We start from the raw sequence: 72,089 nt of genomic DNA, 5'->3' as shown, positions 1-72,089 counted from the left end.
TGGTCATACAATCAACGAATGTAAAGTCCTTCCCTCAAGGGAAGCTTCTTCTAGGACAAATTCTCATTCAGCAGGACAACCCATCTAAGGGTGAAATACCATCTAGGGGTATGTGTCTCCTTTCCTTAGTCCTATAACCACTTCAACATTCACCTTAATTCTTCTCCTAAATAATAATAGTCATTTTGTATGGACATAGTAAGAGATACATTTAAGTTTATAGGGTGGCTCTCCTGGGGGCATCTTGCTATAGATCCCAGACTACAGCGCTCAGGCCAGATTAGTCTTTCCTAACCTTCGCAGGGTCCTAATCCAGTTGTTACTCTTTGGATCATGACAGAATTTTCCATGAACATGCTCCTAACTTACAGTTAAATATTAATGGTGCTTCGCCTGGCCCATTTTGATGCCAGGGTAGCTAACAGTTTGCCCTGGGTCCGTCCAGTCCCTTGTTGGGACCTTCCTTTTGGGGTGCTAGGAACCTAGGAGGCTTAAGTCAAGAAAACAGAAGAAAATATTTGGAGTCAATTAACTCCCAATTACAAAAGCACAGCATTAATGTCTTCCCGTGTCTATACAAAAAGGACATTGCTCTGAAGTAACTGCAAAGGACCTAAGAAGAGAAAGGCAATATTTCACTTACCAACACAAGTCCAACGTCCTTAGAAGGATGTGACCTTACAAGTTAACAGAGTCTGATGAGGGGATAACAAATGATTGACCAGTTGGGGAAGCAGAGCACAAAGAAAGAGGTTATAGATAAACAAAGAGGAGTGGGAGTGCCTCGGAAGAATTGTTATGAGTATTACTCAGGAAAGAACAATCCAATATTAAGCCTAAAACTGTTTAGAGCTATATTCCAACAAACGAAGGAATGGAAGTGTCTTGGGAGCAATGTGGTAGGTGTAACCCAATAAATCTAAGCTTCCTGCAGCCAGGGAGAAAGGACAAACCAATGTTATCCTGTACCCTTTAGCGATACCCATGATTTTTTCAAATAAATAGATTAAACACATTGTAGGACTGAAAATCAAGCATCAACAACTTTGGAACTATCTCACAGGTTAAATAAAAATAAATACATATATAAAGACATCTTATTATCTCATTCTTACTTTGGACAACCTGGCAGGCTACCGAATGTAACCTGCCCACACGGCAGAGCCTGGAAAACTTCCTGTGGTGTACCCAATATGCCAAATACCAGTAACAATGATGGGTCTCATTCTCCTAACCCTAAAAGAGCCTTGAATATGGCACTTTTTAAAATCTCAGGGCTAGGAAGAAGGAGACGTTACTGGTGCTTGCTCGAGGCAATCGACGAACAACAGGATGATCATGATCATGATTGTGAGTAAATAAATAAAATAGTTCAAAAAATTTTTTTAAAAGATGATTTCTGAGTGCAGAGCAGGAGTTAGCCCTGAGAACAGCTGGCTGTGACCAAAAAACAGCAAAAAAGAAACACAAAAATCGCGATTGTTTATATCTGCAATTAAAATGACTTCATGGCTTGTGAACGGATCGCAGTAACCCCAAGATTTAGTGTCTTCAACAGCAACAGGGAACGAGGCATCATCACCCCTCCCCATGGCCTGAGGTTGGATGGAGGTTGGATGGTTTCCATTTATTTTATTGGTCCTTGAGTGCAGTGAGTGTCAGAGATGGCAATGGGCCCAGCATCACTGACGAGAGGTGGTAAAGGCTGAGCAATGCCCAGACTGATGTGGGAGATTTCGAGACCCAACACAGTGGGAGAGCACTGGAAGCTAGACGCCCAGGATCATGCAGGAACTTTGCTGGGAGGGTCTGGAGGAAAGAAGACATGAAACAAGGAAAATGCCGAGAGGAAAGTGCCCAGGTCAGAGGCTCAGTGAGACAGACAGACAGAAAGCTCAGACACAGGGGGTGTCTGAGTTCCTGAGAGAGCAAGGCCAGGCACAGGGGCAGGACTTGGGCCTGGGAAGGGGCAGGCAAGGAGGGTAGACGAACCTGAGGCCCAGGCGCTCAGAGAGACCACCCAGGCCTGGGTGGGGCAGGGCTGGTGGGTGCCATTGCATGGGGTTCCCTCCCCTACCTGGGACCCTTTGTGATATGTCAGCAGAGTGTATATAAACAGGCCTGTTGCTCTCTGGCTCAGTTGCCACGGGCAAAAGCTTAGTTGTTCTCCACTCTCCTGTAGATGGAGTGCCACTTTTATTCTCCCATGATCCCTCAACGCCGGCCCGAATGGCTGGTTCTCTTGGTTTCGGACCCCAACTTTTCAGGCTTTCTACTAGTCTTCCTGTGGGTTCTGCTAAAAAGATTTGTTTCCTGTATTATGTCAATGAACAGCACCAGGTAGAGCTGGGAGACTTTCTGGGGGACTAAGGGCAGGTGTGTGTGTAAGAACCAGACAGGCGTCTGGCCAGGGGAGAGCATCAGTCCTCTTGCAGACTTGAGGGGCAGGGAGAGGTGTTCCTGGGGACCTAGTTTACCTCAGGGTCAGAGACTGTGAGTGAGAGTCCCTCCAGCACTGTGAGAGAGCTGGCTATCCCTGTGGGCTCCCAGCTCTGGGGAGGGCACAGGTGTCCCCTCTGACCTGTAGTTAGCGACCCCATGGGGCAGGGGTCACTCACACAGGGGCCTCCATGGAGGATGATGGGACAGTGGTGACCTGAGAGATCCTCAGAGGGAACCCAGGGCGTCTGTGAGGCAGCACAGGGTACGGGCTGGTCAGGGTGCTGCTGGCACCAGGGCGCTGATCTGACAGGGACTGAGAATGAGGTCAGTATCTCTGGAACTGAATCAGGTGAGAGCCCAGTCTGCTGTTCCCTGCAGAAGCCCAGGCCTTGGGAGGCTCCTTGAGCTTCCAGAGGCCCAGGCTCTCACTCTCCCTTTCTTCTCAGCACTGGAGGGCTGCAGAGAGGAGGAGAGGCTCCCACACACCAAGGTGAGGAGGCTGACTTTCCCGTTGGGGCTCTGCCAGGGGACACTCCTTGTCCTAGCCATCCGAGCTAGGCCACAAACTGGAAGGATGTCACTGTGGACAGCGGCCCCCTGAGGGCCCTGGGGGCGATTTGGGCGGGAGACAGGCAGAGCCTGAGGTCTCGGGGATCCCACTGAACCACGCCAGGGTGAGAAGCAGTGAGACTGCCCTCCAGGTAGGCGGAAGATGAAGGACAGGCCACGGTTCCCAGGAGAGTGAACAGCAGGTCCTGGGGGACACTGGGCTCTGGGCTCCCGGAGCTGGTGTCTCCGGCCTTTCTCCCGAAACAGGCACCCGGGGGAGCCTTGAGCACGTGTTGGGCAGGTCTCAGGGCTCGGACAGGACTGGCCAGGAAGCTGTGCATGGCCCCTCACGGCCATTCCTCCCTGGCAGGAGCCCTTCTTCACCGCTGGAGAGCCCTAGGCTGACAGGCGACTATCCCCCACCTCCAGGGACACGTCAGGGCCGGGTGCTTCTGCGGGGACAGTGAAAGGAGCCTCAGAACTGGGGGAGGCCAGGAGGCCATGGGGGAGGGCAGAGGCTACTGTGACCTTAAGGACTTGAGGAGGGGGAGGGGCACAGGCTGTGGGAGTTCCTGGTGCTCTCCCACCCATGCCAGCAAGGGCCTCTCCTCTTTCCTCCTGGCTCCAACCTTGTTCCCTGTGTCCTCTGCAGACAACGGCTCCAGCCACAGGACCCCCGCGGCCAGCGTACCCCTCTGTACCAGGTCCCCCGGTTTCCTGGACGCTGGGGACGAGCCGCAGAGCATCCCTGCCTCTGCATGGCCGCCGCTCCTCCGGGTGCCCATCAGCTGCTCTCCCCTGTCAGATCCACCCCACCACCTGCCCCTCGGAAATCGTGGGGGTCTCTGCACAGACCACTCCACTCTGGCTCCAGGTCCCTTCTGGGCAACAGCTGCTCAGGCCACCCTCAGGTGCCTGAGGTTTCTCTGCTGATGGCTCAGCTCCCGGGAGTCTTCCTAAGAGTCGGGGGCGTGAGGCAGAGCCCATCCCAGAACACCCAGGGGACCCTGTGTCCTGCCAGGCCCCACGGGAGGTTCTTGTGCCCGTGGGCCCCAGGCAGCCGTGCAGACCATGGCCTCCACGCCCTGAACCGAGCCAGGGTGTTGCTCCTGTCGGGGGTGGGTGTGTGGGGGGCAAGACGCCCAGCAACTCTCCAGAGCGGGGCCCTTGGTGGTGGGGGCAGCTCGCGGGGACTCTGTCCCCTCTCCAGGTTGAGGACTCCCCGCTCTGAGGACACGCCTGGGTTGCACTTGGGCTTGTCTGCGGGGATACTTGGGGCCTATTTCTCTGTTGCCATTCCAGGCCTCTAGCCACACCTGCAACACCATCTGCCAGGCCCCCGGCCAGCGCCCAGGATTTCCCGGTCCTGCCCTGTCCCTCCCTCTGCCCTACCCAGCCCTCTGGAGGCCGGAGCCCACCTCAGGGCCAACACTACCAGTCCGGTCCCGTGGTCCCTTTGGGAATACACCTTCTGACACCCCCGGGGGTGCAGCAGCCTGCCTCTCCTGCTGTGAGCTGGTCCTTCCCTTGGGACCTGTGCCCCGACCGGGCCAAGACTTAGGATAGTGGTCCCACTGTCCACAATCACCGGGGCCCTGTGAGCGCTTGGAACGGGTCTCGTGGACAGAGGAGGAGGAGGCGGTGGCCATTTCGAGCTGGACACAGGCGGGAACCGAGCCCAAGCGGTCCCGCTACCCTGTCCCGTGCAGCTCAGCCCCGGCACAACGGTCTCCGGAGAAGGCTGCAGTGTCTTTTCTGCTGCATGGGTTCAGAGGAGAGGGAATAAAAAAGTAACTGATGACTGTGGCCTTGGTGGACTCGTGTGTGGGGTGGGCGGGGGATGGGGGAGTGCTCCCCGCAGTCCCCCGAAGCTCCTGGGAAGTAAATTGGGTGCCACCCTCCCCCTGAAAAGGGTGGGTCACCGCAGCCCTCACGACAGTGACAGCGTAGAGCCCCCTGTGCCAGCCCACCCCCGTGTCCTAGAGCCTGTCCGGGAGAGAATCAGGTGCAGACGCTCCGGGAAGCAGCGTGTGAAAATGGGAGCAGAGGTGGACAAGGTGTGCACGTCAAGGTCTGGGCGTGGAGGGGGAGCTGATACAATTAAGCAAATATTATTGTTATTCATGGGACTCAGTTCACTGTCCATTGGACAAGACAAAAGAAAAGATTTAATATTTTTGTGGACTTTAGCAATCTTGGAGCTGAGAACTATTGTTAGCCCAGAATATTATCTTTTTAAAGCCTCAACGCCGTAACATGAAGAGCCAGGGGCTCCTGAGACAAGGGACTCCATCTTCCTTGCCTAGCCTGTCAGCAGGGAGTGAACTCCTGGCCATTGTTTCAAGGGTCAGGTGTAACATTAAAAAGTATAGCCCACAAACAGATTTTTCTGCTCCCAATCAGGCCTTCCCCCATAAGTACAAGCCAACTATTTGCTATAAATCAGTTTAACCATTAACTAGCTTATTTTGCTTCTGGACCGCTCTGCTGACCACAGCTCCTGCAGCCCTTTGCCCATTGTATCCATTGTCTGACTGGGATGTGATTTTTTGCCTTTATAAATGCACCCTGACTAGATGGCTCCCAGTTGCCAGTTTTTATTAAGGACTCTCAGTTCAGCCTCTCTGAGTGGGGTGAGCGTAGTGCTCATCTGTGTCTCATGAAACTCTTACAACAATATATCCTGAGAAACATTAAAATAATTTTCCAAACTCAAAATCACAGGAAATCATACATATGAAGATTTTTGCTTTTGATACCATCTCATCTTTAAAACTGCAATATTCCATATATATATATATATATATATATATATATGGACAGATAGAAGAATTGACTACACATATGCTGATGGCCACAAACACAACACACATGCACACAAGACTGATCCAGATTTGTTGTTTCTTTAAGAACAGCGGGAACAGAGATGGGTCCTGAAAAAGAGGAAACTTTCTTCAGGGCTAATAGTGCCCTGTTGGCCAAATGACACTGTGTGTGTGGTGGGTGGGGGGGCGGCGTTGGACCCTCACTCTGCTTCTAGTTGGCTTCTCATGGTAGCTGTAGAGCTCTATTGATATACTAAAAACAGTAAATTAAATTACGGCCAAATAGCTATAAGCTTGGTATAATAAGACGATATCATTTTTTTCAGCTCTCCTAGCTCTGGGAAAGAAAATTAACATCTTAGTTAACAGATACAGGTTTTTCAAGGGGAAAAATAATACTAAATGTTCCATTTTATTGACAATGAGATTTAGTTTACCTTCTGCTGTGGGGCATGGGTGACAAAAGAGTCATTGTTAAAATCTGTAGAAGTTAAACATCCATTGAAACAGTGGAGTGCATTCAGTTAAGGACCATCTCCAGCACTTTCATCATGCCCAACTGTATGGACTCACTCTGTCCCACAATTTCAATTCAGGTTGACTATCTATTGGCAACAAAGTTGTCATTACTATGGACCAAGCTTTGTAATTTCAAAGGGAACTTCTCCCATTTTGATGTAGGCAGGTAGGTAGATAGGGAAGGCCCCTCCCAAGGCAATGGCAAAAAATTTCCTGGGAAGTAATAGCTCTGAAGTTGTGTAGCAACCTTGCAGAAAACAAGAACCAAGGTCTGATAAGACCCTCACCTGGAGCCAGTCTGTAACAGACCCAAAGGAGGTTGAACCCCTACAGAGATGACAAACTTCAGCAGATACACAGACACAATTAAGAACTTGAAAGAGATTCACCAGAAATCTTAAAGCTGTTCCTTTGATACAATACCTGATCAACCCTCACCTCTGCCAGAAAACTCCGGACTAAGGAAGCCATAAGAATATGCATATAAAAGCCAGTCATAAAGGCCACTTAAGGCTCTCTTGGCCTTTGGAGAAGCCCCTGTTCCCCTTGAGTGTGTGTCTCTGTCTCTGTCTCTGACTCTCTCTGTGTGTGTTTTTGTGTCTGTGTGTCTGTTTGTCTCTGTCTCTGTCTCTGTATCTGTCTCTCTGTCTCTGTCTCTCTGTCTCTTTCTCTCTCTCTCTCTCTCTCTCTCTCTCTCTCTCTCTCTCTCTCTCTCTCTTTCTTTCCTTTCCCCTCCACACCTTGAAAAACCTCCAAATAAAAATCTGTTTTACTTCACTGCTTGTCTACTCCTGAAATTCTTTTCTGTGAAGCAAGGCAAGAACCCCCAAAACCTGGGTAAGGCCTGGGACTGGCTTCTCCTTTCCTGCAAAGAGCAAATCCTCTCTCCAACCTGAGTCCATAGTGCCCCAAAAAATCGGGTGGTGGGGATCAATTTCTGTGCCTGGAAGACCAAGCCAACTTCAGGTGTGACCTGATGGCCACCTGGTGGAGCTGGTGGGGCTCAGGCCTGGGCCAAGTAAGGGCTTTTCGCAGACTTTATCAGTCTTAGTCTTTCCAGTGGTTCCGGGTAGCCAAGGCGGGTTGAGAGAAAGTGACCCTCTTTCTCCTCTCCGCTTCACAAAAGCCACCGGAAATGCTGTATTCACAAAGCCTGGGTCTGGATATCAGCACCAGTAGCAATGTCAAGGATCTAGTTGACACAAACATACTTTTTGCTCACAGCTTAATGAATTTTCATTTCTTATTACTGGTATAAATTCCTTTCGCCTGTTGCTAAGGATCCTGTCAATGGAATTCTGCTTTCTCACCTTGAGGTGGTTTCTATGGCCTAGAACCTTGCCCTTCTCAGGCCTTCACCTGTCATTTCTCTGTCATGTTTTTTCTTTCTGCTCTTAGATAATACCAAGGGTTTCCATTTGTCTAAGGCCAACTGGATTGATGTCTTTGACATCTATCCAGCAAGATTTAGTCTCAATGAATGAGACAAACATACACATGGACTTTCCAAGATTTAGGCCAACCACAGTGGTCTTTCAGGCTGGCCATTTATTCAGTATAATACTGCTACTACTCCACCACTCCTTGGGTGCTCAACAGGTGAGCCATTGCTGACAGAGACATTAAGGACAGTGAGTAAGCACATCAATACTCAATAGTATGTGAAGATCAGAGACTGGAATATTTTACGCTATCAGAAAGTATCATTAAAATATAATGTTCTGACATTTTTATATTCTATTTTTGCCACCACTGTCCCTGTTTCCAAAAGAACATTGTCGTATTTATTCATTTATTTATTTATTTTGTAGTGGTAGATATTTGTTATCTATTCTATTTGTTCCTACTATATTATTATTTTCTTGGTGCACTTTTTTGAAAACCTTTGTATTCTAATAACTAAAGAATTTTACCCAAGAGCATATCCCACTTCTTGTTAGGGGAACAAATTTCTACATGTTTCCCACTACCATGGCTTGTAACCTATGTTGGCCCTATCCCTCCATGATCTGTCAGTTAGTACCAATGAACAGATACCTCTATATACAGAAGAAATTATCTGAAAGTAAATACTGAAGTATATGATTTTGATATTGGCCTATATCATAAGTTAAGAAAGAGCTTTGGGACTTAAATACACAGTAGTTAATTTAAAAAATAAATTGTGTGGTTCACACCCAGCAGTGCTAAGAGTTTACTCCTGGTTCTATACTCAGGGTTCACTTCTGACAAGCATGGGGGACCATGTCGGGTGCCGGGGATTAAAGCAGGGTCAGCAGTCCACCCGTTTTACCCTGCCCCTCCCCAACAACAAAACTTAATTAAATGAGGAATATAAGTAATTTGAGACAGAAGAGGAAAAAATTAAGTGTAAAGGAATTAAATCACTTCTCTGAAGAAGAATTTAAGAAAAGTGTTTAAGTCTTATTAAATCAGACTTAGAAGTAGCAAGAATAGAGGCTGGAGAGAAAGTTCAGGGGTATGCCACTGGCTTTGCATATGGTCCCCTAAGTGGCTCCAGGAGTGATCCCTGAATGCAGAGCCAGAAAAGTAAAACCAAAGTATACCTGGATGTGGCCTGACATCCACCACAGGCCCCCAAAACGTTAAACAAATAGCAGAGTGAATATGTTAGAATGTATGGTAGTAGAATATATCCAAGCTAAAAAAATTATAAATTGAAAGATAGTTGAGTCCTATGCGTCTATATCAAGAGGAACTATGTCAGAATTAAAGGGAACTCAAAATGATAACTATATTGATTGGTAGTCCTAGAGATGAAAAGGAATAAAAACTACAATTAAAGAAATAATCACTGAAGGGGCTGAAGAGGTAGTATAAAGGGCAGGATGCTCACACACAGCTGACCCAGGTTAGATCTCCAGCACTCCATATGGTCCCTCAAAATCAGACAGGAGTAATCCCTGAGCTCAGAGTTAGGATTAAGAACTGAGCACTGATGGGTGTGGACCCCCCAAAAAGCAACCCCCCAAAATTGTCATTAAGAACTTTCCAAATTTGGAAAAATAATTGTCATTCTATTTGTCTAACTTTCCAAATTAGGGAAAATAATTGTCATTAAGAACTTTCCAAATTTGGGAGTTTCCAAATACAAAATATTCAGTCTCAAAATTAAACCAAATATCAAGATATTTTATAATTAAAGAGTTAAAAACTTAGCCTAAGAGCAGAAAAGTATAAGGGGAAAAAAGAATTAACATATGATGTAACTTATACAAGATTATTTATAGACTTTTCAACAGAAGCCATACAGACTAACTTGGAATAGCACGAGACATTCAATTATAAAAGAAATTATATAAACTGAGGAGACACTATCAGGTTTTCATCTGTCACTGTCACTGTCCTCCTGTTGTTTATCGATTTGCTCAAGTGGGCCCAGTAACATCTCCATGGTGACACTTGTTACTGTGTTTGGCATATCAAATACGTCACAGGTAGCTTGCCAGGCTTTGCTGTGCAGGCGAGGTACTCTCGGTACCTTGCCAGGCTCTCCGAGAGGGGCGGAGGAATCAAACTCGGGTCGGCCATGTTGGCTGCATGCAAGGCAAACATCCTACCCGCTGTGCTACTGATCCAGTCCAGGTTTTCATCTAGAATAATAAAAAATAATTTTTTATTTTTTTATGTAGGTACGCTCTTCAAGTCTATGTCTCTCCTGAACACATATCTCGCTTGTGTGTCTCTATGTCTCTTTACTTTATTTTCCACTTCAGAAAAGCCCATGTTCTTTCCTGATTATGCACTTACTCCCTTTTTTCTCCACTTACATCTTTCTAAGTAAGTTTTATACAATAAAAACCACCATACTTCACCAAAAATGCATAATAACAAAATTTAAATCAATCATCACTTTTAAACCAGCCTTGCAAGAAACATAAAAGGGACCCTTTTTAGAGAGAGAAAAATGTCAACATCAATATCACCTAGAATTAGTAAGACAACAAAATTAAACAATGAGGTGAGAATATGAGAAAGGGAAAGAAGAGTAGAAATATTTCCTACCCAAATGAATGCAAGTTTAGTCTATCTACTAGGCCATAAACATTGAATTTTATATATGAACTTTAGAAGAATCTTAAAACAAAATCTAGGGAAGAAAAACATAATGAACCAGAGAAAGCTCTCAAACCTAATACATGGATGATGTTCAAGTTTAAATAAAAGGGATTGAGTCTGTGACTCAAATTGCTGTAGAACATACTTTATATGCGGGAGACCTACTTCAATCCATAGCACCACATGTTTTCCCAAGCACTATGCCAACACATGCCTTTGAGTTATTAATGGGTGGATGTGAACTCAAAAATAAAAACAAAGATCAGAGAGATAGCATTGGGGTTAAGGTAATTGCCTTATATGTGGCCAACTAAGTTCAATCCCTAGCACTGCATATGATCCCTCAAGCACTGTCTTAAGTGATCCCTGAGCATAAAATCAGGGGTAATCCCTGAACACAGCTGGGTATAGACATTCTTAAATAAAAAATAATAATAAAATGACAATTAATACCTATATTCCAATGATTGACTTAAATGTAAGTTGTCTGTCTGAATTCAACAATAAAAAGGCTTAAAGTGACTGAATAGATCAATAGACAAAATTGGATTTTTTTCTTGCAACAGGAAATAGATCATAGCTTCCAAGAAAAACACAGATTGGAAAACAAATCCACTAGCAAATAGAACTTTTTAAAGACAGGTACAACTACACTCAGATGTGGTATTGCAAATTAGAGAATAGCGAGAAATATTATTATTATACTAGTGTTTGATATTATATTAATGGGTTACTATACAGTATTATGATATATAATAAATGATATAAATTGATCTCACCCAGGTACCCTCCCAAAAGCAGGGTACCTTCCTGGAGCCGAGCATCTAATTAGACCCCTAGAGAGCAGCCGGTTTTCATCCTTGATCTGTGGGGGACGGGAATTGAGGCACATCATGCACAACCAAAGCTGAACCATTCCGGGCAGCCTCTGCTCATTTCACCCAGGTACCCGCTGAGTGGCAGGGCTCCACCTACATCTATATCCCATAGGATCCACAAGTTACCCTCTTAGATAGAACTTTCACTAGGTTAGCTTAACCACCAGAACCACATTAGCCAATAATTCATTAAGCCCACCTAAATTAATACTGCATCATAAGCAGAATAGTAACAGTGAGCGTGAAGGTCTACACCACACAGGTCACAATGTGGAAGCCCACCAAGCTTACTTATTGGAGAGGCTAGCCCAGAAGATCCCAACAGTAATGAAGTGCTAGACAACCTCTCTGACAAGGAATTTAGAAGGGAGCTACTGAGAATGCTCAGAAAGCTAAAAGAAACAATGAAAATCAATGCCAATAAAAGACAAGAGGATTTGAAGGTAGAAATGAGAGTAATGCAAACAAAATTACAAAAGGAAATGTCAGACCTAAAAAACCTGGTAGGCAAATTGAAAAACTCAGTGGAAGGCTCTGCAGCAGAGTAACAGCTGTGGAAAATAGAATCAGTGAGCTCGAAGATCAAATGCAGAGACTTTCCAGAAAAGAGCAGAAAATGGAAAGAGACTCACAGTCCGGAAACCGATGGAAAAAGAAGATCGTGATGAAGCCAAGAGGAGTAATATAAGAATTATTGGAGTCCCAGAGGGACAGGAAGGAAACCCTGATGAAGAATAAACTGTCAAATACATCATTGCTACGACGTTTCCAGAGCTGAAGAAAACATGCAACCACATTCAAGGAGGCCCGATGGGTACCAACTTAGAGAAGTTCAAATAAAAATACACCAAAACACATCCTAATCAAAATGACAAAACCTTAAATAGAGACAAAATTCTGAAAGCAGCAGAGCAAAGAAAGAAATTGTCTATAAAGGAACATCCTTAAGATTCACAGCCAATTTGTCTGATGAAACCCTCATGAAAACAGAGGTGGGATATAGTGAAAAAAAAATCAATAAAATAAATGTATCACCAAAAATACTTTTACCCAGCAAGATTCTCATTCATAACAGAAAGAACAACACACAGTTTAATAGACAAACAACATTAGACTCATAGACTCAAACCATGGTTACAAGAACAACTAAATGAGCTACATTAAGACAAGACAGGCCCCTCAAATACAAAAAAATTCAACAGAAAAATGGGAAAAACCCATAACAACAATCTCTCTCAACACCAACGGGCTAAACGTACCAATTAAAAGACACAGAGTGGCAGGATGGATTAGAAAATTGAACCCAAAATTCTGCTGCCTGCAAGAAACACATCTCAATAGAAAGAGCAAACACAGGCTCATAGTCAAAGGCTGGAAAACAATCCTACAGGAAAACAACTTCCACAAAAATGCTAGGGTAGCCATCGTAGGATCAGACCACATTGATTACAGACTGAAGAAGGTCACAAGAGATAGTGAAGGCCATTTCTTATTGATCAAAGAATCTGTACAACAGGAAGAGCTTACAATACTAAATGTCACTGTCCTCGCTTTGTTCATCGATTTGCTTGAGTGGGCCTAGTGACATCTCCATTGACACTTGTTACTGTGTTTGGCATATCGAATACGTCACGGGCAGCTTGATTTGCCGTGCAGGTGAAATACTCTCAGTAGCTTGCCGGGCTCTCCGAGAGGGGCGGAGGAATCGAACCTGGGTCAGCTGAGTCAGCCCCATGCAAGGCAAATGCCCTACCTGCTGTGCTATTTGTATATGCACCTAGTAAGGGACCAGCAAAGTACTTAAAACAACTACTCATAGACTTGAAGAAGGACATCGCCAAAAACACAATACTAGTGGGAGACTTTCACACTGCTTTATCACTCTTGATAGATCAACCAGACTCAAGATTAGCAAGGACATACTTCATCTGAGGGAAAAAAATGGAAGAAAAGGATTTAGTAGATATATACAGGAAAATTCATCCTCAAAAATTCTTCTCAAGTGTGCATGGAACATTCTCCATGGTTGACCACATGCTGAGCCACAAAACATACCTGCATAAAATCAAGAAGATAGAGATTATATCAACAATCTTTTCAGACCACAATGCACTGAAATTAGAAGTAAATAACACACACAAGCAAAGTAAATCAAACACCTGGAAATCAAACAGCTCACTATTCGACAATCACTTGATCACTTGACTTCCCGTTAATCGTCGATTTGCTCAAGCGGGTGCAAGTAACGTCTCTATTTGTCCCTGTCGCGTGCTAGTGTAGCCCAATGGCATCTGTTTCTTCTAGGAACATGAAAAGCTTCAAACTGATAGTTCGTGATCTTGATGAAGAAGTCTGACCATCTCGTAGGTGGGCGGCCACGCGGTCTTTTGACATCCTGTGGAATCCAGTCAGTAACGGCTCTAGCCCAGTGGTCGTTTCTAAATCTCATTATGTGACCAGCCCATCTGATTTTTGACGCCTTGGCAAACGAGACACCGTCCCTGATCCTTGATTGTCGACGGAGGTCGAAACTCTATATTCTTCCTCTCATTTGAGTGAAACATGATACTCCAAGCATAGATCTTTCAATTCCTCTTTGGGAGACTAGAATAGCGTTCTCATCCTGTTTGCGTAGGGCCCAGGTCTCTGAGGCATATGTTAATGCAGGAAGAACAGTGGAATCAAAGAGATGTGCCCAGAGCCAGAGGTTCTTCATCCTCTTAGCTATTTCTTCGACGCTCTTGAAGACATTCCAAGCTGCTCTCTTCCTCCTGTGCAGCTCAGGTGCCAGGTCATTTGTCATGTTGACTTCTCGTCCTAGGTACACATAACTGTTGAATTCGGAGATGGTCGTTCCGTTGAGAGCAAATGGAGCGTCAGGAACAAGGCTTTTTCTCATAAACATTGTCTTTGTAAGATTCAGCTGTAGTCCAACCTTTCCACACTCATGGTCAAAGTCAGCCAGCATTTGTGCCACTTGGCTAATGTTTGGTGTTATTAAAACAATGTCATCAGCAAAGCGGAGGTGGTGTAGTTGCTGACCATCTATCTTCACTTCCATTCCATCCCATTCCAGTTGTCGCATGATTGTCTCGAGGGTGGCACTGAAGAGTTTTGGTGAAATGGTATCACCCTGCCAAACCCCTCTCTTGACATGGATGATTACTTCTTTGTAGAACGGTGAGATCCTGGTAGTGAATCTGTAATACAGCTCATGGAGGATCCTGATGTATTGAGTTTGAATGCCCTGTTTGGCTAGGGCTTCAATGACCACTTCTGTCTCAACAGAATCAAAGGCCTTCTTTAAATCAATGAACATTAGACAGAGCGGCATCTTGAACTCCCGAGAAACCTCAATGAGCTTGGTTATTGTGTGGATATGGTCGATGGTGCTGAATCCTTTGCAGAACCCGGCTTGCTCGCATGGTTGTCCTTCATCTAGTGTTCTGCCAATCCTATTCAAGATGACTCGAGTGAACAACTTGTAGATGACAGGCAATAGGCAGACCGGGCAATAGTTGCCAATGTCGTGGATGTCTCCCTTCTTGTACAGTAGTACAGTCCTACTGGTTTTCCATTGGGACAGAACGTTGCATTCAGACAGGTAGTTTGCGAGGAGCCGGGTCAGCGTATTGATGAGTACTGATGGCAGGTTCTTCAGGTGTTCAGGTCTGAACTTGTCTGGGCCGGGGGCTGTTCGTTTCTTTACTGACGAAATGGCGTGTCAGATTTCAGAAGGGAAAACATTGGGAACGACATATCCATCCTGGGGAATTTGGTATGTGGGCAGGTGGACATGTCTATCAAAGAGATTTGAGTAGAAGTCATGGATAATCTTCTCCATTGCCCTTCTGGAAGATGTGATAGATCCATCAGAATGTCGGAGGGCAGTCATCTTGGTCTTGTAGTTGGCTAAGGACAGGTGGGCATTACAAATACTTTTCCCAGCTTCTGCCGCATCTACGAGCACTTCTGCTCTTCTCTCTTTGAGTTCTTCCTTGATCACATCTCTGCACTGCTTTGAGAGCTCGGACGTTTGCTTGCGGTTGCCTGAGGCATGCGCCAAACCACATTGGCGAATAAGCTCAAAAGTTTTCAAAGACAGGCATTTTTTTGTTGCTATCTCTCTCTTAGCGTTCCTCACACAATCATGGAGGTGCTGAACCAGTCGATCGTATTCCTCATCAATGTTGTCAACAATGGCATCTTCCCATGTTGCAACAATAGTGCCAAAGAGCTCCCAGTTGGTGGTCGTTCTGTGAGTTCTCTTCTTAAACTTTGCAGCCCTTTCTCCCCACTCTGTAAAGTAGAATTTTGCACGAAGGAGACTGTGGTCTGATCCCATTTGGAATTTTGTGATAACAGCGACATCGGTCAGGCAAAACCGTCAATTGAATAAGATGTGGTCTATTTCATTGTGGAACCGTCCACCGGGAGACTCCCATGTCCAACATTTAGATTTGCCCTTCTGGAATCTTGAGTTATGATGAATGATCTTGGTTGATATGATGAACTCAGACAGTCTCTCACCCTATTCGTTCCTGTTCTCCACATGGGTCCCAATGTGGAGTTCTTCAGCTGATCTTCTTGGTCCTAACTTGGCATTAAAATCACCCACAATGATCTTGTAGGTGTGGTCTTCTTTATAGAACTTCTCCAGCTCCATGTAGAACTTCTCAATTTCTCCTTCTCCTTTCTCCTTTGTTGGTGCATAGACAACAAAGATAGAAACTGCGGGAAGTGAGCCACATCTATTCAAATGTAAATGTCCGATTTGGGTTGTTAGGCATTTGAATGAATCAATGCTCATGGCCACTATCTCACTATTTGACAATAAGTGGCTTAAAAAGGAAATCAAAGAGGAAATCAAACGGTTCCTGGAAATGAACACAAATGAGGACAGGAGTTACCAAAACTAGTGGGACACAGCAAAAGTTGTGTTAAGAGGAAAGTTTATAGCTCTAGAAGCATTCCTCAGGAAGGAGAAGAGAGTCCACATAAGTAACCTAACCTCACATCACTAGAACTTGGAGAAGGACCAACAAAATTCCAAACGGGATCGGACTACCGTTTCCTTCGTGCAAAATTCCTATTTGGAGCCCAATCCAAACAGGAGGATGGAAATAATAAATCTCAGAGCAGAAAATAACGAGATGGAAACCCAAAAAAACAACCCGAAAGATTAATGAAACTAAGAGCTGGTTCTTTGAGAAAATAAACAAGAACAGTAAGCCTCTAGCAAGACTCACAAAGAAAGGGAGAGAGAAAACACTAATAAACCTAATCAGAAATGAAAAAGGGGACATTACAACAGAAACTACAGAAATTCAAAGGATCATCAGGGAGTACTTTGGGAAACTTTATACCATGAAACACGAAAACCTCACGCAAATGGATAAATTCCTAGATTCCTATAACCTCTCAAGGCTGAAACAAGCAGACCTAACATAGCTGAACAGACCTATCACCATCAAGGTAATTGAAACGGTAATAAAAAGTCTCACCAGGCACAAAAGTCCTAGCCCCAGTGGATTCACTAGTGAATTCTTCCAAATCTTTAAAGAAGACTTACTCCCAATTCTCTTTAAATTTTCCATGAAATTTAAATATAAAAAACACTTCCCACAGTTTCTATGAAGCAAATATCTCCTTGATACCAAAAACAGACAGAGATACCACAAAGAAAGATAATTACAGGCCAATATCCCTGATGAACAAAGACACAAAGATCCTTAACAAACTATTAACAAATAGAATCCAAAGACTCATAAAAAAATCATACACCATGACCAAGTAGGATTCATCCCAGGGATGCAAGGATGGTTTAACATTTGGAAATCAATCAATCAACATAATCCATAGTATCAACAAAAGAAAAGATAAAAACAATATGATCATATCAACAGACACAAAAAAGCATTTGACAAGATCCAGCAACCGTTTATGATAAAAACTCTCAGCAAAATACACATCGAAGGAACTTTTCTCAATGCAGAAAAACTAAAAGCCTTCCCTCTAATATCAGGCACAAGATAAGGTTGCCCATTTTCGCCACTCCTATTCAATATAGTACTGGAAGTCCTGGCCATTGCAATTAGGGAAGAGAAAGGTATCAAGGGCATACAGATAGGAAAGGAAGAGGTCAAGCTATCACTATTTGCAGATGATATGATACTATACTTAGAAAACCCTAAATAAAGACTCTGTAGAAAAGTTTCTAGAAACATTAGGTCGGTTTAGTAAAGTGACAGGCTACAAAATCAACACCCAAAAGTCCATGGCTTTTTATGTACAATTAACAAAAGAGAAGAGACATTTAAAAAATCCTGTTCACAATAGTACTTCAAAAAATCAAGTACCTCCAAATCAGCTTAACCAAAGAGGTGAAGGAACTATACAAGGAAAATTACAAAACACTGCTTCAAGAAATAAAAGAGGATACTAGGAAATAGAGACACATCCCCTGATCATGGATAGGGAGGATTGACATTATCAAAATGGCAATACTGCCGAATTCACTATACAAATTTAATGTGGTCCCTATCAGGATACCCACGACATTTTTTAAAGAAATAGAAAAGACATTCCTGAAATTTATATGGGACAATAAACCCCCATGATTAGCTAAAACAATCCTTGGGAAAAAGAAGATGGGTGGCATCACCTTTCCCAATTTCAAACTGTATACAAAGTAGTAGTAATTAAGACAGCATGGTACAGGGCTAGAAACAGACCTGCAGACAAATGGAACATAGTTGAATATTCTGTCATAGATCCCCAAATACATGACCTCTTAATCCTTGACAAAGGAGCAAGAAATATGAAGTGGAACAAGGAAAGTCTCTTCAACAAGTGGTGCTGGGAAAACTGGATAGCTACCTGCAGATAAATGAGCTCTGACCTCTGTCTAATGCCAGGCACAAAAGTCAGATCAAAGTGGATCAAGACCTCAAGATCAGACATGAATCCATAAGGTATATAGAGTAAAATTTAGGCAGAACTCTCCACTGCATTGAAGCTAAAAGCATCTTTAAGGATGAAATAGCACTGACCATGCAAGTGAAAGTAAACATAAACAAATGGGACTACATCAAACTAAGAAGCTTCTGCACTTCAAAAGAAACAGTGACCAAAATAAAGAAAGAACCCATAGAATGGGAAAGAATATTTACCCAATACCCATCTGATAAGGGATTAATATCCAGGATATACAAGACACTAGTAGAATTGTACAAGAAAAAAAACCTCCAACCCCATCTAAAAATGGGGACAAGAAATGAACAGATGATTTCTCAAAAAAGAAATACAAAAGGCCAAAAGGCACATGAAAAAATACTCCCATCGCTAGCCATCAGAGAGATGCAAATCAAAACAAGAATGAGGTATCATCTCACACTACAGAGACTGGCATTCAAAAGAACAAAAGCAAGCAGTGCTGGCTCGGATGTGAAGGAAAAGGGATGCTCTTTCACTATTGGTGGGAATTACCCACTAGTCCAGCCTTTCTGGAAAATAATATGGACAGTCCTTCAAAAGCTAGAAATTGAGCGTCCATATGACACTGAAATACCACTTCTGGGAATATATCCCAAGGATGCAAAAAAGCACAGTAGAAATGACATCTGTATCTATGTGTTCATTGCAGCACTGTTCACAATAGCCAAACTCTGGAAACAAGCCAAGTGCCCTACAACAGATGACTGGTGAAAGAATCTTTGGTACATCTACACAATGGAATACTATGCAGCTGTCAGGGGAGATGACGTCATGTACTTGGCTTATAAATGAATAGACATGGAGAGTATTATGCTAAGTGAAATGAGTCAGAAAGGAAGGGACAGACATAGAAGTACTGCACTCATTTGTGGAGTATAAAACAACATAACATGAGACTGATACCTAAGGATAGTAGATACACAGGACAGATAGATTGCTTCATAGCTGGAAGCCTGCCTCAGGAGAAAGGGGAGAAGGCAGCAGGAATAGAGAGGGGATTACTAAGAAATTTATGGCAGGAGGAATCAATAATAATGGGAGATGTGTGCAGAAAGTAGATAAAGATCCAAACATGATAACTTCTCAGTGTCTATTGCAAAACTTCTCAGTGTCTATTTGTGTAATGCGCAAAATTAGAGAGAGATTATGGGGAATATTGTCTGCCATGGAGGCAGGGAGAGGGTGGGAAAGGGAGAGGTATACCAGGGATATTAGTGGGAGGGAATGTGCACTGGTTGAGGGATGGGTGTTTGATCATTGTGTGATTGTAACCCAAACATGAAAGCTTGTAACTATCTCACGGTGATTCAATAAGATTTTTTAAAATTATATTAATCGGTTAATACTTGAAAAATACATAATTTTCAATAGCTGTGTACCAAATGAAGGAGAACCAAAATACATTATGTGACAATTAGTAGAATTAGACTTTGTTGTCAATAGTACTATTATAGTAGCGGGGGATTTTAAAATTCTACTCATAACTCTGGAAAGACCAACTAAACAGAGACTAGCGATGAAAACCACAGTCTAAATGATTTACTAAAATAGGTTTAATAGACATTTATAAAACATTTAAAAAAATACTAGAATTTACTTTTTTTCAAATGAATACTGAGTATTTTCAAGGACACACCAGATTCTGGAACTTAAAACAGTACAATAATTTTATAAAGATTAAAATTATGACTGGAGTGATAGCACAGAGGGTAGGGTGCGTGCCTCAATTTCCAGCATCCCATATGGTCCCCAGAGCATCTCTAGGAGTAATTTCTGAGTGCATGAGTCAGGAGTAAACCCTGAGCATCGCCAGGTGTGACCCAAGAAGCAAAAAAAAAATAAAAGAGTCAGGAACAGACCAAAAAAAAGAAAGATTGAAATTATTGAAATTATAGCAAATAATTTTTATTCACAATGCTATAAAAATCAGAATCTGATCATATAAAGAAAAGTAGAATATGTGAAAACTAAAGAGCAAGCTTCTCAACAATAAATTAAATTAGTAGAGGCAAGCTTCTCAACAACAATTAAATTAGTAGAGACAAATTAAAACACATTATCATAATCATTTGAATGCAATATAAATATATTAAAATGATGATCAGACAAAAAGAAATTTTAAAAAATAAACCAGTGTACACTATCAAAAGAACTCAGTTTACTTGATGGGTGAAAGGTAACAATGAGAAACAAAGGCAGGGGATGTATAAAAGAAAAATTAGTAGAATTTTTTAAATAGTTTGTATAAATATAACATGACATGTATCTGAAATGCATGATAAAACTACTAAAAGTAGAGACAAGATAAAACAGAAATAGAAAGAAATATGCTTTTTTCAACATCCCCTTAGTTCTTTGAGAGAAATATAATTCTTTTGACTAAGTCATGAAAGGCTTGTTTCACTTGCTTGTTCCTCAGAGTATAAATAAATGGGTTTAACATGGGGGAAATGGAAGTTGTGAGTATTGATACCCCTTTATTAATAGTCATTTCATTTTTTGCTGAAGGTTTAATGTAGATAAAGATGCAACTGCCATAAGTGATGGAAACCACAATCATGTGGGAAGAACAGGTGGAAAAAGCTTTTGTCCGTTGCTGAGCAGAGGGGAATCTTAGAATTGTTTTGATGATATACAAGTAGGACAAAAACACACATATAAGAGTTGCAATGAAAATTAGTACAGAACAGCCAATGACCATCTGCTCTAAGAGCCATGTGTTTGAGCATGAGATTTTCAGAATTGGATTAGCGTCACAGGCAAAGTGATCAATGGCATTTGAGTCACAAAATTCTAGACCCAGTCCCAAGAAAATTGGTGGCAAAATAATCAACAGCGTGGTCACCCAGCAGGAGAAGATAAGCCTTTTGCACACCCTGTGGTTCATGATGATCATGTAATGCAGGGGTTTGCAGATGGCTACATAGCGATCATAAGACATAGTGGCTAAGAGAAAAAATTCTGTTACTCCGAAAACATCTGTAAAAAATAGTTGGCATGCACATGCATTATAGCTAATGGTCCTGTCGCCTGTCGTTAGACTGTACAAGAATCTAGGAATGCAGGCAGAAGTGAATGAAATTTCTAAAAAGGAAAAATTTTGGAGGAAAAGATACATCGCAGTTTTAAGATGAGAATCCACTAACGTGAGAATGATAATGGTCAAGTTTCCAATAGCACTCAGCATGTAGGTGATGAGTAAAAATACAAAAATTAAAATCTTCAACTGAGGGTCATCTGTCAATCCCAGGAGGATAAAGCTGGTTATTGATGTATAGTTTCTCATTCCTGGTTCCTATCTTATTCCAGTTTGCCTATAAAATGAAAAGAAATAAAGTCTGAAAAGTTGATAAAATGTTTAATAGTACTTGTTTAGAAAAGGATAGACTATCAAGGATATTGTCTTGCTTATAATGTATATTGATTCTATTTGAAAATGAATGTTTAAATCTTCATGCTCCTAAGTCTGTTTAAATATCATTTGGTAGATTAAAATATGACTTTCAAATAACTGTAACAAAATGTGTCAATGTATCCACTTTAGATGGTGGTAAAGTATGCATGCACAGTCATACATAAATACACACTCATATACATCAAAAATGAAACTTAAAATATACTTAGATTCCAGTCCACCAATATTTTCTTTTCCTCATTTAAATGGGCTGAAGCGATAGCACAGCAGATAGGGCGTTTGCCTTGCACGCAGCCAACATGGCCAACCCGAGTTCCATTCCTCGACCCTCTTGGAGAGCCCGGCAAGCTACCGAGAGTATCTCGCCCACACGGCAAAGCCTGGCAAGCTACCCATGGCGTATTCGATATGCCAAACACAGTAACAAGTCTCACAATGTTACTGGACCCACTCAAACAAATTGATGAGCAATGGGAGACAGTGACAGTGGCTCATTTAAATAAATACAAGAGTCTGGAGGAAAAGCACAGTGGGTAAATTGCTTGCTTTACATGAGACCAATTCTGGTTGATTCCTAACATCAATAGTCCCCTGAATCCCATCAGGAGTGATTCCTGAGCACAGAATCAGGAGTAATCCTGAGCACTACCAGGCATGGCTCCCCAAAAACATAAAAAACAAAGGATCACCAAACTGATTTTACATTTTATCAAATGACTTCAACCTGCAATTTTGAAGTAATTTTAAGGATTATCTAGTTTCCCAAATATTAATAAAAAGTGCTCCTTTTAATTTATACTTTGTGACAAGTTTATTCATATCATCCTGTTCCTAAGAGAGTAAGCAATCCAGTTCTTGGAGTATGCTTTCCAAGAACTTCTCTATATTCACCAATTTAAATTTCACTGTTCTGTTTGGAATTTTTTATTAATAGAAAATTTGAAAACACACAAAAGGTGATGATGACATAAATGTTTTCACATCTATCAAAGTACTTGAGGAATGTATGCATGTCACAACCAATACTGTAATTAACTTTCAAAGACTAATTTTTATCAGGTAACATTTATAAGGCTATATCCTTGAATTAGATATTATGTTACAAATTAATATTCCTGTAAAAGAAAATTTTATAAATAAAAACATAAGAACATATCTGATGATTTTCTCAAGTTATTTATGACACTATCTGTTCTTCATTCGTCACTTTGTAGCAAAACAGAGCATTTTGATGAAAGCCTAATTCACTAATAAAAACATTCTATACAGCTGAAGAAAATTACCTTTTATATTTTATATTGTTTGTAATCTGAAATAAACTATCAATTGCTAATATTATGATTTAAATTTAAAGCATTAAATTTATTCTCCAAATTGATTTTTACTCTAAACTTCTACAATAATTTTCTCTCGTGATTTACAGGATCTCACCTGCATGTGATAAGAATTATAAAAACATCATTCCAGGGCCTGGAGCAATAGTACAGGTACCCTAGCAGGTAGGGCATGTGCTGTTCATCCCCAGGTCCCCATATGGTCTCCTAAGCCTGCCAGGAGTTATCCCTGAGCACAGAGCCAGGAGTAAGCCCTGAACACTGCCAGATATGTCCCCCAAACAAAACAACGAAACAAAACATCACTCCAATAAAATTGCTTTTCACAACTTTAACTGTGATTTCATTACATTTAAATGAAGTAAAGTCATTTTATTTTCACATTTTTTTGCTGCTTGCATAATAGTCACACTCCTGGGTTTTGTTGTTGTTGTTTGTCCTTCAGGTTTCCCGTTTGTAGGTATATTTCTCTTCCCCTGGACTTGTTAGTCAACATTATTATTTTTCAGATTTAATCCCTAACTCTTCCTCTCTGCTCTTTCTGTACATTTCTTGGACATTGTATCAAATCCCTTGACCTAAATATGGCAGCTGCAATTTGATCATGTGTGCAAAATGACCAGTTAGTATAATCTCTTCAGATTATAGATTCTCTTATCTGGCAATATCATATTATTCCCTTTAAGTTAAGATGTTTAAATAGATATCTTCATCTTTTGTACATCTACAACTCCTTCCTGTTCCATATATTAACACCAAAGTGACCCTATCTTGAAAACAAGCTTTACTGTGTCTTTGTTTAGTCTACAATGAAACTCTATTACTATTGCAGTTACTCTCACTTAATTTTGCTCTTCCTTGAATCCGACATGGGAAGGCTGGTTGGTAGATTGGTTGGTCTAATTGCAATAGTTATGAGTTCAGTTCTAAAAATATGCAAAAGTGAGGGACAGAATTTTTGACAGTCATCTTACATGGACTACTTGTCTAGAAAACATTATTATGTAATCGTATATGGCTTTCCCTTTTCTCTTAACCTACATGCTTTTTCTAACATATACTGTATCTTTATGATTTGGTTTTCTATTTTCAGTTTAGACTCTTGAATAGTGTCATTCTGAATCTCATGAACCACGTAACTCTTTTCTATGCTTTTGTCATAGCCCATATTTCATGTAGATTATTAAAAATTAATTAGACACAGAATTTTTCTTGGTTAATGGAGTGACAGCACACCAGGTAGGGCGTTTGCCTTGCATGCGATCGACCAGGCCAACCCGGGTTCGATTCCTCCGCCCCCCCTTGGAGAGCCCGGCAAGCTACTGAGAGTATCTTGCCCACACAGCAAAGCCTGGCAAGCTACCTGATATGCCAAACACAGTAACAACAAATCTCACGATGGAGACATTACTGGGCTTGCTCGAGCAAATAGATGAACAACGAGAGGACAGTGACAGTGACAATATAACTACCAAAAAATGAATCTCAGATTTTGAGTTGATTCTATATAATATGTAGTCTCTGACCTAGACCAAAGTATATTGTTTCTTATAGGGATCCAATTTTAAAACTACTCTGACACCTCTTGGTTTCGGTATAATGCTGAATTTAATTTACAGATTTAAAAAAATATTTAGTGGAGGAAATATTCTGAGTGACTCTTAAATCTTACCAGAAACTATCTACTAAGCAATCAAATAAAGCCTACTACACTGAGGCAAAAATAAAGATTATCTGACTTACTGTGTTTGGCAGAAAAATCACTTTCCTTTATGGTTTTCATTAATTTTTTTCTTAACTTAAAAGTTAGAAATATTTGGTTCTGGAGCAATAGTACAGTATGTAGGGTGATCGGATGGAGCTTATCCAGGTTCAATATCCAGCATCTCACATGGTCTCCCAGGCTTGCCAGGAGTTATCTCTGAGAGCAGAGTCAGGAGTAAGGCCTGAATACTGCCAGTGTGCTCCCGCCAAAGAAACAAATTACAAACATTAAAAACAGAAATCAAATACTCTGAATTTCCACATGCAGACCAAAAACTGCTCTATGGCGATTTCTCAGTTGAACCAATAACTATACTAAGATCTCTTGAAACGATTTCATTCTCCCATGTTTGCTCAAGGTCACTACGGTGTTTTGTTTTGTTTTTTTGCTTAAAAATTTAGCTGAATGGGCCTAAGGGTTAATACAGTGGTTAATTCATTTAATGACATAGCCTTCCCCCTGATTTCTTGAAAGTGGAACTTTTACTGGGAGTAGAGTGTTGGATTCTGGGCCATACCTGGAGGTACTAGGGGCTACACCTGTTGTGTGTTGTGAGTTGCTTGGGCAATGCTCAGGAGATTATGTGCTAGGGGTCAAATATGCAGCGTGCAAAGCAAGCATCTTAACTCTTGCATATCTTTCCAGCTTAACACAGTGCTATTTTGACAGAAGTGTGTGGTCTCTACCAGTGATGTGCTCATAATGAATAGCCAAGAGTTTTCAGGATTCATTAAAGAGATAAAAGATTGACTTGTACACTCCCAAGAAAGTATGCATTCAATAGTAAATATAAACAATAGATTATATAGCATAATAAACTGAGTAAAAGGCAATAAAGAAAAGGATCAGATATCCTTCTTTCTTCATTTTTAAGATAGTTGGTTCCCACTTACTTCTTGCCTACAATTTTGGTACATTTAATTGATGAAAAAAATCAGAAACTTTAGGGAAGCCTTTCCTCCTACATATCTTTAAATTTAAGTTGGCATCATCATTTTGTTTCTGTTTATTTTTTAATGTCTTATAGAGAGCCGAACATATTCAGAAATTCACAGAACCTTAATTATATTAGCTGATTCAGGACTTTTTCTAGAAGCCCTTTGTTCAACCTATTTTTAGATTTTCTGAAACTTAGTAATGCATAAGCCATCTACTATGAAAGACATTGATTAATTCAAATTATAACTTATTTCTTTTTACCACAAATCTATTAGCTATTTACACTTGTGCAGTTTTGGTGAAGCATACCAAACTACTTCTAGAATGGTTTTTTGAACTTTTAACTCTTAGTATCTTGAGGATTAAGTGGCTATGTAAAAATTTTACTCCATAGGCATCTTTGTGAATTATCAGCCCCTCTTACCTACAGGCTATACACACTCACCTCACAAGCAGCTCTGTGATGGACTGATTTATCTGATAATTTCATTTCTTACACATGGTCAAGACTTCTATTAAAGCATTACATGATTTTGAAACTTAATTACTACTCCAAGGTCTAGATGAATATCGGAAGTTCTCTCTGGTTTGGAGATAGATGACATCAGGGCCTTCCTAAGTTAATATGACTTTTACCAATAACAAGACTGATGACCTTTTATTTGCCAATCTTCAAAACACGTGTTTAAACACAAATCCTAAGTGAATTAGTTTCCACTTATTAGTGACTTTTTTTGTAATCTTTAGCAAAGATCCTGAAACATGCTGCCTTGGGGAGAGTATCCCTGGGGACTAGAATGTTCACAGTGTAATTTAACATAAGTTATATATTAAAGTAAGCCCTGAGACAGCAGGTGTGGCTCCAAAACAAATAAATAAATAACACTGGACAAGAAGAATAATTATATCCTTTCTTTCTTTTGTTTAATAACATTTATAGCAGCAAGAGCTGCTAATAGAGTACATGAACCATTTTCTTTTCCTGCAACATATATTTACCTTAATTATTGCTGCTTCATATAGAAATAAAAAATAATATATTCACAACTATGAAGACGTATTTTGGAGAAAGGGGACTTCTTCATATTTTTTAAAACTATATCCAGATTTATTAGAGATACTTTTCATAAACAATCATGGTATTTCAGGCAGGACATGGGCAGACAATCATTAACAGTAAACAATAATTTTCAAACTCCCTTCTTCAATGGACTACCAAAATCAGAAAGCCACTATAAAGCCCAATGACATCTTCATTTGATGCTCTGAACAGCGAAAGTTTAGAGTTAGGGTTGACATTTCACATTTAGTATGTTGTTTAACAACTTTTCACAAGCCGACCCTGACTTTCAAGAAATGAAAGAAAAATGGCAGAATGATCAATCTGAAGATCCACAATCTAAAAAAGGAACCGTTCTTTTGATGACTTGGGCTCTGGCTTTGGAGGAGCAGGTTTAGCTGATAACCTTGCAGATCTTCTCTTATTATGTGTGTATTATTTGTTGGGCTGGAGCGATAGCACAGCGGTAGGGCGTTTGCCTTGCACGCAACCAACATGGCCGACCCGAGTTCGATTCCTCCGCCCCTCTCGGAGAGCCCTGCAAGCTACCAAGAGTATCTCGCCCGCACGGCAGAGCCTGGCAAGCTCCCCGGGACATATTCGATATGCCAAACACAGTAACAACAAAGTCTCCAATGGAGACGTTACTGGGCCCGCTCGAGCAAATCGATGATCAACGAGAGGGCCTTTACTTTTACTTTAAAATAATTTGAAATTATTGTTTATTATAATTACTGCCACTGTAGTCACTTTGGGCAAGTAATTATACTTAGGTATAAAAGAGAATTTATCAGTAATAATTATATATTCTTCTCACTAGCTAGTTACATAAATTTATTAACTGTGAGAAAATGTATTAAGGTATGTATTTATCTGTATCATAATGTTTATGCATAAATGTAGAATTGGACTGTCCTCCCGTTGCTCATCTATTTGCTCGAGCGGCCCCAGTAACATCTCCATTTTGAGACTTGTTGTTACTGTGTTTGGCATGTTGAATACATCACAGGCAGCTCTTCAATAGCTCAGCTGGTAGAGCGGAGGACTGTAGACAGCAATATGCATAAATATTAAAGGTAAATTTCTGAGGGGCCAGAGCAGTAGTACAGCAAGTAGATAATTTGCCTTGCATGTGGTCAACTCAGGTTCTATCTTCAGCATCCCATATGGACTCCAGAGCCTGCCAGGAGTAATTTCTCAGTGCAAAGCCAGGGGTAAACCCTTGCACCATCGAGTATGGCAAAAAAAAAAAAAAAGTAAAAAAAAATTAATTCTTGAGGGCCAAAGCGATAGTAAAGTGATGGGGGAAATTTCCTTGCAGACAACCACTCTGGGTTTAATCCCTGGCACCCCATATTGTCCCCCACCCTGCCAGGATCCCTGAACACAGAGCCAAGAGTAAGCCCTGAGCACTCCTGGGTGTAGCCAAAAAACCAAAACCAAACAAAAACAAAAAGTAAATTCTTGAGGCCAAAGGTTGGACAAGGGTTTAGGTACTTGCCTTGCATGAAGGTGCTTGCATAGCCCTAGTTCAGTCCCTGGCACCACATACGGGCCCCTGAGACCTTCCAGGAATGATATCTGAGTACCATAAAATGAAGCCTGAATCTCAAAGTCACCCCCTCCCAACACACACACACGCACACAAAAAGTATACTTTTGCTAATAATATCCTTCTCTCCAAGAACAAAATAAAAATGGCCATACTGGCCAGTATGACCTTTCATGTCCTTACATGAATATACTGAACATCATTAGTTGTCATGGAAACACAAGTGAAAAGCATGAGATGTTACTTCGCTTGCATTAGAATGGTTGGTACTTAAAAAGTCTGATAATAGAGAGTATTGACCAAGCAGTCAGCTCAAAATTAGACACTGCTGAGAATATAAAATGGAACTGCACAATGAACAGAAAGTAGGCTAGTGTTTCTTATGATTAAACATTGTATTGTCTGAGGCCGAAGTAATAGTACAATGGGTAGAGCGTTTGCCTTGCACACAGCAGACCTGGGTATGGTCCCCAACATCCCATATGGTCCCCCAAGCACCTCCAGGAGTAACCCCTGAGCATCACTGGGTGTGACCAAAAAAGCCAAATAAAAAAAACTATAGCATTATCATATGACTCAACAATTTTCATACTAAATATATTCAAGATAAATTTAAAAGTCATACATGAATATTTTTAGAAGTGTTATATTGAGATAAACATGTATATATATTTCATATACATATATACATATATTATATACATGAATACATATATATATATACACGCACATATATACCCATCATGTCACTTTTGACACTGGAGAAGAACTGTTCCTCGGAACATGCAACAAAAGAAGCATTGGTGGTGTCGGTGTCCTCGTCAACACAAACTTGACCATGAGCATTGATTCATTCGAATGCCTAACATCCCCAATCGGACGCTTATGCTTGAATAAATGTGGCTCACTGCCACCAGTTTCTATCTCCATCAACTATGCACCAACATCCAACTACGATGAAGAAATTGAGAAATTATACATGAAGCTGGAGAAGTTCTATAAAGAAGACCACACCTTCTACAAGATCATTGTCTGTGATTTTAATAACAAGATAGGACTGAGAAGAACACCCAAAGAACTCCACAGCAGGACCCATGGCGGAGAATGGAATGAACAGGGTGAGAGATTATCTGAGGTCATCAAGTAGACCAAAACCATCCAAGGTAACTCACAGTTCCAAATTTAAACGTTGGACATGGGAGTCTCCTGGTGGACAGTTCCACAGTGAAATTGACTATATCATATTCAATTGATGGTTTTTCCTGACCAATGTTGCTATTGTCCCAAATTTCCAAATGGGATCGGGCCACTGTCTTCTTTGTGCAAAATTCTACTTCACGAAGTGGGGAGAAAGGGCTGCAAAGTTTAAGTAGAGAGCTCCCAGAACAACCATCAACTGGGAACTCTTTGGCACTATTGCGGCAACATGCAAAGACGCTGTCATTGACAACATTGAAAAGGAATATGATCGACTAGTTCAGCATCTCCATGATTGTGCGAGGAACACCGAGAGAGAGAAAGCGAAAAAAGACGCCTGTCTTTAGAAACTCTCGAGCTCAGTCACCAACATGGCATGGCGTGAGCCTCAGGCAATTGCAAGCTAACATCGAGCTTGCAAAGCAGTGTAGAGAAGCGATAAAGGAAGACTTCAAAGAGAGAAGAGCATCTATGTTGGTTGATGTGGCAGAAGCTTGGAAAAGTATCCTCAATGCCTATCTCTCTTCACCAACTACAAGAGCAAGATGACTGCGTTCTGATGTCCTGATGGATCTATCACATCTTCCAGAAGGGCAATGGAGAAGATTATCCATGACTTCTACTCAGATCTCTTCGCTAGCCATGTCCAAATGCCTATATACCAAATTCCGCAGGATGTATATGTCATTCCCAATGTTCCACCTTCCGAAATCTGACATGCCATTTCGTTGGTAAAGAAGCAAACAGCACCCATCCCAGACAAGGTCAAACTCAAACACCTTAAGAATCTGCCATCAGTACTTGTCAGTACACTGACTCAGCTCTTTACATGCTACCTGTCTGAATGCAAGTTTCCGTCCCAATGGAAAATCAGCAGGACTGTTCTACTGTACAAGGAGGGAGACATCCACGACATTGACAACTATTGCCCGATCTGCCTGTTGTCTGTCATCTGCAAGCTGTTCACTCGAGTCACCCAAAATAGGATTGGTAGAACACTAGATAAAGAACAACCATGTGAGCAAGCCAGATTCCAAAAAGGATTCAGCAAGATCAATCATATCCACATGATGACCAAGCTCATTGAGGTTTTGAGAGAGTTCAAGATGCCATTCTGTCTAATATTCATCGATTTAAAAAGGATGTTGATTTTGTTGAGACTGAAGTGGTCATCACCTTAGCAAAACAGGGTATTCAAACTCAGTATATCAGGATCCTCTGTGAGTTGTATTACGGATTCACCATCAGAATCTCACCATTCTACAAAGAAGTGATCATGGACATAAAGAGAGGGGTTTGGCAGGGCAATACTATTTCACCCAAACTCTTCAGTGCCACCCTCGAGAATGTCATGCGATGACTGGAATGGGAAGGAATGGGAGTGAAGAGAGACAAGTATACCACCTCTGATTCACTAATGACATCGTTCTAATAACACCAAACATTAGCCAAGCAGCACAAATGCTGGCCGACTTTGACTGTGAGTGTGGAAAGATCGGATTGCAGCTGAATCTCATGAAGAGAATGTTTATGAAAAACGGAATAGTTTGTGACATTCCATTTGCTCTCAACGGAATGATCATCTCTGAATGCAGCAGTTATGTGTACCTAGGTCGAGAACTCAACATGACAAATGACCTTGCACTTGAGCTGCACAGGTGGAAGAGAGCTGTGTGGAATGCCTTCAAGAGCATCAAAGAAATAGCTAAGAGAATGAAGAACCTATGGCTTCTGGCACATCTCTTCAACTCCACCGTTCTCCCTCCACTAACATACGCCTCAGAGACACGGGCTTTACGAAACAGGATGAGAATGTTATTCGGGTCTCCCAAAGGGGAATCAAAAGAGCTATGCTTGGAGTATCACGATTCACTCAAGTGAGAGAAGGAATCCGGAGTTCCAACCTCCGTCTATGATCAAGAATCAGGGATGCTGTCTCGTTTGTCAAGGCATCGAAAATCATATGGGCTGGATATGTAATGTGACTTAAAGACGACTGCTGGACTAGAGCTGTTACTACTGGATTCTGATGTCAAAAGAATGCATGGTCAGATTTCTTCATCAAGACCCTGAACAATTTGAGGCTCTTCATGTTCTTGTAGCGAGCAAATACCATTGGGCTACACCAGCACGCAAGATGGACAGATGGATACATTACTGGTGCCAACTTGAGCAAATTGATGAGTAACGGGATAGCAAGTGATCAAGTGATATACATATATTGAAGAGATGCTTATAAGGCACAAAGTTGTACCATATGATTAATTTCAAATAATAATTTTCCCGGTTGGATTTTATATTTATAATTATGATGAATATCATTTGGCCATAAGAAGTAATGAACTTCTGATATACATTGCAATTAAGATGAATACCAAGAATGTTTTACTAAGTGATAGAAGGCAGTCACAGAGACTACATATGACTCCATTCATATAAAAGCCCAATATAGGGAAATCTATAAAGACATTGAAAACAAATTATTATTGCTTAAGACTAAGAGGAGAGGGTTGATTTCCATTGCTACAATTCATCAATAAAGCTGCTTTTCAAAAGTAAATGATCCGAATGGCTAAAAGGCACATGAGAAAATGCTCTACATCACTAATCATCAGGGAGGTGCAGATCAAAACAAAATGAGATATCATCTCACACCACAGAGACTGGCCCACATCCAAAAGAACAAAACCAACCAATATTGGCATGAATGTGGGGAGAAAGGGACTCTCCTTCACTGCTGGTGGGAATGCTGACTGGTTCAGCCCTTTTGGAAAATAGTATGGACGATTCTCAAAAAATTAGAAATTGAGCTCCCATTTGACCCAGAAATACCACTCCTGGGAATATATCCCAGAGAGGCAAAAAAGTATAGTCAAAATGACATGTGCACTTCTTTGTCCATTGCTGCACTGTTCACAATAGCCAAAATTTGGAAAAATCCGAGTGCCCGAGAACAGATGACTAGTTAAAGAAACTTTGGTACATCTACACAATGGAGTACTATGCATCTGTTAGAAAATATAAAGTCATGAAATTTACGTACAAGTGGTATATATCATGAAAGTATCATGGTAAGTGAAATGAGTCAGAAAGAGAGGGACAGACATAGACAGATTGCATTCATCTGTGGAATATAAAGTAATAAAATAGGAGACTAACACCCAAGAATAGTCCAGATAAGTACCAGGAGGTTCACTCCATGGCTTGGAGGCCAGCCACACATGCTAGAGGAAAAGGCAGCTCAGATAGAGAAGGAAGCACCAAGTAAAGGGTGTTGGGAGGATCCACCCAGGATGGGAGATGCATGCTGAAAGTAGACTATAGACTAAACATGATTGCCACTCATTGCCTCTTTTGCAAACCACAGCACCCAAAAGGAGAGAGAGAACAAAAGGGAATGCGCTGCCACAGAGGCGGGGTGGGATGGGGGTGATGGTGGGATGGGAGGGATTCTGGGACCATTGGTGATGGAGAATGGGCACTGGTGGACGGATGGGTACTCGATCATTGTATAACTGAAACCCAAGCACAAAAATCTGTAAGTCTACAACTGTACCTCATGGTGTTTCACTAATAAAAATTTAAAAAAAGAAGCCCAAATACTGACAAGAGTACCTTAATAAGCAAAATAAGTCTTATGAATCTAAATTTTCAGACTTAAAAATATAATGAATCAAGAAATTTAAAGTATAAACATTATTGAATTATCAGACAATTGCAACTTAAGATGAGAATAAAGTTAATAACTTTAAATAGAAAAAAGTAAATGATTAGTTACATTACAAAAATTAATACTTCAGAATAATTTCACTTGTGATCAAAGTTAAAAGTCCTCTAATTCACTTTTTATGACATAAAAATATTGTATCTTGGTCATTCAGAAAACCAAAATATCTTTCTCAGTGTTTCTGACTCAGTTCCCTAAAGGCTTGAACTTACTTTAATGTGAGTTGTGATAAAATTATATTCTAGATGTCAATGTTCTGACTACAGAAAATACCTCAAGATAGTGACTGGATGCAGAATATCCAATCATGTGATTAGAGATTTGGAGCAGTTTGTCGCACCTTTGCTTTCCAAAGAGGGGTGAGGAGCTAGAGTTGAATCAATAACAACCAACAAGTTAATCAATCATACCTAGAATATGAAACATCCATAGAAACCCAAAAGAGGAGGCTAAAGATAACTCTCTGATTGGGTTCTCTGAGAATTCTGCTGGACATTGTACTGGCCTTTAGTTTCAGGAGGACAGAAACTCCTTTAATCAAGACCTTACTTATGTACCCTCTTTTTTCACTCTTGATACAATTCATTTAGAAGCATTTGCAATAAATTAGTGACCTAGTGAGAAAATTGACTTCTGGGTTCTAGCATCCACTCTAGAAAATTAATCAGAGGAGAGCATTGTGGGAACCTTTGATTTACCGTCAGTATATCAGATAACCGATAATAATCACCTAAAGCGAAGGCCACTCTTTAGATACTAAACTCTTTTCTTACAGATTCTTGTTATATCATCATATATCCAGATCATGTTGTCAGATTTGAGTTGAATTATTAAACACCATGCTGAGAAGTGCTTATTGATGTGGTGGAACCTACACACAAATTCAATTCGGAATTGGATGCAGAAAACTATTCAATTCACAATAAAATATTAGCAAAGTTAATTCAGTGTTATATTAAAGGATGGTAAAATAAAGTTTCATTAATTTCCCAGGATGCAAAATTGGCTTGATATTTAAAACTCAATTAATAAGATTTCTTATATACTACATCTTATTCTTGTATTTTATATTGATATACACATCACAATATTAATAAAAGCATTGCTCTTAATAAATTACCCAAATTTTTGGTAAAATTAAATATTCATGATAAAATTCTTTAGCAAACTGAAAAACAGAATGTTCTAATCTGAAAATATATGTGCAGATAAATACCAAGCAAGGCTAACATTGGAATGATCACATTTTACCCTTGAAATCTGGAAAAAAGACAATGACATTTGATGTTTTCACTTCTGTTCAACATTGTCCTAGATCACTGAGCCAGAAAAAAATAAGAGAATGGAGAAAGCAATGTATTAGTTTTAAAAAATACATAAAACTGTGGGGAAGGGTGTATACTGGGGAGATTGATGGTGGGGAATGTGCACTGGTGGAGGGATGGGTGTTTGATCATTGTGTGATTTTAACCCAAACATAAAGGCTTGTAACTTTCTCACGGTGATTCAATAAGGTAAAGGTAAAAGGTAAAGGCCCTCCCGTTGATCGTCGATTTGCTCGAGCGGGCCCAGTAACGTCTCCATTGGAGACTTTGTTGTTACTGTGTCTGGCATATCAAATACTCTCGTTAGCTTGCTGGGCTCTCCGAGAGGGGCGGAGAAATCGAACTCGGGTTGGCCATGTTGGCCGCTTGTAAGGCGAACGCCCTACCCGCTGTGCTATCGCTCCAGCTAGTGGTTAGGATTCCGTGCTCTCACTAATAAAACATTAAAAAATTATCTGCATCACCATAGGCATGACATGACACCTGTGGCCTGAGCATAGAACCCAGAACATACCAAAGCACTTGTAAATGTTGTCATTATGAACTCCATGGAGAGAGCATGTCCTCCAAGCATCATTTACATAGTGGTCCTTTCTCTATCCCTGCTGACTCTTTCCCCATGTGAGGCCATCTTCCAAGCTGTGGAGCAAACCTCTTGGCCCTTATCTCTACTAGCCTTGGGTGTTAGTCTCCCACTATATTCTTTATATTCCACAAAAGAGTGCAGTCACTCTATGTCTGTCCCTCTTTCTCTAACTCATTTCACTTATCATGACACTCTCCATGTCGATCCACTTATATACAAATGTCATGATTTCATCTTTTCTAAAAGCTGCATACTATTCCTTTGTGTAGATGTGCCAGAGTTTCTTTAACCAGCCATCTATTCTTGGGCACTCGGGTTTTCCAGGTTCTGGCTATTGTAAACAGTGCTACAATAAACATACAAGTGGAGATGTCATTTCTACTGTATTTTTTTTGCATCTTCAGGATATCATCCCAGAAGTGGTATTGACGGGTCAAATGGGACCTCAATTTATAGATTTTTGGCAAGCATCCATATTGTTTTCCAAAAAGACTGGACCAGTTGGCATTCCCACCAGCAGTGAAGAAGAGTCCCCTTCTCTCCACTGTTGCATGAATATTCTTTCAGTCACAGGCACGGAGATAGAACATGCGAGAGAAATGTACAAGCACGGAGGGCCAAGGTTCATTCTGCCTCGAGGCAATGAGCAACTTCCAGAGGCCTCCTTTTATTCTATTTTTTTATCAGTTATATCCTAATGACTTAATCACAGAGAAAGACTCACTAACGAGAGTACAAACAGTTATAGGATGAAAATTTGTCCAAGAAACATCAGGGTATACATTGTTTTGTCAAAGCTATGTTGTCAAAGCTATGTTGTTATGATGAAAAACGTCAGAGGGAGATATGGAACTGAACACGTAGGTTTATAGATTACACCTCCCACGTTCTTGTCGTTGGTTACACATAGGGCAAGAGAATACTCATACTGATACCTGAAGGTCAATCCAGATTAAAGATGTGTAAGAGACAGAGAAACTACTGCCTTGTACTTCCAAGATAATGACTAGGCGGGTATATGACTAGGCAGGTATATGACTAGGTGGGTATATGACTAGGCGGGTATATGACTAGGCGGGTATATGACTAGGAGGGTATATGACTAGGAGGGTATATGACTAGGCGGGTGTATGAGAGTATGCTGTACTTCTCCACGTCATCGGACTCACAAGTTTTTAGCTTGCCTACTTAGTGAGAAGTGGGGCCTTGGTTCTGCTTCCTGCTTTCAGGACAGGGTCCAGAGGCTCATCCTAATGTCCTGGCTTAGCACCAACACCCTATCTCTATACCAATACAGGTTGTTTTAGTTCTTTTGGGTGTGTGCCAGTCTCTGTAGCATGAGATGATATCTCGTTATTTTCATCTGCATCTCCCTGATGATTAGTGATGAAGAGAACTTTTTTACGTGCCTTTTGGATTTCTTCTTTGAGAAAGTTTATTTCATGCCCCATTTTCTGATGGAGTTGGATGTTTTCTTCTTGTAAAGTCCAACCAGTACTTAGCATATTCTTGATATTAATCCCTTAATATCAGAAGGATAAAGGTAAAGGTAAAGGCCCTCCCGTTGATTGTCGATTTGCTCGAGCGGGCCCAGTAACGTCTCCATCGGAGACTTTGTTGTTACTGTGTCTGGCATATCCAACACTCTCGGTAGCTTGCCGGGCTCTCCGAAGGATATTGGGTGAATATCCTTTTGTATTCTGGTCATTTTCTTTTGAGGATCAGAAACTTCTTAGTTTATGATAGTTCCATTTGTTTATCTCTGTTCCTAGTTTCTTGGTCAGTGGCGTTTCATCTTTGAAGATACCTTTAGCTTGAAGGTCATGGAGAGTTTTGCTGAACTTTTCTTCAATGCACCTTATGGATTCTGGTCTGATGTTGAGGTCTTTAATCCATTTTGATCTGACTCTTGTGGATGGTGTTAGGTAGAAGTCTGAGGTCATTATTTTTGCACGTAGCTGTCTAGTTTTCCCAGCACCATTTGTTAAAAGGCTTTCTTTGCTCCACTTTATATTTATTTCTCCATTATCAAAGATTAAATGGTCATACATTTAAGGGTGTTCAAGGACATTCAACCCTATTCCATTGGTCCACAGATCTGTCTTTGTTCCAGTACCATGCTTTGTAGTACAGTTTGAGGTTGGGGAAGATGATGCCTCCTATCTTTTTTTTTTTCCAAAAAAAAGTTCCTTAGCTATTCGTGTATGCTTGCTCCATATGGATTTCAGAAGTGTTTGGTCAATTTCTTTGAAGAATGTCATGGGTACTCTTATAGGGATAGCATTAAATCTGTATAATGCTTTGGGGAGTATTGCCACTTGGACAATGTTAATTCTCCCAACTCATGAGCAGGGCATGTGTTTCCATTTCTTCATGTTCTCTTTTATTTCTTCAAGTAGTGTTTTGAGGTTTTCTTTGTACAGGTCCTTTACCTCCTTAGTTAAGCTGATTCCAAGGTACTTGATTTTCTAAGGCATGACTGTGAACTGCTTTTTTCATATCACTTTCTTCTGTCTCATTAATTGCATATAGGAAAGCCATGGACTTTTGGGTATTGATTTTATAGCCTGTGACATGACTATACAAGTCTATTGTTTCTAGGATTTTCTTGGCTGAGGCTTAAGGATTCTCTAAATATAGTATCATGTACTATATAGTATCAGGTACTAATGATAATATTCCCATATTTTGTGTTTTGTTCTTCCACATCTTGTGATATGTAGAACTACTCATATTTTTGGGTTTAACAAAGTCCTTATGTGAATTCAATATGAAATCAGTTTAATATACTAATACTAATTAGTTGTGCCTTAAAATTGATGTATGTACAAAAAATTCATTTTAATAATTAAAATAAGGCATTTTAACAAGTAATAATCAGATATCTGAGAATTGATTTGAGTGGTTCATATAGTGTCCTGTAACAGATATCATCAGATGATCACCCATTGTATTTTATTTCATATCTCTGTGGACACTGTCCCATAGGTGCTTGTTAACTTTTTCCTTCTGTGAAATTAATTTCCCTGCAGATTCATGAAAAGTTTGAATAGGTTCACCAAGGACATTTTTGTTTGTTCAATTGTTCCCTGTGCACTTAAACCATTAAAACCAATAAAGTTTGTGCCATTTCTACTAGTGAAAATATATAAAATAATCCATTTCTTGGCATTAGGAGATCAGATCACTCTCACTTATACAGTCAGGGAAAGTGATTAGCATTTATTTGACACTATATGTCTATTATTTTGGTCACTAAAACCAAGTAGGTATTACTTGATGCTTTAATGAGAGAAAAAACTCATTAGATTTCATTTCTGGCTTAGGGAGAAAAAAGAACAAAAGGTACTATTCTCTATTCCATGGCATACCATCTTACATTTGAAAGCATCCTTAATTGGAAGCACATGTAGGGGTTGAAAAGATACCAAAGTTAACTCAAAACTATACCTAGAACTTCTCAGGCCCAAGAAGGAACTTCGGGTAAGATTTCCCAAAAAGTGATGGGAAACCACAATACAGTAAGTATGATGTTTGCATTTATACATTTAAAGGTTTAGAAACAGAAACCATGGAAGCTGTGTAAAAGCAGATCCCATATAAGAGAGTGAGTTTTTATCTTTCTTCTTAAAATAATGTGCCTAAGAAACATATTTATATTCAAAAAATATTTTAACTAAATCAAGTGTATTTTGCATTATATGTTATAATAATGTTTCATATGACTTTTAAAAACTATCTTATAACATATTAAAATTAAGGATAAAAACAGTCCATACTTGAGTATACTGACTACCACAAATAGTGAGGTCAAAATAATTTTTAAATATACCTTCTTTTTTCATAGACTCTTAGATAATGATAATTAAAAATAACTTGAAGGGTAAAACTATCCATTTAAAATAATCTGCTAATTCTCAAATAGCACAGCAGGTAGGGCATTTGCCTTGCAGGCAGCCCACCCAGGTTCGATTCCTCTGTCCCTCTTGGAGTGCCTGGCAAGTTACCGAGAGTATCCCGCCCACACGGTAGAGCCTTGCAAGCTTCCCGTGGAGTTTACAATATGCCAACAACAGTAAGAACAAGTCTCACAGTGGAGACTTTACTGGTGCCCACTCTAGAAAATCGATTAACAATGGGAGGACAGTGCTACAGTGCTATATTTTTGTAAACCATATGTGTATAGGGAAAAAATGTTGAACTGGGAAATAAGAGTATTAATAGGAAAACAAGTACTAAACATTACTTAAATCCTTACAGATTTCTAGTCCATCAGAGCTATCTCAGTTCTAAACGAATCCATAATAATCAAAGTCAGAATTAAGGGCCGCTAATGTAAATTGTTCTTTTACTGGGAAAGAAAAGAATTCTCATCAAATTTCATTTGTAGCTTAGTGATATAATAAGCGGCCAGACAACCCATATAAAATTTAAAATAAGCATGCGTTTATTGACAATTAAACATTATTTGGTTGGAGAAAAAAATTTAGTGAAAAGTATTAGCTGGAATGAAATAATCACATAGAATAAATAGGTATGTATGACCACAAAGAGTGATGGCTAAAGATATGAAGTACATGTTTGCATACAAAAAGCCCAAATTTAATGCCTAGCTCCACACAAACCCCATACTACCCCCTGAGAGCAACCCTTGAACATTGCCAGATGTGACCCCACAAAAACAAAACAAAACAAAAAATTTAAAAAATCCTTCTTAGTAGAAAAATATTGGAAATTAAATTGTCCAAAGAAATAGGGCCCAATATCCATGACTTTGGGAAATAAATTTTCACTTATATCTAGTGGGATTACGCACTGAGGCAAATTTTCTTTGTGTGAAGTAACCCTGTAGCACTGTCCTCCCGTTGTTCATCGATTTGCTCGAGCAGGCATCAGAACGTCTCCATTGTGAGACTTGTTACTGTTTTTGGCATATAGAATACGTCACAGGGAGCTTGCCAAGATCTGCTGTGAGGGCGGGATACTCTTGGTAGGGACGGAGGAATCAGACACGGGTTGACCATGTGCAAGGCAAACGCCCAATCCGCTGTGTTATGGCTCCAGCCCTGTGCGAAGTAAAACTGTTTAATTTAGAGAAATTTATTTAGAGAAATATTGAGAAAATAAAGAGAAAGAGATGCATGTTCAAGAAGGGAAACTTTGTGAGTTTCCAGAAGGGCAAAAGTTGTGAGTATACATCTCAGGTTGAGATACTGGTGTATTCCCATGGATGAGAGTGTGTGGAAAACATTTAAAGAATAGTTGTACAATATATGTGAGAATAAGGATAGGAAGCACCTTATTCAGTACCTCTTTCTTAGCAATTTATGAGACATAATTTTTTAATTTTATGCGATATGTTATAGTATATGAGAAAGTAATTGTGTTTTTTTCAGAAATATTGAATGGCACAAAGAAAATAAATTGTAAATGCTTTAAAATAATTTTTAATGAAGTGAGGTTAAGAAATAAAAGCATCAAATGTTATTTATATTATTGTTGTAAACAATAAAAAACTGCATCACATAATTATATATGTACAGATAGCAAATAAATATATAATAGTGATAGACTCAATATATAAGTGATTGAGAAGTTTTCTTTCTTGATATAATTTTTATTGGCTCCAGATGAATACAGTCATGAAATACATATTCAATTTGTTATGGAAGACTAAGTAATATTATTTTTAAAGACAAAAACAGTAAACAGCAAGTCTAATTTAAAGTTTTCTGTGGTAGCAGGAAGTCATAATCTAAACCTCGATGTTAAACATATTACTCAATGCCAATCATTTTTCTCTTGAATTATTCTAACAATAATGTAAAGTTAATTTTAAATATCAACCCATTTCCAGAGAATTAATAACATGAGATTTTTAAAAGATATTTTCATGCTATGTATCAGGATACCACACAGTGGCATTAATGATATCAGTTTATTTACCTTTAAAGGTTTTGGTAGAAGAAACTTTAGAGAAGATCTGAGACACAAGAAGAAAACCTTCATGTCTTAGTGTAGGAGAAACCCTTATGTACTATTGTAGGCAAAGAGTCTCTGTGTAAATACATATAACTTAAATGTTACTGACACCCAAGCAAGGCACTTATTCCATAAGCCTTATTCAGCATAATTTTAATATGACAGTTTAACAAACTATATAATATGCTGCCAATTCTCCTCAAGAGTAAAGAATTTTCATCCTCTCTAAATACAAAGGAAAACAGCACTTAGGGTATCGTATGGCAAATATCAAAATTCATTCATACCACAAAATAACTGGTGTGTCAAGGAGACAGTTCCTATTGGCCATTTATCAAGAAAACTGGATGTCCTCGAGATAAGAAAACATTTGAAAAAATAACATTTTATTATCTCATAGTGATCAGAATGACCAAGGAAGAACAATTACCCAGAATCTAAAATTATAGCTCTCCTAAAAAATGTTTAAGCTTTGGGTCCAGTTTGATCTAAGTTATGTTCCAGCTCTAATACTTTGTTGTGTTTTGTTTGGGGGCCACACCTGGTGATGTTCAGAGTTCACTCACTCCTGTCTCTTCACTTAAGATTATTTATGGAGGATGGGAGAGAGGGAGGAAAGGAGAAACCATATGGAATGGTGGAGAGCAAACTTGGGTCAGCTTCCTGCAAGACAAGCTCCCTACCCACTGTACTATTGCTCCATCTTCTAAAACAATATTGTCAACTAACACTGGGACGAGTGAGTGAGCAGGGAGACAGTGTAAGGAATGAAAACGTACTCCAGGTCCCTTAGAAGGTAGTGAAATGGTGGCTTCTTTGTCATGATCCTCAAAAGAAGAAAATAGTAGGAGGAAGTCTTATAGGGAAACTGATAAACAGATTGTCATTTTCAGTTTTTAACAATATCCGCACCTAATGCGATAGTTTAATTTGTTCTTCACGTCATATTATTAAAGATTATTGTGGTTTTTTTCTTTCATTTGATTATGTTTGTTTGGGTGGATATGAAAAGTCAAAATCCATCCTCAGACCAGAGTGCTAAAAAGCAAAGAAAGATCCCAACTTCAGAAAAAGTGACTCGGGTGGTTTTCAAGGTGACTCTTCAGAGAAAGAAATCATAACCAAGAAATCAGTCCTTTCTCCAAGTCATTTTCTCTTTGTTCTGCCCATCTTAAAAGTTACATGGCTTTGTTTAACTAAAGAAGTAGATGTAAATGGAATTGGGAGCTAAAATGTCTATGCATTTGTTGCATATATTAGTTTCAAAAGAGTAGATGTAGGGAAAAAAGGTTCAAATGTTTTAACATATTATCATAAAAAGGAACAAAGAAGAAATTCTGGAGAATGAGACACAGGAAATGTCATGGTATTTTTGTGATACTACTACAAAGTTGCCAAAATATTAAGTTTCTATAGAAAACTGTATAGAGGAAGGAATTATTTGAAAGAAACAAATGCTGAAAAGCATGGAAATAGTAAAATGGAAGTATAAAACTTGTGGCATTAGATCACCACCAGTCTTATATGAAAGTGATTTGTTTACATGCTGCCCTGATAGATGGGGGAATATGTTTTCTATTAATTAACATTTATGGTCCCTACTCTACAGTGAACACTGGGGATATTCTGATGACTGCTTTAATCTCAGCAAAGTATGGGATATTCATGGTCTTTCTATATTTTTCTAAAACTGATCCTATTACTACATATAAATTAGGGAGTATATGTATATTTTATAAACTATATTGTGAACACCAAGATTAAGCAGAGTTCAGAGAAATGAAGCCTAACTCAATCACTTCTATATTAGACTACTGTTGACAAAGTGAAAGGTTAAAATATGATCCTACTTGCTTAGCTACTTTTCTCTATATAATATACTGAAATATTATTTTAAATATTCTATTCCTCAGATTCAAAGTTTGTGATTTATTAACATGATCTCTATATTTCTGAAGAGAGTAATGAAAAATCATTCTTCGATAACAACTTTCATTCTGATAGGATTAACAGATGACCCACTTCTACAGACTTTTCTTTCAATATTGCTGTTTCTCACCTACATTTTCACTATTGCTGGAAATCTTATAATTATCATTCTCACTCTGGTGGATGTTCACCTTAAAACCCCTATGTACTTTTTTCTTCGAAATTTCTCCATATTAGAAATAATATTTACAACTGTCTGTGTTCCTAGATTCTTATACAGCATGACAACTGGGGATAAAAGTGTTTCCTATAATGCTTGTGCCACCCAATTGTTTTTTGTCATCCTAACTGGGGCAACAGAATTTTTTCTGCTAACTGCCATGTCCTATGACCGCTATGTGGCCATCTGCAAGCCTCTACACTACGCTACCATCATGAATGAGAAGGTATGCACCATTTTTGTTGTTTTCTGTTGGCTGATTGGATTAATTGTCATAATTCCACCACTTAGTCTGGGAATTCAGCTAGATTTCTGTGACTCGAATCTGATTGACCATTTTGGTTGTGATGCGGCTCCTCTTCTGAAGATTGTATGCTCAGACACTCATTTTGTAGAGCAAGTTATTTTAACCATGGCTGTGCTTACCCTAATACTCACACTAATCTGTGTAGTTGTGTCTTATACACATATTATTAGGACTATTCTAAAACTTCCTTCCCCTCAGCAAAGGAAAAAAGCTTTCTCCACATGTTCCTCCCACATGATTGTAGTTTCCATTACATATGGAAGTTGTATCTTTATCTATATCAAACCTGCAAAGGACGGAGTTGCCTTAAATAAGGTGGTATCATTGCTCAATACTTCGATTATCCCTTTGATGAACCCTTTCATTTATACTTTACGAAATAAGCAAGTCAAACAAGCCTTCAAGGACTCAATTAAAAAGATGGCATTTCTTTCAAAGAATTAGGAAACTTAAAACTTCTTAACTTGAAAATATATACCAATGGAGAGAGGTTCAAGGTAGCAAAATATGAAGATCTTGTGCTCACCTCATCTCCCCATACATCAAATCTACAACTACATATCAAGAAATTACCTTTGAAACAAATTGATAGATGCTAGAATAGCATCTGTACTGCAAATATTGGAAAACTATCAATTTAAAGGGATTGGGAAGATAGAAACGCAGTTTCACCAGGCATAACATCCCCCAGTCAGTAACCTAAAGACAATAGAGATATTATAATCATGAAAATTCTTCATGAAAAAATAAAGGGTTTTTGCTTATCAGGAACTCAATACCTAGACTGGAATTACAAGCACACAAAGACATCAAACAAACTTTCATTTGAAGAAATAATGGCTGAAATTTTATATAACCTGGAGAAGAAAACAAATATGCGGATAGAGGAAGCTTAAAATATTTTAAAGTTCCAGAAGAGATAATACAGCAAGTAGGGCATTTGCTTTTCATGTGTCCAACCAAGATTCCATAACCACATATGGTCCTCCTAGCCCCATCGTGAATGAATCTTGAATGCAGAGACAGGAGTAAGCCCTGAGCACCACCAGGTATTCTCTTCATAAAATAGAATAATCAGTGAGTGAATTTTAAAATAGTTAAAAAATCATAAAATATAGAGGTGGAATTGAAGCACATATTGGTAGAAATAGTTCAAATTAATTTAAACAAAATATTACACATATAATATGTTTCATGTGAACTTTGTGACTAAAATCAAGACAAAAATCTGTACTAGAAACTAAGAATTGAACCCAAATATAACAATAACGTCATTAAAAAAACAAAAAAAAACATAGAACAGAAAGGAACTACAAAAGCAGAGAAGAGTTAGAGAAAAGGCCATAACATATACCTATGAATAATCTAAAATGTAAATAGGCTAATTGTTCCAATAAAATTATAAAAAGATTCACAAATATCACATTTATTCAATTTAATAATGGAAAACCTAACAAGAGGGATTAAGCAAGACATTGCTTCTAATTTTAAATGAAATTAAACTATCACTATTTGCAGATGGTATGATGTTTATTGAAAATTTTGAATACCACTAAAAAGGAGTTATTAAAATGCTAAATTAATATGATAAAGATGTAGGTTACTAAATCACTTGTATCACTGGTCATCCTGTTGCTCATTGATTTGCTTGAGCGGGCACCAGTAACGTCTCCATTCAACCCTGTCAGCGCTGGTGTAACCTAATGGCGTCTGCTTGCTTCAGGAACACAAAGAACATCAAACCATTCATTCAGGGTCTTGACAAAGAAGTCTGACCATCTCGTAGGTGGGCAGCCACGCGATCTTTTGACGTCCTATGGAATCCAGTTGGTAATGGCTCTAGTTCAGTGGTCGTCTCCAAATCAAATTACGTGTCCCGCCCATCTGATTTTTGACACCTTGGCAAATGAAGCAGCGTCCCTGATCTTCAATCCTCGATGGAGATAGGAACTCCAGATTCCTTCTCTCACTTTTCTCACCATTCTTCCTGCACCTCATACGCCTCAGAAACCTGGGCCCTAGGAAAACAGGATGAGAACACTATTCAGATCTCCCAAAGAGAAATCGAAAAAGCTATGCTTGGAGTATAATGTTTCACTTAAGTAAGAGAAGGTTACTAAATAAATATATGAAATATGTTGCATATCTATGTGTTAGCAGCAAACTATCAGAATGAGATAATAAGAAGAGTACCATTTATAGTACAGCAAAAGGAATAAAATAAGAATAAATTTAGCTAAGTGAAAGGCTTTTACACTGAAACTATCGTACATTTAAAGAAACAAAATAAAACACAAGGAAATGGAAATATATCCAGTAGTCATTTATTTTTTTAGAATTTACATAGTTAGAAGGTCATTTTACCTAAAGAAATCTCGATATCCAGGCCACTCTCTGTCAAAATCATTTTAGCAGACTTAGGGGAAAAATTTTAACATTTTAATGGAAGCATTAGAGATCCAAATAGCCAATGTAATCCAAAGTAAAAATAGGGGTACTACAATCCACAACTTCATATTGTATTTCAAACCTAAGCAGTCAAAACAGCATAGTGTTAGAAGTAAAAACATGCACACAGATCAGACAGAGTAAGAACACAGAAATGTATGAGGTCAATAAAGCATACAAAAAGGAACCAAAACATACATTAGAAAAAGAAAAATAGCCTTTCCTAATAATAGGGAAACTGAATAAACATATGCAAAAAATCAAACTAGACCACTATCCTACACATATACAAAAATTACTTAAAGTTCAAAGTACATAAAACTGGTAGAATAAAATATAGGTACTAAATTCTGCACCTTAAGCTTAGTGATATCTCTGTGTATTCAACACAATAGCAAGAAACACAAAAATAAAAAGAAATAAATGTATCAAGCTGAAGCATCAGCACAGTGAAATGGGAAATTACCTACTGAATAGGAAAAGATGTTTCAAATCGTATATCCAATAGATTAATAGTATATACAGAGCTGGAGCAATAACACAGTGGAAGGGAGTTTGCCTTGTGCACGGCTGGCCTAGTTGAGCTGGGTTCGATTCCTCCACCCCTCTCGGAGAGCCCTGCAAGCTACCAAGAGTATCTCACCCTCACGGCAAAGCCTGGAAAGCTACCTGTGATGTATTTAATATGCCAAACACAGTAACGACAAGTCTCACAATGGAGACGTTACTGGGCCCGCTCCAGCAAATTGATGAACAATGGGAGGACGAGTGCTACAGTGCTACATTTAAATTATTGAATCCACAATTAAAAAAGAAACCAGCCCAATTTCAGAAGTCTGAAAAATCATTCCACCAAAGGAAATGTATACATGAACATAAAAAGGTACCCAATATCATGAATTATTAGAGAGATACAAAACAAAGCAATAATGACATGCTAAGTACAGTTCCAGCAGCACTGCTACGGTATGACCCCCTGCGCCACTACAAAGTGTACAGTCTCCAGCACACCATCACCAAGTGTATATGAGCATTCTAACTAAAATGCTTGGCCCACTGCAAGCTTGTGCTTTCAACAAAAGCTTCACAATAACAATAAGCAAAAGGGAAGATTTTAATCACTTAATCACTTAACTTCCCGTTAGTCATCGATTTGCTCGAGCGGGCGCCAGTAACGTCTCCATTTGTCCCCGTTGCGTGGTAGTGTAGCCCAATGGCATCTGTTCGCTCCGGGAACATGAAGGGCCTCAAACCGATCGTTCATGATCTTGACGAAGAAGTCTGACCATCTGGTAGGTGGGCGGCCACGTGGTCTTTTGACATCCCATGGAATCCAATCAGTAACAGCTCTAGTCCAATGGTCGTCTTTAAATCTCATTACGTGACCAGCCCATCTGATTTTCGACACCTTGGCAAATGAGACAGCGTCCCTGATTCTTGATCGTCGACGGATGTCAGAACTCCGGATTCGTTCTCTCATTTGAGTGAAACTTGATATTCCAAGCATAGCTCTTTCTATTCTTCTTTGGGAGACCTGAATAGCGTTCTCATCTTGTTTGCGTAGGGCCCAGGTCTCTGAGGCATATGTTAATGCAGGAAGAACAGTGGAATCAAAGAGATGTGCCTGGAGCCGGAGGTTCTTCGTCCTCTTAGCTATTTCTTCGACGTTCTTGAAGGCGTTCCAAGCCGCTCTCTTCCTCCTGCACAGCTCGGGTGCCAGGTCATTTGTCATGTTGACCTCTCGACCTAGGTACACATAGCTGTTGCATTCGGAGATGGTCGTTCCATTGAGAGCGAATGGGGCGTCAGGAACAAGGCTGTTTCTCATAAACATTGTCTTCGTAAGATTCAGCTGTAGTCCTACCTTTCCACACTCACGGTCAAAGTCGGCCAGCATTTGTGCCGCTTGGCTGATGTTTGGTGTTATTAAAACAATGTCATCAGCAAAGCGGAGGTGGTGTAGTTGCCGACCATCTATCTTCACTCCCATTCCTTCCCATTCCAGTCGTCGCATGATGTTCTCGAGGGTGGCACTGAAGAGTTTCGGTGAAATGGTATCACCCTGCCGCACCCCTCTCTTGACATCAACGATCACTTCTTTGTAGAATGGTGAGATCCTGGTAGTGAATCCGCAATAGAGCTCACGGAGGATCTTGATGTATTGGCCTTGAATGCCCTGATTGGCTAGGGCTCCAATGACCGCTTCCGTCTCAACAGAATCAAAGGCCTTCTTTAAATCAATGAACGTTAAACAGAGCGGCATCTTGAACTCCCGAGAAACCTCAATGAGCTTAGTTATTGTGTGGATATGGTTGATGGTGCTGAATCCTTTGCGGAACCCGGCTTGCTCGCATGGTTGTCCTTCATCTAGTGTTCTGCCAATCCTATTTAGGATGACTCGAGTGAACAACTTGTAGATGACAGACAATAGGCAGATTGGGCGAGAGTTGCCAATGTCATGGATGTCTCCCTTCTTGAACAGTAGTACGGTCCTGCTGGTTTTCCATTGGGACGGAACCTTGCATTCAGACAGGTAGCGAGTGAAGAGCCGAGCCAGTGTATTGATGAGTACTGACGGCAGGTTCTTCAGGTGTTCAGGTCTGACCTTGTCTGGGCCGGGTGCTGCTTGTTTCTTTACCGACGAAATGGCGTGTCGGATTTCGGAAGGGAGAACGTTGGGAATGACATATCCATCCTGTGGAATTTGGTATGTCGGCAAGTGGACATGGCTATCGAAGAGATTTGAGTAGAAGTCATGGATAATCTTCTCCATTGCCGTTCTGGAGGAAGTGATGGATCCATCAGGACGTCGGAGGGCAGTCATCTTGGTCTTGTAGTTGGCGAAGGACAGGCGGGCGTTACGAATACTTTTCCCGGCTTCTGCCGCATCTACCAGTACTTCTTCTCTTCTCTCTTTGAGGTCTTCCTTGATCGCATCTCTGCACTGCTTTGCGAGCTCAGACGTTAGCTTGCGGTTGCCTGAGGCATGCGCCAAACCACGCTGGCGAATTAGCTCAAGAGTTTTCGAAGATAGGCGATTTTTTGTGGCTATCTCTTTCTTGGCGTTCCTCGCACATTCATGGAGGTGCTGAACCAGTTGATCGTATTCCTCGTCAATGTTGTCAACAATGGCATCTTCCCATGTTGCTGCAATAGTACCAAAGAGTTCCCAGTTGGTGGTCATTCTGGGAGTTCTCTTTTTGAACTTTGCAGCCCTTTCTCCCCGCTCTGTGAAGTAGAATTTTGCACAAAGGAGACGGTGGTCCGATCCCGTTCGAAATTTTGGGACAACAGCGACATCAGTCAGGCAAAACCATCGATTGAATATGATGTGGTCTATTTCGTTGTGGAATCGTCCACCGGGAGACTCCCATGTCCATTGTTTAGATTCTGCCTTCTGGAACTGTGAGTTACCATGAATGGTCTTGGTTGACATGATGAATTCAGACAGTCTCTCACCCTGTTCGTTCCATTCTAGGCCATGGGTCCCGATGTGAAGTTCTTCAGCTGATCTTCTCGGTCCTATCTTGGCATTAAAATCACCCACAATGATCTTGTAGAAGGTGTGGTCTTCTTTATAGAACTTCTCTAGCTCCATGTAGAACTTCTCAACTTCTCTTTCATCATAATGAGATGTTGGTGCGTAGACAACGAAGATAGAAACTGCAGGCAGTGAGTCACATCTATTCAAATGTAAACGTCCGATTCGGGTTGTTAGGCATTCGAATGAATCAATGCTCTTGGCCAAGTTTGTGTTGACAAGGACACCGACGCCTCCAACACCTCTTTTATCGCATGTTCCGAGGAACAATTCTTCTCCAGTGTCGAAAACGGCATGGTGAGATTCGTGCCTTCTTGCAAATAAGCAAAAGGGAAGATTTTAATTGATAAATAATTATTTATAAATGAATAAATAATTATTTATAAATTATGTTATAATGAGACATTATTAAACACAAAAATTTGTATCGTATTTACTATAATTTATAATATATTATTGATGTAACTAGACAGTTACACTCTCCAACTGCCGTGTAACCCCAACAACGGCCAGGATCCAGAGATTATCACAACAAGCTCCCGGGAGAGCACAAGGCAAGGCAGAGTCTCCTACCCTGTGTCTGACTATTCTCGCCAGGGCCCAACAGCTGAAGACCTCCAGGCCCCAACCAAGGCCTTACTGGGGCCACTCTCCACACACTTGGATAAGCCTCAGACATAAAGAACTGGCAGAGGAACCCAGGTGTGTGGGACCCGGGGATGAGATCTCCAAGCCTGCACGGTTTGGGACTGGACCTGTCAGTAGCTAGACAGTTACACCCTCCAACTGCCGTGTAACCCCAACAATGGCCAGGATCCAGAGATTATCACAACAAGCTCCCCGGAGCGCGTGACCGCATTCGCGGCTGCGCAACTATTTATTTACTTTTCTCTAAGTTTTCAGGGTACCTTAAATATCCAACCCGCATGGCAGAGCCTGGCAAGCTATCTGTGGTCTATGCCAAATAGACCAAATTGATTTGCCAAATCCAGTAATAAATGGATCTCATTTCCCTAACCCTGAATATGCAGAGTCGAGAAGGATATGGAAGGAGGGGCTGATAAAACACCAAGGCAGACATAGGCTGCCAAAAACGCAGAAAAACAAAAATGATTGTCTGTACTTTTAATGCTCGTACGCTGGCATCTACTGCATCCATTGAAGACCTTATGGTACAAGCGCGAAAGATCAAGTACGACATCATTGGTCTGACCGAAACGAGAAGACATCAATCCCATCATGCTGTTTTCGACACTGGAGAAGAACTGTTCCTTGGAACATGTGATAAAAGAGGCATCGGTGGTGTTGGTATCCTTGTCAACACAAACTTAGTCAAGAGCATTGATTCATTCGAATGCCTAACAACCCGAATCGGACGATTACACTTGAATAAATGTGGCTCACTACTGGCAGTTTCTATCTTTGTTGTCTATGCACCAACATCCAGTTATGGTGAAAGAGAAACTGAGAAATTCTACATGGAGCTGGAGAAGTTCTATAAAGAAGATCACACCTTATACAACATCATTGTCAGTGATTTTAATGCCAAGATAGGACCAAGAAGATCAGTCGATGAACTCCACATCGGAACCCATGGCCTGGAATGGAACGAACAGGGTGACAGACTGTCTGAGTTCATCATGTCAACCAAAACCTTCCATGGTAACTCACAATTCCAAAAGGCTGAATCTAAACGTTGGACATGGGAGTCTCCCGATGGATGGTTCCACAATGAAATAGACCACATCATATTTAATCGGTGGTTTTGCCTAACCGATGTTGCTGTTGTCCCAAAATTCCAAACGGAATCAGACCACCGTCTTCTTCGTGCAAAATTCTACCTCACAGAACGAGGAGAAAAGAATGCAAGGTTTAAGAAGAGGACTCCCAGAACAACCACCAACTGGGAGCTCTTTGGCTCTATTGCGGCAACATGGGGAGATGCCGTCATTGACAACATTGATGAGGAATACGATCGAATGATTCAGCACCTCCATGATTGTGCAAGGAATGCCAAGAGAGAGATAACCACAAAAAACCGTCTTTCTTCGAACACTCTTGAACTTATTCGCCAACGTGGCTTGGCACGTGCCTCAGGCAACCACAAGCGGACATCCGAACTGGCAAAACAGTGCAGAGAAGCCATCAAGGATGACCTCAAAAACAGGAGAGCAGCAGTACTGGTAGATGCAGCAGAAGCTGGGAAAAACATTCGTAATGCCCGCCTGTCCTTCACCAACTACAAAACCAAGATGACTGCCCTCCGACATCATGATGGATCTATCACATCTTCCAGAAGGGCAATGGAGAAGATTATTCATGACTTCTACTCAGATCTCTTTAATAGCCACATCCACTTGCCCACATACCAAATACCACATGATGGATATGTCGTTCCCAATGTTCTCCCTTCCGAAATCCAACATGCCATCTCGTCGGTAAAGAAACAAAGAGCACCTGGCCCAGACAAGATCAGACCTGAACACCTGAAGAACTTACCATCAGTACTCATCAATACATTGGCTCGACTCTTCACACGCTACCTGTCTGAATGCAAGGTTCCATCCCAATGGAAAACCAGCAGGACTGTACTACTATACAAGAAAGGAGACATCCACGACATTGGCAACTATCGCCCAATCTGCCTATTGTCTGTCATCTACAAACTATTCACTCGAGTCATCCTGAATAGGATTAGCAGAACACTAGATGAAGCACAACCATGTGAACAAGCTGGATTCCGAAAAGAATTCAGTACCATCGACCATATCCACACAATAACCAAGCTCATTGAGGTATCTCGGGAGTTCAAGATGCCGCTCTGTCTAACGTTCATTGATTTAAAGAAGGCCTTTGATTCTGTTGAGACGGAAGCGGTCATGGAAGCCCTAGCCAATCAGGGCGTACAAACTCAATACATCAGGATCCTTCATGAGCTCTATTGCGAATTCACTACCAAAATCTCACCCTTCTACAAAGAAGTAATCATCCATATCAAGAGAGGGGTTCGGCAGGGTGATACCATTTCACCAAAACTCTTCAGTGCCACCCTCGAGAACATCATGCGACGACTAGAATGGGAAAACATGGGAGTGAAGATAGATGGTCGGCAACTACACCACCTCCGCTTTGCTGATGACATCGTTCTAATAACACCAAACATCAGCCAAGCGGCACAAATGCTGAACGACTTTGACCGTGAATGTGGAAAGGTCGGACTACAGCTAAATCTTACGAAGACAATGTTTTTGAGAAACAGCCTTGTTCCTGATGCTCCATTCGCTCTCAACGGAACCACCATCTCCGAATGCAACAGTTATATATACCTAGGTCGAGAAATCAACATGATGAATGACCTGGCACCTGAGTTGCGCAGGAGGAAGAGAGCGGCTTGGAATGCCTTCAAGAGCATTGAAGAAATAACTAAAAGGACAAAGAACCTCCAGCTACGAGCACATCTCTTTGATTCCACTATTCTTCCTGCATTAACATATGCCTCAGAGACCTGGACCCTACGAAAACAGGATGAGAACGCTATTCGGGTCTCTCAAAGAGGAATCGAAAGAACTATGCTTGGAATATCACGATTCACTCAAATGAGAGATAGAATCCGGAGTTCTGATCTTTGTCAACGCTCAAGAATCAGGGACGCTATCTCATTTGCCAAGACATCAAAAATCAGATGGGCTGGACATGTAATGAGGTTTACAGACAACCGCTGGACTAGAGCCATTACTGATTGGATTCCAGGGGACATCAAAAGATCACGTGGACGCCCACCTATAAGATGGTCAGACTTCTTCGTCAAGACCCTAAATGATCGGTTTGAGGCTCTGCATGTTCCTAGAACGAACAGATACCATTGGGCTACACTAGCACGCAACCGGGATGAATGGAGACGTTACTGGCACCCGCTCGAATAAATCGATGAATAACGGGGATTAAGTGATTAAGTGATTATTGATGTAATTTATTTATCACTGTATCACTGTCATCCTGTTGTTCATTGATTTCCTTGAGCAGGCACCAGTTACGTCTCCTTCGTCCTAGCCCAGAGATTTTAGAAAGTGCCACATTTGAGGCTCTTTCAGGGTTATGCTAGGTGCAGAGGCAGGAGACTCTGTGCTGTTCTCTTCCGAGGCTGGGTTTTAAAAAAAATTATTTATATTATAGTACAAATGAGAGCCCTTCCCCCCTCCCTGCCCCAAGGAGAATGAGACCCGTCACTGTTACTGGTTTTTGGCATATTGTATACGCCACAGGGAGTTTGCCAGACTCTGCCGTGTGGGCAGGATACTTTTGGTAGCCTGCCAGGTTATCCAGAGTAAGAACTAGATAATAAGATGTCGCACAGCTGCAAATGCAGCCGTGCGCTTCCGGGAGCTGGGTTTTACAGTCTCTGGCTCTTGGCCATTGATGGGATTACACGGCACCAGGGGCTGTTGGTGGGTGTAAGCCTACATACTGGAAGATGGGGGATCTGGGTGTAGGAGGCCCAGTCCCAATTCGAGTAGGCTTGGAGATCTACGCTCCGGGTCCCACACACCTGGGTTCATCTGCTGGTTCCTTCATGTGTGAGGCTTGTCCGAACATGTAGAGAGTGGTCTTAAGCATGGCTGTGGCTGGAACCGGAGATCTTTAGCTGCTGGGGCTCTGCTCAGGGAAACTCAACCCACCCACCTCCAAGGGGCCCAGATGAGGACAGCCAGGCACAGAAGCAGGGAACTCTGTGTTGTTCTCTTCCAGGATCTGGGTTTAAAAAAAAATTATTTATATTATAGTACAAATGAGAGTCCTCCCCACCCCAAGGGACCCAGCCCCAGCAGCCGACCTCCACTACCGAACCACCGCCACGCTCCAGGCCACTTTTCAGATGCTCAAACTGAGCCTCACACAAGAATGAAGTCCCATGGTAATGCAGAACTTTGTGACCTTGGACTCTGGACTCAATGGGACCCGAATTAGAGATCCTCTGCCTGCTTCCCCCAGTCTCCTGTGACTCATGGATCACACCTATAAGCCACACCCTGCTGACATCGACCACCCTCCAGAACTCACGGATGCTCCTCCCAGAGAGGAGTATAAAAGGAGTCTCCCAGAACCATGCCACCAGACTCCATGCTAGGTTGTGGGGTGGGTGAGAGCCCTCCCCATCCCAAGGGACCCAGCCCCGGCAGCCGACCTCCACTGCCCAACCACCACCACGCTCCAGGCCGCTTTCTGGAAACATTATAAGACACTTCCTACACATTTATGCCTCTCGGAGAGCCTGGCAAGCTACCAAGAATATCCCGCCCACATGGGCAGAGCCTGGCAGGCTCCCTGTGGCATATTCAATATGCCAAATACAATAACGACAATAGGTCTCATTCCCCTGACTCTGAAAGAGCCCCCACTCATTGGGAAAAGACTAGTAAGAAGAGAAATCTCAGGGCTGGAAGGAATAGAGACATTACTGGAGCCTGCTTGAGTAATTCGAAGACCAATGGGATGACAGTGATACAGTGATACAGTACAAATGATATAAATTTTATTAAAAATTCAAAGTATAAATTCTATCCCATTGCACATGTAACTCAGTATTTAAATAATATTATAAACAAATATTTTAGCTTTGATTACATGTTTTAATTTCAAGTATATTACTAAGCTACAGTCTGATTGTCAAAATTTCTTTTTTTTAATTTTTTTAATAGTTTATTTCTTTATTGAATCACTGTGGGAAAAGTTACAGAGCTTTCGGGTTTAGGTCTCAGTCATGTAAGTATCAAACACATTTCCCTTTACCAATACTTATTTTTAACCATGAACCCCAATAGAACCCCACCTCCCACCCCTCCCAATTCCTGTGAGGCAGATGAGTTCTAGTTTATACTCTATTTACTTTTGACTAGATACATTGTTTTGATAGATGATGTACAATTATTGTTTATAGTTTACGACCCCCCCCATCAGATATGCTGAAACAGCGTTGTGAAATGATTTGCTTTCTACAGCTTGGTTTAAGAATAAAATGATGTCGTCGCGGCCGTGCGGTTTTGGATTTCTGCTGTTTTACTTATTAATCCTGGAAGTATTTCTATTAAAAGTTAGATAGTTAAGAGATTGGTTTCTGTGCTCTGGAGTTGTGGCCGTGCCGGTTTAACACATAGTCCATTTGCTTTTCTGCTCCAAGCGGGTGGCTCTCTGTGCTAAGTCCTTGTGCCTCCGGGGCCGTGGCCGTGCCGGAGAGCTGCTCGTGGGGGGCAGCTGGTGACCTCGGTCGGGCGTGAAGGACGGCCCAGAATGCCCCCCTTCCCATGAGGCCCCTGCCGCCGCCCACCCCCGGCTCAAACCTGCTGTCCACAAGGCTCCCATGCGGCCGCCATCTTTCTTTCCAGAGAGGAGCGGGCGCAAAATTTCTTATATTATGCTTAGGACTATGGAACTGGAGTAAACATACTTAAGACAGATATTTTATAATGGTTCATTCTCAGGAATGAGCATCACTTAATCACTTAATCACTTAACTTCCCGTTAGTCGTCGATTTGCTCGAGCGGGCGCCAGTAACGTCTCCATTTGTCCCTGTCGCGTGCTAGTGTAGCCCAATGGCATCTGTTCGCTCCGGGAACATGAAGGGCCTCAAACTGATCGTTCATGATCTTGACGAAGAAGTCTGACCATCTGGTAGGTGGGCGGCCACGCGGTCTTTTGACATTCCATGGAACCCAATCAGTAACAGCTCTAGTCCAACAGTCGTCTTTAAATCTCATTACGTGACCAGCCCATCTGATTTTCGACACCTTGGCAAATGAGACAGCGTCCCTGATTCTTGATCGTCGACGGATGTCAGAACTCCGGATTCGTTCTCTCATTTGAGTGAAACTTGATATTCCAAGCATAGCTCTTTCTATTCTTCTTTGGGAGACCTGAATAGCGTTCTCATCTTGTTTGCGTAGGGCCCAGGTCTCTGAGGCATATGTTAATGCAGGAAGAACAGTGGAATCAAAGAGATGTGCCTGGAGCCGGAGGTTCTTCGTCCTCTTAGCTATTTCTTTGACGTTCTTGAAGGCGTTCCAAGCCGCTCTCTTCCTCCTGCGCAGCTCGGGTGCCAGATCATTTGTCATGTTGACCTCTCGGCCTAGGTACACATAGCTGTTGCATTCGGAGATGGTCGTTCCATTGAGAGCGAATGGGGCGTCAGGAACAAGGCTGTTTCTCATAAACATTGTCTTCGTGAGATTCAGCTGTAGTCCTACCTTTCCACACTCACGGTCAAAGTCGGCCAGCATTTGTGCCGCTTGGCTGATGTTTGGTGTTATTAAAACAATGTCATCAGCAAAGCGGAGGTGGTGTAGTTGCCGACCATCTATCTTCACTCCCATTCCTTCCCATTCCAGTCGTCGCATGATGTTCTCGAGGGTGGCACTGAAGAGTTTCGGTGAAATGGTATCACCCTGCCGCATCCCTCTCTTGACATCAACGATCACTTCTTTGTAGAATGGTGAGATCCTGGTAGTGAATCCGCAATAGAGCTCACAGAGGATCCTTATGTATTGGGCTTGAATGCCCTGATTGGCTAGAGCTTCAATGACCGCTTCCGTCTCAACAGAATCAAAGGCCTTCTTTAAATCATGGGAGTGAAGATAGATGGTCGGCAACTACACCACCTCTGCTTTGCTGATGACATCGTTCTAATAACACCAAACATCAGCCAAGCGGCACAAATGCTGGCCGACTTTGACCGTGAATGTGTAAAGGTCAGACTACAGCTAAATCTCACGAAGACAATGTTTATGAGAAACAGCCTTGTTCCTGACGCCCCATTCGCTCTCAATGGAATGACCATCTCCGAATGCAACAGCTATGTGTACCTAGGCCGAGAGGTCAACATGACAAATGATCTGGCACCCGAGCTGCGCAGGAGGAAGAGAGCGGCTTGGAACGCCTTCAAGAACGTCGAAGAAATAGCTAAGAGGACGAAGAACCTCCGGCTCCAGGCACATCTCTTTGATTCCACTGTTCTTCCTGCATTAACATATGCCTCAGAGACCTGGGCCCTACGCAAACAGGATGAGAATGCTATTCAGGTCTCCCAAAGAAGAATAGAAAGAGCTATGCTTGGAATATCACGTTTCACTCAAATGAGAGAACGAATCCGGAGTTTCAACATCCGTCAATGATCAAGAATCAGGGACGCTGTCTCTTTTGCCAAGGTGTCAAAAATCAGATGGGCTGGTCACGTAATGAGATTTAAAGACGACCGCTGGACTAGAGCTGTTACTGACTGGATTCCACGGGATGTCAAAAGACCGCGTGGCCGCCCACCTACCACCTACCCGCTCGAGCAAATCGACGACTAACGGGAAGTTAAGTGATTAAGTGATAAGTGATTATAAACAATATATTTTTTATTTTTAAATTAAATTTTTGGATTAATAAGAAAATATATTTTAACTATGCACTCATATATGTAAAGTTTAAATTATTCTGTTGATGTTTAAATCAGCTTAAGGGGATTAGACATGTTCAGTCGTAGCATACATATTTTGTATGTGTGAGGTCTTTCCTTTCATTTAGGTCTTTGGACTCAATAAAGGGGAGAGAAAGACAAGTTCTACATCAATAGACTGATTCATATAAGTTATTACCTTAATTTCCATTTAATATATTGAATCAGGCATTAACTAGTTTAGTAAGGCACAAAACAACACATAAAATGTAAAATTATTGAAAATAATGGATCAAAGTTGCCATACTGATAAGATTGCTTATGGTTGCATAAATTTATGTGTATATATATATGATATATCACATATTATATTTCTACATTATCAATGAACTCACATGTATATAATATATAATATTCCTACACTATCAATGAGGTCACGTATATAATACACAATATGTAATAACATATACATGACTTTATCAATAATGTAAGGATATAATGATAAATATCACTTATCACTTAATCACTTAACTTCCCGTTAGTCGTCGATTTGCTCAAGCGGGCGCCAGTAACGTCTCCATTTGTCCCTGTCGCGTGCTAGTGTAGCCCAATGGCATCTGTTCACTCCGGGAACATGAAGGGCCTCAAACCGATTGTTCATGATCTTGACGAAGAAGTCTGACCATCTGGTAGGTGGGCGGCCACGTGGTCTTTTGACATCCCGTGGAATCCAATCAGTAACAGCTCTAGTCCAACGGTCGTCTTTAAATCTCATTACGTGACCAGCCCATCTAATTTTCGACACCTTGGCAAATGAGACAGCATCCCTGATTCTTGATCGTCGACGGATGTCAGAACTCCGGATTCGTTCTCTCATTTGAGTGAAACGTGATATTCCATGCATAGCTCTTTCTATTCTTCTTTGGGAGACCTGAATAGCGTTCTCATCTTGTTTGCGTAGGGCCCAGGTCTCTGAGGCATATGTTAATGCAGGAAGAACAGTGGAATCAAAGAGATGTGCCCGGAGCCGGAGGTTCTTCGTCCTCTTAGCTATTTAATGATAAATATAGGGATATAAAATTTTCTTGAACTTCTCATAATTTCTGTAAAAAGTCCTAAATGTCTGCCTCTTCATATGCCTTGAGAATTAAATCTAGAGCAATTTATTTAGCTAATTATTCTAATCCAAAGTAGAAAATAAAATTTCTCTTATCTTCCCCATGAATCAAATGGTTACAGTTATAGACTAGGTCTCCAGATTAAACCCCGAGGTACCAAGAATACTAGGGCTAGGATCCTCCCTAAGTATTTACATTTCAAAAAGAATAAGGCTCAGAAACTTAATGACAACTCTCAATTATAAAACTAAAACAAACAAGTGGCTATCTCCTTGGACGACTTTGATTGGAGCAAAGAGATCTCTTCTGGGGTGGCAAGGACAGCTGCCTTCTTTTCATTTATAAGCAAAAAAGAGTAGTTTTTCTATACCCCTTTCCCATAGAGTAACCTCACATAGAATGTCTGACATGGAGGTTTCATCACCTCATTCCAGTAGGTACAGAGCAAGACGGTTCAATATAATTACTATTTACTGAAAGACAATTTAACAAAAATAATTATGTCTTCCCTACAATATTTCATGTGCACACTCAGGATAAAATTGTAACAGTGATGAGCATAAGAAATAGTTCAATTTGCTTCCATGCAGGAATCTCTGTTTAATCCCTGGCACCACACAGACTTCTGAAAACAGCTGGGTGTGACTCCAAATCAAGAAGGCATGAACCACTCTCTAGCACCACAAGGTGTGCCCCCAATAGTAAGAGATAAATATTTTAAAATTTAACATTAGAACATTAGTTTTAAGGTTTAAAATATGTGTATGTATATATATATATATATATGCCTACATACAAAAGTCAGTTGTGCTTCTATATGCCAAAAGCAAACTGGTAGAACATGAAAGTAAGAGAAATACTAGTTTAAAAAATCAGGTTGTTATAAAAATGCAAGAAATTTTGAAAAAAAAGCAACATTTTACTTGTAGATATTTTATTTTAGTTAATATTTACTTTGCTTTTTGGGTCACACCCGGCTATGCACAGGGGTTACTCCTGGCTTTGCACTCAGGAATTACTCCTGGTGGTGTTCAGAGGACCAAATGGGATGCTGGGAATCGAACCCGGGTTGGCAGCATGCAAGGTAAACACCCTACCCGCTGTGCTATCATTCCAGGCCCCTGTAGATATTTTGTTTATTTATTTATTTGTTTGCTTTTTGCATCACACCGGGAAATGCACAGTGGTTACTCCTGGCTCTGAATTCAGGGATTACTCCCAGCGGTGCTCAGGGGACCACATGGGATTCTGGGAATCGAACCCGGGTTGACAGCATGCAAGGCAAACGCCCTACCCGCTGTGCTATCACTCTGGACCCAACCCCTGTAGATATTTTAAAGTCATCAGATGTTCCTAAACGTGTTTGGCCTACTGTCCCCTTTTCAGAAAAATAATTGATCACTATTATTATATATTATATATATACTCTATAGGGAGAGTATATATATATACTATGTATACATATAGAGAGAAGTGCGCCATATTTATGGACTTTATATATAAAGAGAGTATATATATATATATATATATATATACTACATATACATACAGAGAGAAGTGTACCATATTTAGGGACTTTATTAACTCACTTTCTTACAGATATTAATTCTCATAAATTTAGTATAGATTCAATATAATATTAATACAATATTAATAAAAATTCAATATATTATTTGCAAAAGTTGATAAAACTGATGAGTTGCAAAGAAGCAGAAATAGTGATGCTCTAAAGGGATTAGAAAATGAGGGAATCATGTGCCAGAAATCAATAATTATTTTAAAACTATGCTAATTAATACAATAGAGTATTGGTACAGGGCTATGCAAGCAAATAGATTAATGAAACATAATTAAACTTAGAATTTGATTGTGTATATGCACTTGGGTCCTTATCACTGAATGAGAAAAGGGCAATTCTGTCAACAAATGGCATTGGGAATATTTGGTGTGTAGACAGGGAAAAGTAAAATTCTATCTAAATCACAAAATATAACAATGCCAGATGTATTATAAACATAAATGTATAACTTGAAAGGCAAAAATAATATTTTAATTTATCTCTGTTGAGTGTATAAGAGTTTATATGCTTGCAATTATGATTTTCAATGTCTGCATTTAAGGACACAGTGTTATCATTCCAAATCTATCACCAAGGCCCTAACATTGCTCCAGCACAATACATCAGACCTTTTCAGCTCACTATCTCTAGCATGTTAGTCTCCTTTGTAAATTTATAGTCTAAGGTTCATTTTCATTGGCACTGAGTGATTTTTCAAAAAAATTTATTAGTGAAACACCATGTGGTACAGTTGTAGACTTACAAATTTTTGTGCTTGCGTTTCAATTATACAAAGATCAAATACCCATCCCTCCACCAAGGCACTGAGTGATTTTTTTTGCTCTTTATTGACCACAGGTGAATGGGATCATCTTGTTCTGGTCTTTTACTTCTGCCTTTGTTCACTTAGCCAGACACTCTCTTGTTCTATCCATGTTGTAGCAAAAGAGTTCATATTTGATTATAGCTGAGTATATTTAGTTGTATGCATGATATATTTTCTGTATTGCTTGCCTGCTGATGGACATTTGGATTATTTACATTTTTGGCTATGTTTTCAAAATAGTGTTTTGCAGGATCATATAGTAGTTTTAATTTTTTTCTTTTTTTCTTTTTTCTTTTTATTTATTTATTTTATTTATTGGGATGGAGCGATAGCACAGTGGGTAGGGCCTTGCACGTAGATGACTGGGCTGACCCGGGTTCAATTCCTCTGCCCTCTCAGAGAGCCCAGCAAGCTACCGAGAGTATCTCTTTTTTTTTTCAATTTTATTTATTTATTTAATTTTCACTAGTGGAACACCATGAGGTACAGTTGTAGACTTACAAATTTTTGTCCTTGGATTTCAATTATAGCAAAGTAAAGTAAAGGCCCTCCCGTTGATCATCGATTTGCTCGAGCGGGCCCAGTAACGTCTCCATTGGAGACTTTGTTGTTACTGTGTTTGGCATATCGAATACGTCACAGGGAGCTTGTCAGGCTCTGCCGTGCGAGCGAGATACTCTCGGTAGCTTGCCGGGCTCTCCGAGAGGGGCAGAGGAATTGAACTCGGGTTGGCCACGTTGGCTGCGTGCAAGGCAAAGGCCCTACTGCTGTGCTATCGCTCCAGCCCACCAGTGCCCACTTTCCAACCACCACGGGTTCCAGTATCCCTCCCACCCCCCATCATCCCCATCCCACCCTACCTCTGTGGAAGGGCATTCCTCTCTGTTCTCTCTCTCCTTTTGGGTGTTGTGGTTTGCAAAAGAGGCATTGAGTGGCAATCATGTTTGGTCTATAGTCTACTTTCAGCATGCTTCTCCCATCCTGGGAGGATCTTCCCAACGCCCTTTATTTGGTGCTCCCTTCTCTATCTGAGCTCCCTTTTCCCCTAGTGTGTGTGGTTTGCCTCCAAGTCATGGAGAAAACCTCCTGGTACTAATCTCGGCCACTCTTGGGTGTTAGTCTCCTATTTTGTTACTTTATGTTCCCCAGATGAATGCAATCTTTCTATGTCTGTCCCTTTCATACTGACTCATTTCACTTAACATGATACTTTCCATGTAGTACCACTTGTATGTAAATTTCATGACTTCATCTTTTCTAACAGCTACATAGTACTGCATTGTGTAGATGTACCAAAGTTTCTTTAACCAGTCATCTGTTTTTGGGCACTTACGTTTTTTTTTTCCAGATTCTGGCTATTGTAGAGAGTGCTGCATTGAACGAACAAGTGCAGATGTCACTTGGACTATACTTTTTTGCCTCTCTGGAATATATTCCCAGGAGTGGCATTGCTGGGTCAAATGGGAGCTCAATTTCTAATTTTTTGAGAATCGTCCATACTGTTTTCCAAAAGGGCTGAACCAGTCGTCATTCCCACCAGCAGTGAAGGAGGGTCCCATACTGCTCTCCACAGATAATGAAGTGCTTACATTCCCACCAACCAAATGAGGATTTCTTTTTCTCTGTACACTCACATCATACCACTTAGAGTCACTATATCAAAAAAGATTTAAAAAATAAAAAAAATTTATTAATATATTCATGAACTTGAGAAAGGAAGACCTTATGTTATATACAACAACAACAAACATGCTTGTCTGCATTGAAATCAGCATCTTTTTCATTAAAAATAATTTTTATTGGATTCCCATCATAAGATACATAGTTACAAAGTTGTTCACAATTGAATTTCAGTCATACAATGTTCTAATATCCAACTTTTCAGCAGTGTACACTTTCCACCACCACTATCCCCAGTTTCCCACCCACAACCACCCACCCCCCACCTCGGCCTGCCTTCACTTTTCTTCTTTTTCTCTTCCTTATAAGTATTCTAATTTGCAATACAGGCACTGATAGGTAATCATGTGTATCCCTTTGCCTACTCTCAGCACTCAGATCTTGTCCAGAGTAGAGCTGTGTATATTTAGTTGTATGATTGACACCTTTTCTGTATTTCTTGTCTGCTGTTGGACACTTGGATTATTTGCATTGTCATTGCAACTATCATTGTCATCATGGTCACTTAGAACACCCTAACTGTCCCTCACCCGCCCTTTCACTTGGCAAGCTTTCATTTATGGACCAGTCTTCCTGTCATAAAAATAAATAAACATAAAAAACAACATACATGAAAAAGCAAACATGGGAGACAGATGTAACTCAGGTGGAAGTGCATGTGCCTGCCAGGAGCAATGCCTAAACATAGCCATATGTAATCTTGGTAGTCCCCTAATATATGGCTCCTATAAAATTATTAGATAGATGCCAAAGAGATAGTACAGGAGTTAAAGTACTTGCCTTGCATAAAACTTATACCAGTTATCCTCAGCACCACATGTGTCCCTTGAACACTGCCAAGAATATTGTCTGATCACCAATGAATGTGGGCCAAGAGCATAAACAAATTGAATAATTAAATGAATAATTTAAAAATATCTTATAAACAAAGGAAGAAAATAGGCAATGCCCATTGAAAACAAATCCTTCGACTCTAACCACAAAACTATACTTACCAAGTTGGGAGATGGGGAGGGGCTTGAAAGGATACAGTGGAATATATTGGAGGAATATTGGCTTCAATAGTGGACATGGCATGATAACACTGTACCCATAAAACAAATTAACATCATCTATAAAGATAGTTCAAAGGACTAGACATATGCTTAGCATATAGGAGGCCTGAGCACTTACCACAGGAGCTACTAGTATGAGAAAAAAAAATTTAAATCCCAAAACATAAAAAGATTTACATTTTTGACAGTCACACTCACAAACTGCCACTGGCACCATATAATCTCATTATTGGCCATGATCCAGAGACTCAATATAAATCTTTTGAAAGAGAGCACAGAATGCTACGACATAGACATACTGCCAGACACCATGCCATGCTGTTTCATCCAGGACAATCCAGAGGGAGGCGGGTGAGAGAGCCTCCCTGCCCCAATGGAGCCAGCCCCTGCAGCCAAAAACCTCCAGGACTCAACCTCCGCTAGAACTCAACAGCCATTTTCCACACGCTTGGATGTGCCTCACCCAGGAGTGAATCTATTCCTGGACATCTCATACTTTACATCACTAGTATATCAAGAGTAGCACACCACATTTGATGTGGTCCAAAGTAGAAGGCAACCAATCTTAGGGGGAAATATATTTATACAGATATATATCTAAGCACAAAAGACTCAGGCTTCAACAACATGTTACTAATCTCTTATAAAAGGGTTTAATGGCTCCTGGGTTAAATACAACAATCCTTACACACTTTCCTCTAAGAAATCTTTTTTGTCTCATTTTTTGCAGATTATTCATAATAAGAAATACAAAATAAATTAGTTCAGCTTTGGGGGCAGGAGTTGAGGTTCAGGATGGAAATATGGTGGTGGGAAAGTGTAATGGTGGTAGAACTGGTGTTCAAATATTAAATGCAATCAAATATTGCGAACAACTTTATAAAAATAAAAATTTTATAAAAGGTTTACATTTGTGTTAAGCAGAATTATCTCAATAAAAAACAAATTAATAAGCAAACAAAAGAACATTACCAGTATAACGTATTTGTAACATATATAAACCAAAACTTATTTATACAATACTGCATAATAAACTATATGTTAGTAAGATAAATATTATTAGACAGAATAATATTATTATTTATAATATTATAATCTATATAATATTATATAAAGAAATAAGGCAGGGAGGAGACATAAATCGGAACTTTAAAAAGTACCTATTCATTAAAAAGTACCTATGGCCATTATTATAATATTATTATTATATTAAATGATAATATATTATAAATGTTTTATATTAAAGCATAATATATGGGCTGGAGCAATAGCACAGCAGGTAGGGCGTTTGCCTTACACATTGGCCAACCCAGGTTTGATTCCTCCGTCCCTTTTGAAGAGCCTGGCAAGCTATCAAGAGTATCCCACCCGCACGTCAGAGCCTGACAAGCTCCCCGTGGCATATTCTATATGCCAAAAACAGTAACAACAAGTCTCACAATGGAGACATTACTGGTGCCCACTCAAGCAAATCAATGAATAATGGGAGGACAGTGCTACAGTGCTATATTAGATATTTTAGAAAATTCTTTACATATACTAATAATCAAGAAAAACACATTAGAATCTCGAGTTCTCCTTAAAACTCATATAAGTTAGTAATGACAAACTGAAGTACCCAGTAATGTAGACATTATACATGTTCAATAATCCAGAAAATCCACTCCTGAAAAATTTCAGACACGTTAGTATAGTTGTACATTCCATAATTTCCCAAAATGAAGCAAAATCCTATCTGAAATAAATTTTTAATTTATTCCTCTTGAATAAATTAAAAAATTCTTACAATAAGATAATGAAGGGGGACAAAAAAGCCAAGCTGCTGAACCATCCCTGGTGAACAGTCTCTGGTCTGAGAACCCTGGGGCCTTTGAATAAGGGCAGACTGATTACGCTCTCTGCCAGAAGGCCCAGCAATAGCCTCCATACATGGCATCCTCCAGCACAGAAATGGCCCAGCTCTACAACTGAGCCTTATCAAGTCACCACGCCACCAAATTGAATATCAGCTCCACAGCTCCTAGAATATGTGGCCACATATGTAGCAGTATGATACATTTTCTATGTTTCACAGTACTAAGAGCCCAGTAGAATCATAGCAAATTCTATGGGAAAGTTGTATAGAGGGCCATCAAACTCACTGAGTGAAAATATAGAAGCTTCAGCTACTGCCAACAAACGCAGTAAATTCTGAGGCAATGACTTTAGAAACAACCATTGTGAGACAAATAATTATCACAAATTGATTCTTATCAATCTATTTTTTTTGATAGCTCCATTTGTCATTTTGTTGTAACAAACAATATGAAATAAATTTGTTTATGCTTTCTAAGGGGACAGGCTTGGGGGTGGGTGGAAAACTGGGGACATTGATGGAGGGAAGGTCACAGTGGTGTTGGGATTAGTTTTGGAAAAATTTAATGCCAAATACCTAAACAACTGTATTATGAACAACTGTGTAAAGAATAATTATATCATGAAAATTAATTTCATAGCTATGAGCAACAGCATAGATGATTTCAAACATAACAAAAGAACTATGACAGGAAAGAATTCACACAAGATAATCTCATTTTTACAAGGTTCAAAAGCATAAGAATCTATATACTTAAGTGACAAACTAATAAATATATGGAATATAGTCTATCACTTTCTCATTTGTAAAATTAAATTAAATGTTGTCATGTTCAAAAGATTTCTGTGGTGTTTTAAGTAATGTTTTGCATATTAGGCTTGGTTTCTGCATTTAAAAAAGTACAAAGTATTTTATATGTGTTAATAATTCATTATGGGCTGGAGCGATAGCACAGCGGGTAGGGCGTTCGCCTTACAAGCGGCCAACATGGCTGACCCGAGTTTGATTCCTCCGCCCCTCTCGGAGAGCCTGGCAAGCTACCGAGAGTATTCCATATGCCAGACACAGTAACAACAAAAGTCTCCAATGGAGACGTTACTGGGCCCGCTCGAGCAAATCGACGATCAACGGGAGGGCCTTTACCTTACCTTTACCTTTAATAATTCATATTGATCTTCCCAGTCTTGCTGTTAACATTCTTATAGGTAGAATTACTAGTAATTTATCTTTTGTGACTTTTGAGAACTCAAATCTCTCTTCAAAGTTTTTAAGCACATCTTTTATCTGTTTTTGAGTGTCGTATTTTTAATTAATTTTATGATGTCAATCAATGAACAACAAAAAAGAGTTTAACTAAAAATGAAACAATGTATTTTATATTTGGGGATTGGTGGTAAATAGATTTATCATTATTTAAGAAATAATTTGACTTCTGATTAATTTGTATGTACTACTTGAGTTTTCCACTCATATAAATTAAATTATTTTGAATTATAATATATGAAATATATTTTAACTCTTCACTGATTCTAAAATTGCTTCAATGATTGATTTCATTGATGATCAATTTCTAACACCTACAGAGATCTTGCCCCACATTCTCAATCTCCTGGGCTGCAGCTGATTTTATTATTGCAATTTTAACAGTTTTCCTGGAACTTCTGACATGTTTCACATCTTGCCCAATTGTTAACAATTGATATTGGTATTCATTAGTACCTTATGAACTTAAATCCATAGGGCATTTTTATCTAGTTGATTCCCATGTGCTTTCTTTCAAAGTAAATAAAATCTGAGTCACAGGTCACCCTAGTTAACACTATATCTGCAAATAAGAGTCCTAGCTTCTTAGCCCTACAATCTAACTAATTTTAGACAAAAAAAAAATAGTTTCTCAGACTGAGAAGTTTACTCTTTATTCTACACTACTACTTTCTAAATTTTCTGTTTGCTTTTTAGCTCCTAAAGTAAGAAGAATTCTATTGCTCAGGAACTAAGATTTAATTATTGAATTATTTGGATTTAAAAAATAATAATTAAAAAATAATTTAAAAATTTAATTTAGTTGAGCCTCTTAAGATTGGGTCTTCCTCCCCGAAAATAGGCATGGCAAACTGTGGTCTGATAACATGTAGACAAATATTTAGCTTTATACTATTTATCTGCTTGCATATGTGCATATTACCTCTCACCTCTGATTCATCTTTTAGAATCAAGTGAATAAACAACACAGTCAATAAGATTATGAGGAGTTTTAAAATTTTCTCTTGTTTCCAAAATCCTTGATATTGTTATGTAGACACAAAAACTTAAACTGTATCTTTATGAAGTTCTGGAAGAAAAATGTAATGCTGCGGGTAACAAGCACACGTGAGTACAACCAGAAAGTGACAGGCGCTGAGAAAATTCTCAAAATCTCATATAGCTTTGATGGGAAGATCATAAATGACACTTGAGAGTACATGTCTTCCTCAACTTCTAATAGGGTGATGCCCCAACAAACCCATCCTAGAATGAAAATATTCTGTCAGAAATGCATTTAATATACTTAACATATAATAGATTAGCCTACCTTAAGTGATCCCAGAACACTTTATCTGATCAAAAGTGAACTTTTTTTTTTTTTATCAAACTATCTCAGTCATGGATCTTCTGATTGCAGTTCTTCCAAAACGCTTTGCATGTTCATTAGAGGATTCCTTAATAGGACTTTGTCACAGTAATCTTCTTCATTAGATCAGGCTAAATGTGCCTAATATACCATATATATATATATGTGTGTGTGTGTGTGTGTGTGTGTGTACATATATGTGCGTATGTGTGTATTATAAATAAAATAAATCAAAGTTATCTTCCCTGTGAACCAATAATTAACCTCATCCAAAAGACAACTATAATCAACACTGCTAGCAATTTCCACTTCGCAATGTCCTAATAATAGTGAAAGCACAAAATTTTGATGTGATAGCCTACCTAAATACTATTTAGGAATCCTCACATCTGAGCAAAACCTTCTAGAGATGTGTCTTGTTGTTGCTCAAATATGTCTCCTAAGTAAAATATGTCAAAACAATGCCAAAAAGATACTGTTTATGATCGAGAAGCTCAAGTCTTACTGCTTATTAATATTAGTTAGTGATGGTTGGGACATTTTTATGGGGAAAGATCTGCAATATAAATCACAAAATCCTCAAGTAGCACCCTCAGAATATTAAAATCAATATAGATACTAATCTGGAAAGAATGAGGGTGTAACAAAACAATAAATTTTGCTTTTTTTTTTGTTTTGCTTTTTGGGTCACACCTGGCGATGCACAGGGGTTACTCCTGGCTCTGCACTCAGGAGTTACTCCTGGCAGTGCTCAGGGGACCATATGGGATGCTGGAACTAGAACCTGGGTCAGCCGCATGCTAGGCAAATGCCCTACCCGCTGTGCTATCTCTCCAGCCCCTAAACTTTGCATTTGGATGGTAGCATTATGTTTGTTAGGAGAATTTCCAAAGATTGTTTAAAGAGGAAAATAGGGACCGAGACTATGAAGAATATGAGAGTCAGTTACAGACATAGTAAAGCACGAGAACTTATATGAGGGGGAATGCTAAAAGAAGAGAAAAAGATGAACAAAAAAGAAGCATTTCCCCAAATAATAAGTGAAAGAATTAGCTGAAGTCAAACAAAAAGATTTTAATGTAGCAAATTTACTAATACTTTAAAAGAAATTGCAGGAACATATAGAATCATTCTTTTATGGTGCACTTTAGCTAAGAATGCAGTCAACCTAAGGTAAAATTGCAAAAGTTTTATGAATAAGGTCATTTTCATGGGAGATAGGAGGCTTTTGAAGAGCAAGCTAATCCAATTAGACACTTGTTGAGACAATTGCATGAAAGGTTATTTGATTCTCTTAGCTAAAACTAACTTAGTTTCTCCTATTTTGAAATTTCTTTCATTTTTCATCACTGACTTTCCCTTTTTCTTTCAGATCTACTGATGCTCAACAATGAAAAACAGAACCACATTGACCGAGTTTATCTTGCTGGGCCTCACAGATCAACCTGAGCTTCAGGTAATGATCTTCATCTTTCTGTTGCTGGCCTATCTGCTAAGTGCTCTAGGTAATCTGACTATCATCGTACTAACTCTAGTAGACCCCCATCTCAAGACTCCCATGTACTTCTTTCTTAGAAATTTCTCCTTCTTAGAAGTTTCCTTCACCTCCATTTTTATGCCTAGACTTCTAACCAGTTTAGTAACAGGACTTAAAGTCATCAGCTTTGCTAATTGCTTGACCCAGTACTTTTTTGCTATATTACTTGGGGGAACAGAGTTTTACCTCCTGGCTTCTATGTCCTATGACCGTTATGTTGCCATTTGCAAACCCCTACATTACCTGAATATCATGAACAGTAGAGTCTGCTTTCAACTTGTTTTCTGCTCCTGGCTGGGGGGACTCTTATCTATCTTGCCCCCATTTGTCCTGGTGATGCAAATAGATTTCTGTGGCTCCAATGTTCTGAATCAATATTACTGTGACTTTAGACCCTTCCTTAAGATTGCCTGCTCAGACACAAGCCTCTTAGAACTGATAGTCAATATCTTGGCGGTTTTGACTCTAGTGGTAACCCTGGGACTGGTGATACTTTCTTACACGTACATTATCAAAACAATTCTGAAGATTCCTTCTGCTCAGCAAAGGAAGAAGGCATTTTCCACTTGTTCCTCTCACATGATTGTCATCTCCCTCTCTTATGGAAGCTGCATCTTTTTATACCTTAACCCATCACCCAAAAATACAGGTAACTTTGATAAGGAAATATCTCTGCTCATGACTTCAGTTAGCCCTTTATTGAACCCATTTATTTATACACTAAGAAATAAACAAGTAAAACAAGCTTTTAAGAACACAGTTAAGAAAATTATAAAGTTATAAAAAGCATAATTTATCTTAATAAAAATGTTCAATATTTTAATTAATTGTATCTACATATAGTAGCTACATTCATCGTATCTACTATGGTTAAAATGATATGCTGGGTACTTAGAAATATGAAAAACATGATTCAAAGTTTCTAGAGCCCATCAATCTCGTATCATGGTACATTAAAACATTAGATATAATCAAACAGTAAATGCTACTACAGAGCAATAAATGAATCCTATAAAAAGAAACTGATGGAGAATAGGCACTAACGAAGGGATGGGTACTCGATCATTGTATAACTGAAAAGTAATCACAAAAGTTTGTAAGTCTGTATCTGTCTCTCACAGTGGTTCATTAAAAAATATATTAAATAAATAAATAATTGAGACAATTTACTTTTACTTTTGACTTTACTGGGCATATCACTTGTAAGGTGAAATTTGATGACAATAGACAGATATGAATTTAAAGCGAAAGGTAAGAAGGCAAATAAAAAGATATTTATTGTTCATTGAAGAGTTAGTAAAACATTGTTTAAATAAGATAATAATATATAAGAAAGAAAACATTATCCAATTCATTTAAAGAGAATATAATACAGCAGAGAATAGATCTACTCTTATGTAAAAGATGTATGCAAGATATGTACAAGTTATTCACATAGAGTAACTTTTAGACAAATGATAAAACCTTATTATCAAGGTCCACCTGGCAGGCTACTGAATGTAACCCGCCCACACGGCAGAGTCTGGCAAACTCCCCATGGCATACCCAATATGCCAAATACCAGTAACAATGATGGGTCTCATTCTCCTAGCCCTGAAAGAGTCTTGAATATGGCACTTTAAAATCTCAGGGCTAGGACGAAGGAGACGTTACTGGTGCCTGCTCGAGGCAATTGACGAACAGCAGGATGATCGTGATCGTGATCGTGATCAAGGTCCATAAAGTTAGAGAGAAATACAATAATTTTCAAAGTATTGTGTTTAAGTACATTGAAATTTTAAGTAATATGCTAAAGGAAATT

At 40.0% G+C, this 72,089-nt stretch overlaps 3 protein-coding genes across 3 annotated transcripts; 2 read left to right on the top strand and 1 right to left on the bottom strand.

The window, feature by feature from the left end:
- Positions 1 to 20,636: 20,636 nt before the first annotated feature.
- Positions 20,637 to 21,575, bottom strand: LOC130029249 (olfactory receptor 6C2-like). Its single transcript, XM_056120171.1, has one exon. It carries the CDS (start codon positions 21,573 to 21,575, stop codon positions 20,637 to 20,639), a length of 939 nt encoding a protein of 312 aa, XP_055976146.1.
- A 21,560-nt stretch (positions 21,576 to 43,135) lies between these two features.
- LOC130029273 (olfactory receptor 6C2-like) lies at positions 43,136 to 44,071 on the top strand. The gene has a single exon (XM_056120202.1). The coding sequence runs from the start codon at positions 43,136 to 43,138 to the stop codon at positions 44,069 to 44,071; it is 936 nt and encodes a 311-aa protein (XP_055976177.1).
- Positions 44,072 to 70,141: 26,070 nt separating this feature from the next.
- On the top strand, positions 70,142 to 71,071 carry LOC130029340 (olfactory receptor 6C4-like). Its single transcript, XM_056120278.1, has one exon. It carries the CDS (start codon positions 70,142 to 70,144, stop codon positions 71,069 to 71,071), a length of 930 nt encoding a protein of 309 aa, XP_055976253.1.
- The last annotated feature ends 1,018 nt before the right edge of the window (positions 71,072 to 72,089 follow it).

The sequence above is a fragment of the Sorex fumeus genome, unplaced genomic scaffold (genome assembly GCF_029834395.1).
Source record: "Sorex fumeus unplaced genomic scaffold, SorFum_2.1 ptg000042l, whole genome shotgun sequence".
Taxonomy (NCBI): Eukaryota; Metazoa; Chordata; class Mammalia; order Eulipotyphla; family Soricidae; genus Sorex; species Sorex fumeus.
Note: the sequence above shows the minus strand (reverse complement) of the source record. Positions and strands in the feature narration are given on the sequence as shown.

Coding starts and splice junctions, on each gene's coding strand:
- LOC130029249 (XM_056120171.1), bottom strand. CDS start 21,575: ATGAGAAACTATACATCAATAACCAGCTTTATCCTCCTGGGATTGACA.
- LOC130029273 (XM_056120202.1), top strand. CDS start 43,136: ATGAAAAATCATTCTTCGATAACAACTTTCATTCTGATAGGATTAACA.
- LOC130029340 (XM_056120278.1), top strand. CDS start 70,142: ATGAAAAACAGAACCACATTGACCGAGTTTATCTTGCTGGGCCTCACA.